Source organism: Pinus tabuliformis, chromosome 4_1 (genome assembly GCF_031772625.1).
Source record: "Pinus tabuliformis cultivar Carrire ecotype Pingquan chromosome 4_1, CPIR1, whole genome shotgun sequence".
Lineage (NCBI taxonomy): Eukaryota > Viridiplantae > Streptophyta > Pinopsida > Pinales > Pinaceae > Pinus > Pinus tabuliformis.
Genome location: NC_142303.1, coordinates 148,746,487 through 148,818,575, shown reverse-complemented (window position 1 = coordinate 148,818,575; position 72,089 = coordinate 148,746,487). Strand labels below are relative to the sequence as shown.

At 38.1% G+C, this 72,089-nt stretch overlaps 4 protein-coding genes across 4 annotated transcripts; 2 read left to right on the top strand and 2 right to left on the bottom strand.

Moving 5' to 3' along the window:
* Positions 1–43,689: 43,689 nt before the first annotated feature.
* Positions 43,690–44,999, top strand: LOC149174636 (dihydroflavonol 4-reductase-like). The gene is made up of 4 exons (XM_089422646.1): positions 43,690–44,048; positions 44,127–44,321; positions 44,402–44,561; positions 44,811–44,999. Exons 1-4 carry the CDS (start codon positions 43,731–43,733, stop codon positions 44,942–44,944), a joined length of 807 nt encoding a protein of 268 aa, XP_089278772.1. The 5' UTR covers positions 43,690–43,730; the 3' UTR covers positions 44,945–44,999.
* A 3,385-nt stretch (positions 45,000–48,384) lies between these two features.
* Positions 48,385–49,870, bottom strand: LOC149174635 (uncharacterized). Its single transcript, XM_089422645.1, has one exon. The coding sequence runs from the start codon at positions 49,617–49,619 to the stop codon at positions 48,537–48,539; it is 1,083 nt and encodes a 360-aa protein (XP_089278771.1). The 5' UTR covers positions 49,620–49,870; the 3' UTR covers positions 48,385–48,536.
* A 5,040-nt stretch (positions 49,871–54,910) lies between these two features.
* On the bottom strand, positions 54,911–56,396 carry LOC149174634 (uncharacterized). Its single transcript, XM_089422644.1, has one exon. It carries the CDS (start codon positions 56,143–56,145, stop codon positions 55,063–55,065), a length of 1,083 nt encoding a protein of 360 aa, XP_089278770.1. The 5' UTR covers positions 56,146–56,396; the 3' UTR covers positions 54,911–55,062.
* Positions 56,397–56,940: 544 nt separating this feature from the next.
* LOC149174633 (alcohol dehydrogenase-like) lies at positions 56,941–57,952 on the top strand. Its single transcript, XM_089422647.1, has 2 exons — positions 56,941–57,547; positions 57,734–57,952. Exons 1-2 carry the CDS (start codon positions 57,341–57,343, stop codon positions 57,851–57,853), a joined length of 327 nt encoding a protein of 108 aa, XP_089278773.1. The 5' UTR covers positions 56,941–57,340; the 3' UTR covers positions 57,854–57,952.
* Positions 57,953–72,089: the final 14,137 nt, after the last annotated feature.

The following is a 72,089-nucleotide window of genomic DNA, read 5'->3' as shown; positions in this document are numbered from 1 at the left end:
TAACTTTAGCAACCCAGAATGGATAGCCATTGGGATCTCCATTTGCTAGCACTGCAATCATGTAACCCTCCTTAATATCCTGTACTGAACCCTTGTAAAGGTCTTCCATGGCTTCACGTTGTGCACGAGATCTTCTGGAACCAATATACATCTCTCTTTTCGCTGCCTGTGAAGAATTAATAATACCTTGAGATTGTTGTTGTTCAACAATGTTTATTTCCTCATGTTCATTCGACACATTTTGTGGCCAAATAAATGGATTTTTCAAAGGTATATCTTCATTTGTTGCTGTTGAAATGATATCACTTTGATTATTGAAAAATGACTCCCACCAAACTGAATCAACAATGTCAAAGTACACATATGTATATCTAATACATTTTTTAATTTCTTCCAGGATATCAGAATAATTTATATCTCTATTCTGTCTGCGTGCATTTTGAACTTCACCAACTGATTGTAATAACAATATTTTTTATGCAAATATTGGATGATCTGGAATGAAATTCAAAAATTTCAAACCTAATACCGGTGCTCATTCTGCAGTAGCTGAATACTTCTTGCCCCATATTAGTGTTTTTCCATCAATTTTTTTGATACGAAATTGATGTTGGAAGCTAATGTCATTAAGTTGTTCAATGCATTTCCCCTCACCTTATGATCCCAAAATAAACCTTCGCATGTCAACAGTTTCTTCCAACACATCAAAAGTAGGCTCTGGCATGTATGATTTCTTAATATATTCAATTAGTGATGGCAAGCTCCCAACTTCCTTCCTCCTCAATGTGACTGAAAAATTATTGAACATCTGATCAATATGGTCATGAGTGTTCCCAACAAGAAGGAAACCAACCTTTACCTTTTTAAAAATTCTCAATTCAACGAGCATGTTTAGATATCCAAAAACAACCTGATTTTTGTTTTCACGGCAAGTGTTGTCCAATTGTAGATACAAAAGTTCGAGAATATTACCAGACCAATGAGAAATCACATCATGAATTATGGTTATGGTCAGATTTGCATGATTATGAAATATTTGGAGCTGTGAAGTACACCCTTGGCAACATTTTCCCATTGAAGACCATACAACCGACCAAGTGAAACTGAATAAAATTTTCCTCCTGTAAATTTTTGGGTGTGCGAACAAAATGTGGTAAAAGTGTTTTCTTCTGGTCCATACCATCAATTATCAAACCCAAATATTTATTTGGATTATCATAACACTTCTTTCTATGTTTGTACAACTTCTTCCTTTCGTCTGTTTGTTGTTCACGATGATCCTGAAGTTCTTTGACAATTAAATCTACACAACATAAAAGAAATTCATTAGGAAATATGTTTTCATAGTTAATGACTATACAATTTTAAAAGTTAAAGTTATGAATGCTTACCTCTTTCTGACCCTTCACATTTGTCCCTTTTTTATTTAAGAGAAGCACATGTATTGCAAATCCCCATCCTTGTCTTCTTAGGAATACGGACATTGTTGAATTCTTTCTTCCATACTTTCACAAAATATTGATATGTAATAAACCAGCCATGTCCCTCAACACCTTTTGCATATTCTTTGTATAAGTTGTATATTTCTCATCTTGAAAAATTATCTGGAATATGTATTGTCTCTCTATTTGGCATACACTCTCCATGCTTTGAAAAGAAATCTTTCATCCATGACATTGTAGTATTTGATAATGGCCCAAACTGTCTTTTATGATGTATTTCTCAATAAAATGTGGGATCCTTTTCCAAATTTTCTTGAATTCTCGAGAGACGAAAATTCCAAATCGAGTGAAACATTTTGAAAGCTTTTCTATAGATGAATAAAGTCCCAATATGATAATCATAACCTGACAATGTAGATTGCGTGCACCCAACTAAATATGAATTTTGCATGCTTTTATTCATTGACAAATATCTCTTCCTGCTTTCTAATGCAAATTTGAAATCCATATGTTTCAAGCAATCTTTTTGGCAACATTCACTTGAAATTAGAGCGTTGATAGAACTTCTTCTCATCAGATATTCTGCTCTAATCCTTGTATAACTAGAACAACTTGCATTGATACGAAAAGATCTGCTCCTACTCCTCGATACAATATTTCTTTGCAACATCTCCATCATTGGATCATCATTTGTATAAGGATTTTCATCATCATTAAGAGGAATGTTATCCACACTATGATCAGCTCTATTTTTCAAATATTGACTTGGAGGATATTCTTCATCTTCCCCTTCTTCAGTGCTACTGTCGTAGTCCTTAGAATTCGGACTGAATGGAAAATATGACTCGATGTTTAAGGATATTCTTCCTCATGTGCATTGTCAGTGCTACTCTCATAGTCCATAGAATTAGGACTACGTCGAAAATATGACTGTTTACTTATTGAAGATGCTACATCCTGTCCTTTGTCACTGCTACCTTTATACTCATTAGAATTAGGACTAAGTGCATCATCCTGTCCTTCATCACTGCTGCTCTCATAGTCCTTAGAATTAGGACTAAGTGGACACCGTGAGACTCCAATCTTTTGAAATTCATCATCCCGCTCTTCATCACTGCTGCTCTCAGAGTCCTTAGAATTAGGATTAACTGGACACCGTGACACTCCATACTTTTGAAATTCATCATCATGCTCTTCATGACTACTACTCTCATAGTCCTTAGAATTAGGACTAAGTGGACACTTTGACGCTCCATTCTTTTGAAATTCGTTATCACGCTCTTCATCATTGTTGTTCTCATAGTCCTTAGAATTAGGACTAAGTGGACACTGTGACACTCCATTATTTTGAAATTCGCCATCATGCTCTTCAAAACTGCTACTCTCATAGTCCTCAGAATTAGGACTAAGTGGACACTGTGACATTCCATTCTTTTGAACTTCACCATCATTCTCTTCAAAACTGTTGCTCTCGTAGTCCTCATAATTAGGACTAAGTGGACATCGTGACACTCCATTCTTTTGAACTTCACCATCGTGCTCTTCATCACCGCTGCTTTCATAGTCCTTAGAAGTAGGACTAAGTGGAATATGTGACTCTTTATTTATTTGAAATTCTCCATCCCATTTTTCATCAGTGCTGCTCTCATAGTCCTTAGAATCAGGACTAAGTGGAAGAATTGACTTTCTATTCATAGTGGAAGAATTCCTGCTATATTCATCAATATGAATAGAGTTTTTATGCGATGAAGATGTTGATGGTGTATAAATCGAAACTTCACTATCAGAACAATCCATCCCTTTCAAATAGAAGATGTTGAATGATACAAATGGAGAGTCTCCTAAAGATATTATATGGCTTAAAGAATGAAATTTTCCCTCCAAAAATTTTCCCTCCAAAATGTTTCGCAAAAATATTTCCTTCCAAAAAGTTTGTTAGATCTATTTACCTTCACTATTTTATTCTACAATTTATTGAAAAATGTAAACTAATTTTTTTTTTATGAAATAAATCATTAAAATTAAAATTGTAAGCTACAACTTCTACATTAATTATTTTAATAGTTAAAGAATATAATATTTACTAAACAAATGAATTTTTTTTTAATATATTTTAAAACATATTAATCCCACATTCAACCCGTTGTAAAATAATTCTACAATATTCGCTTTATAATATTTTAAAACAAATTATCCCACATTAACCGTACAGTAAAACATCTCCGTAATTTCACTTATATATTAAAATTTCATTATCACTATTACTCACATCACATCCAGGTTTTCTGAAAATCGTTGAAAGACTCACGAATTTGTGGAGCAGCTACATTGCTATCAACAACATATTCAACGAAGAATTCTCGCAATTGAAAGGTAAGTTAAATTGTTTTCCTTGAAAATTTTCATATTAAATTAGTTTAATGAAAAAGTTTGTTTGTTTGTTTTTTTTTTTTAATAATTTTTCTGAGCCAAAGTAACAATTACGTCCGTCGTGAGCATGGTGGGCCCAATCAAACTCAATTGCCTAATAGCCGTGGGTGGGCCACCGTGGTGTCGTGGGGTGGGCGAGGAGGTCAGGTGAGCAAGCGGTGTGTGAGGGTGTGGGGGGTTGGTAGGGGGTGTGGGGACGGCCCGGCGGCTTGCCCGCAGTGGGCGGGTGAACTGCTAGGGTGGTTGCCGCAACCTGACTCACCCCCTACCTCTCACCCCCCCTCCCGAAACCCTCACCCCCTTCACCCACACCCCGTGCCCCTACCCCCTTAACCCCTCCTCCACATTCCACCCCCTCAACGCCACCCTCATCCACTACAACCAACCCCGTAGACCCCTCACCCCCACATTCCCACATGATTCACCAACCCTCCCATCCCTACCCACACCACCCCCTTCCACCTCCACGCGCCCACGCCACCCCTATCCCCTCACCCACACCCACTTGACCTCCCCCTCACCCTCATCCCCCCACACCCACCCGATTGCACCCCACATCGACCCCCCCACGCACGCTCCCTCACCTACACGCCCTCCCCCTCACCCGCCCTCCGCACGCCCTCCCCCTCACTCGCCCTTCCCACCCACGTGCTCTCCCCTAACCCACCCTCTGCACCCCCTCACTCACACGGGGGAGGGCGCAGGGGGGAGGAGGGGCTAGGGTGTGAGAGGTCAAATACTTTTTATTTTCAACTTTTTTTATTCATTACATATATTTTTTTGTACTTATTAAAAAAATCAGACATATATTAAATGAAATATTAAAATAAATTGTTTTAAATTTGAAAATATTAGATTTTTGGGTTTAGTAGATAACAAGATGTAAATATCAATTTGAGAGTAAACTTTAAAAATTTTTTACATGATTTTTTATTCTTCTACATTTTTATTAGATATATAATCAAGATAGATCTATGAAGGTTTTGACTAAAAAAATAATAAAATGTAAGAATTTTATTATTTTCACTACTTTCATATAATATATACATAGTTAATTTTGGAATGTTTTATTCGTGATTTACTTTTTCTACATTAGAATGTTAATGCATACTCTTTTAGAATGTGTGGGGTGGGATGGGTGGGTGGGGTTGGTAGGGTGGATGGTGGGGGGAGGGGGGAGCGCATGCGGGTGAGGGGGAGGGCGTGGGCGGGTGGAAGGGTGGGCGGAGGGCATGCTGGTGAGGGGGTCGGTGTTGGCGGGCGTGGGCGAGGAGGGTGTGCAGGTGAGGGGGTTGGCATTGGCGGGCGTGGGTGAGGAGGGCGTGCGGGTGAGGGGGTGGGCAGAGAAACGGAGGGCAAGGGAAGGTGAGGGCGGCTGGAAGGGTGGGCAGGGAGGTGGAGGCCATGGGCAGGGCTGTGTGGGGATGTCGGGTGGGCGAGGGTGCGTGGGAGTGCCTAGTGTCTCAGGGGGTGTGTGAGGGGGTGGGGGGTGTGGGAGGGTTCGGGTAGGTGGGGGGGCGAGAGGGGTGGGGGAGAGGCGGGTTTGTGTGAGGGGTTGAGGGAGTGTGTGGGGGGGGTGAGAGGGGTAGCGGAGAGGTGGGTGGGTGTGAGGGAAGAGGGTCGGCATGGGCGCGTGGGGGTGGAAGGGGGCTAGGTGTGGGTGGGTATTGGGAGGTTGGCGGGTCAAGGGGGTCGGGTGCGGGTGAGGATGGGGAGGTTGGGGGCCGACCCACCCCGCTCGGCCCCCTTCGCATGCTCTCCCCCACCCACCGCCCACCTGTCCACACTCGCACACCCCTCTCGCCCACACCTACTCGGCCCACCCGCCCTCACCCTCCTAGCTGCCCAACCCACCCCGTCGTCCCTCACCCGACCTCCCGCCTGCCCATCGACCCGCCTGGCGCTGACCCGCCCGCCCGCCCGTTAGGGGTGGCTGGGCGATTCTGATTATACAAATAAAAAATTTATGATATATTTTCGTTGTTAATTTAAGTTAATATGTTTTTGTTATTTACTGATTTATGTGTTTCTATTTTTCAGGAAAATGGCATCAAAGAAAATTTTTGTGAATCTTTCTAGACCAAAGACTCTTAAAGGTGCATCTTCAAGAAACATTGGTGAACGAACTCCACCTGAGCTCATGGCTACAAATCTTTCAAGTGCCTCAAGTGATAAGAAGATGATTTCAGACTGGAAGAATTCAAAAGAGGTGAAATTTCCATCAAGAATCTGGTATGTGAAAGAAAGAGAAAGCACAAATGTGAATATATATCTATATATTGATATACCGAATGATAATGGAATTTTTGAGGTGATGGGAAGAGTCATAGATATGTGTTCGGTACCGGACACTGAAGTTGTTTACATACTTACAAAAGCTCCCAAGTCACATGAAAGGATTAAATGCCGACTATCATATTCATTTTATGACACGAGAGAGGTATCTAAAAAGTTGTGTAAACAAATCGTAAATGAGATGACAAAAAACATCGTAAGTATTGCTATTTATATTTGTATTTTGCATTCTTGAAAGTGTCTCACTATATTTTTTTAACTTTGTTTTTTATTGACATATTATATTTTGTTTGGCAGAATTTTGTTGAAAGTTGTTCAATTAGGTTGGGAGGCATTCATTTCATAGAGCATGATATCATGAAAGTTGTCAGTAGTTTTTACTCAGTGTCAGAAGAAGATATGGAAAACAAGCAAAATGTGGTAATTGATGATGCTACAAAGCTACATCCAAAGAATCAGAAAAAAAGGCCTCTGATGGATAAATCTAGCAAGGGTGAACAAGTTACTTTGAGGACGATGAAGTTGAAACTGACAGTGAAGCATATGTTGCCATTACTGAAGATGACATTGGAACTGAGAAGAGCCGTAAAAGACCAAAAGTAACAATTCCCAAGAATAAATATGTTGGGAATGATATGACGAAGAAAAGTAAAGTTGAAGATTTTGAAGCAGTCATTACCAGCAGTGAAGAACCTAGTGAAACTTCAAAAGAAAGTAGAGAATCATTACACCAGGAGCTGATTTAGAGGATGGCATTATCAAAACAAAACAAAATTCCATTCGAGAAAATTTGACAAAGAGAAACTTAATTGATGGTGGTCGTACATTTCAGCTTAATGTCAGGCAAACCTATAAGGCAAGTGAAGAACAATGTCAATATCAAGTTAGAAAGCCACATCATTTGCATGTTCACAACTTGAGGACATTGATGAGATACAATCCATATGCTCACGTGGTTAGTTATGTGCTTCTTGTTGATCCACTTCAAGTTCCCAACAAAGAAGCATTTGATAAGTCAAAATGTTTTGAATACAATTATTATGTGCTTGGGGGAAACCATTCTGTAGAAGCTCAAAGACAATTGATGGAGGAATATCCTAATAACCCATGTTTTGAAACAATGAAATGTATCATTTATGCTGGTTTATCATATACAGAAGCAAAGTTAGTGGCATGGGATCATAATTCAGATAATGAATATAGGATGTCTATGACTTTCATCCAAAGGGTAAGATTTATTCATAGTGAATTTGAAGAAAAATGTGGTGGGGATAGGATAAATGTTACTGCAGATTTCTGAAAGGAATGTTGTATGGAAATAGCCTATCAAATTGAAGAGAAAACCAATTCAAAAGGTGGAAAAGGCAACAAAAATAGTGATTTATTCAGAGGTGTTGATAACATTTTCCAATTGGCATTTAGAATTGGAGATGTTTGGAAGTTGATTAATGAGATTTTTAGCATGTGGGAAGACATTGCCATTAAAAACCAGAGGGTCAAAAAGTCTAAGCCATTGATATGTAGCAACAGTAAATCAGCTCCTGAAATGCTTCCAGGCAATATGACTATCACACCTTGGAGGGCGATGCAAGGAGTGAAAGATGAAAAAATTGTCAAAACAATATTATCTCGTGTGAGGTTAGGGGAATTATCATTAGAGGAAATGTATGAAGAATTTCAAAAGTAAGTTTGTTGAATTATTTTTATTTATTTCTAGATTATAATTATATTTTAAATAAAACATGTTGTTCTTGGTAATATTTGTTATACATATCATTCGCTACGGCCCTGACCTAGCCGGCGCTGCGCAAAGCTGTTGGCCGTCCGGCCCCTGGCTACTGCAGAGGGCCTGCTCCCTCCTGCTACCTCGCAGACCTGCGCCTCAGAGGCTGCTGCGACCCTGCGTTCAGGTTGAGGATCTCTTTATCGGAGAACATGGACTCCAATGGGGGCTCGGCTTCCCCCCCTACGGAGGTCCTAGCATTCAAAGCAATGATCGAAGCATGCTCGAAGAGAGCCCCATCGGTGGCTCAACAAACGTTCATCAAGAGGATGGATAAGATCCCCTCAGTCGCCCTTTCAGAGGAAGAGACGTGTAAAGCAGCACTAAACCTAGCAGAGAGAGGTCTTATTGGACAGTTCACAGGCCTCTGGCCTTCACCAAAGTCAGTAGAAGATTGGGCTCAGAGAAACTGGATGCCAAGCAGCTCCAAAATCATCCAAGAAGAGGAAGCAAATGTACAAGGGACATCAAGCGCATAGATCAACCCAACAGATCTGGAGCATGAAGACCTGGTGCATGTAGAAAGCCCCCCTCCAAGTAAAGAAAGTGAGAAAGAAAAGCAGATCGAAGCCAATCAGGGCAGTTCGCCCAACCCTTCATATGCAGATATAACTAGGAAAAAAGCAATAGAAAGTTCAGAAACATCAGAAGATGAAGCCTACGAGCGTCCTACCAAAAGAGCTGGCAGGAAATCCCGGAAAGAAAAGAGAGAAGAAGAGGCCGAGAGACTTAAAACCCAAGGGAGCCAAGCAACCATAGAAATGTCCATTGGGTGGAACACCAGGCCGAGACCTTCCAAGGGAGGTCCCACCCCCTCAACAGGTAAATAATGAAATTTGTCTCTTGGAACTGTAGAGGGTTGGGGAGCCCTGCAAAACTAGAAGCAGTTAAGGATCTTCTTAAAGCTGAACCCACAGACATCCTCATGCTCCAAGAGACCAAAATTGAAGGGCATTCCCTTCTTGACACCAGTAGACTAAAATGGAATAAAAATACAGGCAAGGCAGTTAGCGCAAGGGGAACCTCCGGAGGATTGGCCACTCTTTGGTCAGATAGCACATTCCAGCTCAATAAACACCATGAAACTCAGCACTGGATCTACACAGATTTGATGCACAAAGTAAGTAAGTTGAATGTCTCTCTCTTCAATTTATATGTTCCGGTAAATTATGCAGAAAAAAGAGAATGCTAGTATTCTTTATCGACTTACCTAGAACAACAGTCTCCAAACAATATTATCATTGCAGGTGACTTAAATATAGTTCTGAAGCCAAAGGAGAAGAGGGGAGGCTCCAGTTCCAGAGATCCCATGCTGGCCACGGTGGAGGAGATCGTACAGAACTGGGATCTCTTAGACTTCCCTCCAGTGCATGGACTCTATACATGGTCGAATAATCGGGTCGAGTCGGAACAAATCTCTGCCCGGCTGGACAGATTTATGATCCAAAGCGGGATCTTGTTGAACAAAAAGATCACCAGTACCAAAATTCTGCCCAAATTGACCTCGGACCATAAGCCAATACAGCTGCTATTAGAGGACGAGGAAGATTTGGGCCCCATTCCCTTCCGATTCAGCCCTCTGTGGATTGAGAGGCCGGGTTTTTTCGATACAGTGAAAGATGCATGGGACAAGCCCATCATAGGTTCTACCAGCTACATATGGGAGCAGAAGATGAAGGCAACAAAACAGGCGTTGAAGGAGTGGATTAAAAAGCCTGCACCCAATCCAACCAACCAAAGGAAAGATGCAACCCAGAGGTTGCACTCAATGCAAATGGAAATGGAGAATAAAGATATTACAGTTGAGCTTCTGGATGAGGAAGTCAAAACACAACGCTCTACCTATCAAGCCTTCCGAGCTGAAGAAGAGTATTGGAGATTAAAGTCTAGGAGCTTATGGCTAAAGGCAGGGGACCGGAACACTTCTTATTTCCACAAACAATACAGAGCTAGACTATCCCGGAACCATATAGCGGAAATTAAAACCATGGAGGGACAGGTCTGCAAAGGGTTTGATCAGGTGAAAGCAGCAGCTGAAGCACATTTTAGGAATTTATATAATATTGGAACTCAAGCTGAAGAAGGGGAAATCAATGACTTTCTTTCTAATATTCCCCAGCTTGTCAATGATGAAGAAAATACAGTCCTATGCAGACCTATCACAACCGAGGAAGTCATCCAAGCGATCTGGTCAATGGAAGCCGATAAGGCCCCTGGGCCCGATGGATTCTCTATCCATTTTTATCAATCATGCTGGGAAGTTATCAAATCTGACCTCCTCAAAATGATCAAAGGATTTATGACAAAAGCTAAAATAGGAGGAGGTATCAAATCCACCTTCCTAGCATTAATCCCAAAGGAATCCAATCCAGAAACCTTTGCAAGATTCAGGCCAATATCGTTGTTTAACGCTTCTTACAAAATCATAGCCAAGCTCCTAGCAAATCGACTCAAGCCTTTGCTCAAAAAGTTGATCTCCAGCAACCAAGGTGGATTTGTAGAAGGCAGATATATTATGGACAATGTCATTCAAGTCCAAGAGACCATTCACTCAAGCAAACAACGGGGCGAGAAAGGTATGTTGATCAAACTCGATATGGCAAATGCATTCGATAGAGTAAATCGTTTGTTTCTATGCAAAGTCCTGCTCTCTTTTGGTTTCTCTCAGCACTTTGTCCAGCTTATCAAAGCATGCATAGAAACCCCGTGGATTGCCCCTCTCGTCAATGGACGTCCTACCAACTTCTTCCAAGCTCAAAGGGGCATTAGGCAGGGATGCACTCTCTCTCCCTTCCTGTATATTCTCATGGCAGACTCTCTAAGCAGGAAGTTAGCAGTGGAAAAATCTGTCGGCTCCCTCCCGGGTCTCAAACCTTCCGAGGCTTCAACACCCTTAAATCATGCTCTCTTCGCGGATGATTCTCTGCTCCTCGGAGGTGTTTCTACCAGAATAGCGAAAGCATTTGACAATGTATTGAAAAATTACTGCAGGGTGACTGGAGCTCTTATCAATGAGAGCAAAAGTGAAATATACAGTTGGAACGCGGAACAGCAAGAGATCACCAGCATTTCGAGGATACTCGGGTTCAAAGGCCAGGCCAAGTGGGACAGCTTCAGATATCTTGGCCTTCCCATTTCCTCTGGAGCGAACAAGAGATGTTTTTGGACTCATATAATCAGCAAAATTAAAGCCAAAATCACAAACTGGGGCGGTTATTGGTTAACAAAAGGAGGCAAATCCATTCTTATAAAAACGCAGCTGTCAGCTCTCCCCATATATCAATCAGCATTTCTCCTCGCTCCCAAATATGTCACGGACCAGATAGCAACCCTGATCAGGAACTTCCTATGGCAAGGCGGGAAAGGAAATGAAAAAAAGTTGCACTTAGTTAAATGGGACACGGTCAAGAGGCCAATAGATGAGGGCGGTCTACAAATAAGGGACCCCTCCTTCATCAACAAATCGCTGGGCGGCAAACTGCTGTGGAAAATAGTAAGCGACCCCTCACATCCAATCAGCATAATATTACAGTCAAAATACTCAGACAAAGAAGCGATAAGAAAAATGCAAATACAGTCCACAGCGGCCAGCTCGCAGGTATGGAGGCTATGTTGCAAGAGCAGCGAATTCTTCAAAAAACATATGTACAGAATACCCGGAAATGGTAAGTCCACACAACTTTGGAAGGATCGAATTATGGGGAAAGATCCGCTGGCGGAAAGAGAGGATATTGCAGAGCTAAGAAATTGGCTGGAAAGAGCAGGAGTTAACAGAGTATATGATCTGGCAGTTTGGGACGAACGTGGAGATTGGTTAAAATGGGACTTCCACGGAGTCCCTGAGCGCCTAAAGGATCAACAGATCCAGCTTGAGAACCTGTTAGAAGACGCCACCCCAGACAGCAGATTCAAAAAGGATCGATGGGGTTGGGGAAAGTCTGGAAAATACACCTCAGCAGAGGGATATAAGTCTCTTCAGGGAATAAGGATCAGCCATCATACTCCAGCCTTTTGGAAGCAGATTTGGGAGCCATTAGCGCTACCAAAAATAAATTTTTTCTTCTGGACCTTGGTACACAACAAGTTATTGACAGGGGACAATCTGACAAAAAGAAAGTTTGAAGGGCCCCATAGATGCGCTCTCTGTAGATGTCAGTCAGAAACTGCCCAACACTTGTTTCTTGAATGCGCCTTTGCCAAGAAGGTGTGGGGACTTCTTCTCGACGAAATCCAGATCTCCCTCCCACAGCAAACCTTTGTCTCTGAGTTGTTCGCGACTTGGTGTGCTAGCTACCCCAAAGGCATCTTCCCCAAGTCATTTTGGCGCAGGATATGGATAGCGTTGCCAAAGTTTGTTTGTTGTCAACTATGGTTAACCAGAAATCAGAAGATCTTCAAAGAAACGCAGTATTCCCCGCATCAGGTTGCAGCAAAATCTAAGGCCCTTCTGTTGGAAGCGGCTCAGCAGCAATATAACAAAGAAGACCCCCTTCTCAGGCCAGAAGAAAAAAGGTGGCTTGCTATAGATCCGCTGCCCCGAAATTATAGAACCTCACCCCTGAAAGCAAACCTGGAATGGAGAAAAAGAGAGACTGATGACATCTTTCAAAGCTGGTGGAGGGCGCAAAAAGTAACTACCATTTTCTTTGATGGAGCGTCCAAAGGGAATCCTGGAGCAGCAGGTGCTGGCGGGGTTATCTACTTTGTGGAAGGGCCCTCCACTGTTTCCTTTGCATGGGGTCTCGGAGAGAAAACAAACAACCAAGCGGAGATTCTGGGGCTGCTAAAGGCCTGTCACATTGCAAGAGAGAAAAGTGCTAAAGATATTCAAGTCTTCGGAGACTCAGAAATTTTAATCAAAAAATTAATCAGAGAGGAATACTTCAACAATGTAGGGCTCAACAAAGTATTGGATAGACTGAAGACGGTTCTACAGAGTTTTGACTCATGCAAATTTTATCATATACTCAGAAACTCCAACAAGGAAGCAGATAGTATGGCGAACTTGGGCAGCACTCTCAACAAAGGAATCTTAAATGTAAACGGGGAAATTCTTTTTCATCACTTGTGAACTGCTCCTTTCCAAAGGAAGCAAAAGTAGGATTTCAATCTTGTAAGCAGGGCTGCCTAGGCAAAGTCCCTATCTATTTCTAACATATCAATAAAATAATCAACCGTTTCAGTTAAAAAAAAAAAAAAAAAAATATTTGTTATACATATCATTATATTAACTTTTTGTTACTTTATCTATGCAGTCGCAAAGTTTACATGAAAATTCAAGAACAAATGGTTAGATTGTTGAATGAAGATATTTGGGATGATGTTGTACGCAACTATCCAGATTCAAGTTCTACATCAACATTAAAAGCTTTTTATCTTGCATTTAAAAAGGTATCTTGATTTATACATTCATTTTTATTCACCTATGTACTATTTTTAATTTATAACTTACACATATATTTGTTTATTTTATAAAAGATGAGGAAGGATGATAATGGAGCGCCATATAGTTTCAAAACCTTTATTGAAACAATAAAGATCGAAAGACTGAGGAAGCAACGTATTAAGAATGTTCAACTTGATCCAACTCTTAATCATTTCATTTGGAATGGGCTAGACACTATTCAATATCAAGTAATACAAGGCGACTGTGAAGACATTGCTAAACTCATACCTAAAAGGGATTATGCCCTAGTCATTGCAGATATTCCCCGTGGTTTCAATATTCCAAACATTGACTATGATAGTGACCCTTATACTTATCAAGCTCTTAGTAAAGTGGTTGCGGGATTTGTAGAAGTCATGTCATCACCATTATGGAGATTTGTGACATTTCATTCAGACACACAATTGGAAATGATATTGTCAAGCTTCAAGGGGAAACAAATTCAAGGATGCAGCTTACATGGTAAGACGTTTAAAATGTATATTTGATTAATGTTGAAAAATTTATTTATGTACAATTTAATTGAACTTTTACTATTTCATGTTACAGGCAAAAGTCGAATCTTCTTAACAATGAAGATCAACAATTTATAAATGATTGTGAGTTCATTCATATTGATAGTTGGGCAAAAGATGATAGACATATGTCTATGATTTTTAATCTGGTAGGCGGAAAGAGTCATAGCCAAACACTGACTTATGATGCTGTTGTGAGAAAACTAACATATGAAGACAAAGAAGCAAAATGAGAGATAGTTAACATTTATCAAAAACCACAATTATTGATTAACTATCTTATAGACATATGTTCAAATGAAGGATATTGGGTTCTGGATTTATTTTCTGGCTCAGGAAAGTTTTATTATATGGAATTGAATTTCAATATGTTATTTTTTAATTAATATGTCATTGTACTAATTTAGTTCATTATTTCTTTTGTGCTTGATAATTAAGTACAACACTAGCATGTTGCCTTCAAAAAGGAAGAAATTGCATTGCAATTGAAAAAGATTCAGTACAATGCAATTTCATTCAGCAAAGAATTAATGCTCTTCAATTTCTTCCAAATGCAATGCAAGAAATTGGGTTGAAGAAAGGGGACTTTAGTGAATCACGTGTGGCAAAAAAGGCAAAGGAACCCCAACCACCATTACATGGAATGTTTGGAAAGACATATATGAGGAGATTCGTAGACATCAAAGATCCATCAGAAGAGGAAAATGAGCAAAAGGAAACATAAAATATTGTGGAAGAAGACAATGATGAAACTCTAGAGGACGAAGAGTTTGGATTACGTGACATTGTTGATTAAATTTAAGTTATGCTTGGAAATAAAGCTTTGCAATGTTTTGACTTTGACATTTTATGAGAAGAATAAACACTCAATTAGGATTGTTATGCATTCAATATTTGTAATATGTGATTTTCGCATTGATTTTTAAGTTAATCATTATTTTTTGAAAAAAAAGTGGTTATTATTATTTTTTTGACATGAAATTCATAAAAAAAAACTATTATTTAACCATTTTTAGTTAAACTTTTCATATAAAAATTGTGATTTTGACATGTCAATTGTAGCAAAAAATTATCAAAACGTGTAGTTTTTTAGTTATATTTATGTTAAAAATGGTTATTTTTATGTCCATTGTTAAAAAAATATTGTTTTTCAGAAACAATTATTTCATGTGGATTGAAAAATTAATTAAGGATGTATAAATATGTAGAATATCGAAAATTCAAAATATCGACTTTCTAATTTAAAAATGCAAAACAATAAAAACCTCACTGCAAAAAAATTAAAATTAAAATAAAAAACAAGAAAATATGAAGAAAACGACCACTTCAAAAATTATCAAATTTACAAAATAATTATTTACATTTTATACATTAGAAAATTTAAAGCCAAAAAATAGGTCTTTTAAAAAGGGTGTGATGCAGAATACCCGCTTTTTAAAATCAACATGAAAATCACTACCATTCTAAAACGTAATGTACATAAAAAAAAAAATTAAAATGCCAAAAACTATGCTCTAAAAAAAACATGTGTGTTCTGCATCACCCCTTAAAAAATCAGGTCACTTTTTTGCTATCTCTACGAAACAGGTAACAGTATCAGTTCCCATTTCAAAGTTTACATGGTTAAAAATTACAATTAAATCTCAACCTTTAATGAAAAAGGAACATATCAAATGTTGGGATATACTAAAGGTAAATGATGCAAAGGTAAGGTTCCAATTCTATTTTTTGCATTGTAATGAATGAATAATCTTTTATCATGATATAAGAAAGATGATTAGTTGGGTGTGTTTGGGATGTTTCTATATGTATAGGTTGTAAGTGTGTTAGACCTAAATGTGTTTAAAGGATATCTTGATTGTATGTAAATATACCTTTGATTTTTGGTTTGGAACATAAGAAAACAAATCGGATATCTTTTTTATCATACTTATTATTGGAAGATATTCTCCTTACATTTCCTATCATTCTTTTTCCCTTGTAATGGTAGCATTCATTATATAACATTTCTAAATTATTATCCTATGTTGAATCCATTACCTATAGATTAGAGATTCTCTACAATTTTCCAAGTTCTATCAAATATTGGCATTGATAGAAAGAAACCTCATTTTATTAAACAATTAGTATTACTTACTTGCATTTCTTATTGTTGAATTCTTTCTTATTTTCATATCTTGGTAATTATTGCCTTATAATCAATAATTACACACTTAAAAGTTTCTCAGCCTTAATTTCATTTTTATGATTGAGTAAACATTATTGGATTGATATAAGATATGAGATATTTATTGATCCTTGATTACAATTGAGGGCCTCGATATGTGTACATAGTGACAATGCCTTTTTATTAATAGATACGTCTTTTCAATAAGGCATGTGTATTTTTTTTAAATCTTATTATTATTATTATTAATTAATTAATTATTGAATATTTATCTATTATATATTATATTATATATAATATAGTATATAAATATATATTGTTGTACATAATATAATATATATTATACATTGTTTTCCGAAAGGGAATACCTTCCACTGCTATATAAAACATCAACGCTCCCTTTTAGCTAGGAAGGTATTCTTCTATGGTGTTCTCCTTTAGTAGTCCTAATCACACCCAACCATTTCACATGGTATGGGCAGGATTACCACCAAAGTATCAAGACTAGGCTGCAAGTATCTATGGTGTTTCTCCTCTCCTAGTAGTCCCAATCACACCTAGCCACTTCACATGGTGTAGGCAAGACCTGTAATAGGCTACTCGTTATTCCTTTAGTCACTTCACATGATTGATCTAGGAAACCCTTGCTAGAGGGAGAGTATCTTCTTGCTGTAGGAGAAACACCACAACTCCCTATCAATGAGGGTAGACATTCCGCATCATGCCAAGCTTGTCTCTAAGTATTTAAACTTCACTTTAGACAAAGGCTTGGTGAGAATTTTTGTTGTCTTCTCATTTGTGGATATGTATCGAAGTTCCACTACTCCTCTCTGTACCATGTATCATATGAAATGGTATTTGATATCTATAATCTTTGACTTGTCTGAAAGACTAAAAAGCTTCACACAACTTTGATTATCACAATATATGAAAGTTGGCTCTAACTCTAGATCAAATAAACATTGAAGAAATTTTTGAAGCCACACTGCTTTGCAACTTGCATCACTAACTATTATATATTCTGCCTTTACTGTACTGAGTGCCACTGAGAACTGTTTTATGCTAAACCATGAGATCATACTTGATCCCAAACTGACGCAACATACTGATGTGCTTTTCCTGTTTATTGCACTCCCTTTCCAGTCAGAGTTTGTATAAGCTTGCAACTTTACTTCACTGTTTGAGACATATCTGAGTTCATATCCAACTGTACCATGAAGGTACCTCAATACATGCTTTGCTACTACCAAATGTACATTTCTAGGCTCATACATGTATTGATTGAATGTGTTCACCACAAATCATATGTCTGGCCTGGTCTTAACTAGGTACATCAAGGATTTGATCAACTATTTGTACATCGTAGGATCAATGAAATCTAAAGAAGAATCAATCAAGAACATCATATTCATAACCATAGGTGTAGCCATGGACTTGCAGTCCATCATTCTGAATCTCTACATGATCTCAACTGTATACTTCCCTTGGCTAAGGAAGATCTCATTTGGTCTTTGCCACACTTCTAATCCCAAGAAAAAGTGCATTAAAACAAAATCATTCATTTTGAACTCTCAAGTGAGATCCCACTTGCACCCATATATGAGATTCTCATCCCCTATAAGAAACATGTCATCTACATATACTACCAATATCAAGGGGAAACCATATTCAACCTTGTAGTAAAGGTTGGGATCTGAATTTCTCTTGGTAAACCCCAAGCTCATCAAATAACTATCTATTCTGGCATAACATGCCCTGGGTTCCTACTTAAGCCCGTACAAATATTTCTTCAATTTACCAACATGAGATTCCTTCCCATCGATCATAAAACCTTGTGGCTACTCTATGTACACTTCTTCTTCAATTAGACCATTCAAGAAGGAAGTCTTTACATTCATGTGGTGTAATTTCCAACCCATAATAGAAGTGATAGAGATGATAGATCTAATACAAGTGTACCGAGATATTGGGGCAACTATTTCATTATAATATTTTCCTCTTTTTGGGAGAATCCTCTAGCCACAAATCTAGCTGTGTACTTTTATATGCTTCCATATGCAACATCCTTGATATTGTAGATCCATTTTGAAGTCACCACTAACTTCCCTTATGGTCTTAGAACCATCATGTCCCACACATTATTTTTCATGATGGATTGGTACTCTTCCATCAAAGAATCCTTCCACATTTGTTGTTTTACGACTTCCTCATAAGTGGAAGGTTCTGAATCAATGATATTGCTCATTAGCACCGCATAGCTGGAAAACTTGTGTGGTCTCTTACTCTCTTTGAAGAAGCCTCTAGGAGCTACATGTTTTCTTGCTTCCTACAATGATTTTTGGAGCCATACTAGTATCTTCTTGATGACTATAACCTCTTTGGGTGGATCTACCAGTATCTCTAGCTATCATCCTAATCTTCTGGGATATATTCTTCTAGACTAGACTCAATGATCACTATATCCTTGGGAGCCTCTTACTCCTATTAGTCCTCTTCCATGTGAGACTCTCTAGATTTCATGAAAGTTGTTTTTTCATCAAAGGTGAGATTTTCGATAATATTAATCTTTCTCTATCCAAAGATGTATATTCTGTAAGCCTTTAAAGTCTCACTATCTCCAACGCAGGTGCCCTTCTTTCTTGAAGGCTCTAGCTTCATTCCTTTTTCCTTGGTAACATGTATATACATTGAAAAACTAGATGTCCTCAAGTGGTTGATTTCGGGTTTCTTCTCTATGAATACTTACTCTATTGTCTTTTTCCCCAATATCTTATGAGGACTTATGTTCAGAACATATACAATTGTTATGGATGCTTCTGCCCATAGATACATGGATGAGTTCTAGTCATGGATCATTGCTTAAGCTGCTTCTAAAATTGATATGTTCTTTCTCTATGCAAACCCATTTTGTTTGGGGTTGTAGGGAGTTTTCACCTTCGTCTTAATCCCTGCTTCTCTGCAAAAGTATTTGAACTCATTTGATGCGTATTCACCTCCATTATTAGACCTAAAAACTTTAATATTTCTTCTAAAGAGATTTTCTACTAAAGCCATGAATTCTTGAAACTTAATTAAAACTTAATCTTTTGCTTTCAAGAAATAGATCCATGTTTTGTGTGAGAAATCATTAAATAAAAGTGAATTAATATAAAAAGTTACTTAGAGATGGTACAATCATTTGTTAGCATACATCTGAATGTATAATGTCCAAGATCGCCTTGGAACTATTGTCAGTACTTGGAAAACTTCCCTTGGCATTCTTTCCAAGTGCATAACATTTGCATCCTCCATCATGCTCCACCTGCATATATCATAGACCTCTAACCATTTTGCTAAAAACTGGAAAGGCTCCGTAGTTGAGGTGAGAAAGTCTTCAATGTCATAGATCACTAGAGCCAATACTATTGTGTACAAGAGCTTGTGCTAGGTGTCCCTTTAATTTATACAATCCTCCTCAGAAACCAATCACATTAGTTGAATCTATACTTGAACCTGTTGATAGTGCTGGATGCCACCAACATATAGGGGGTCTCCCCGATGTGAATTCCCAATTATACCTCACACCGTTTGGAGTAGGAGCCCCATCCAGAGTATAGGACCGACCACCATAACTTAAGGTACACCTTGGATGCAATGAATAAAGAGAATACACACATATCCTTTAAAATCCACAAGTAAGTTGATATTGTGAAACACCAATTAAAGGAGACTTTCACGAGCGAGAGACAAGAGTGAGTCTCTAGAAGGAAAGTAATAGTACTATCCTAAGAGAGGCACATGGGAGCAAGGAAATATTTTTTGATTAATTTCAAATTATTTCACAAGATAACAACGATTCATGAAAGAAAATACAACAAACACTCAACAAGAGAAGCACCAAAGCCACTGAAATAGTTCAAATTATTTAGTACATAAGAACGCCAACATATACTGCAAACATCCAAAGAATAGTATTAAAATATTCATGATCCATGCATGAAAGTGTGTTGGCTCAATGAGCTTCAATTATTAAGTGAAAGATTCAAGTACATAGTTACAATGGTGAGGCACTAGCTCCAATAGTGGAACATTAAGTCACTTCTTGCTTCTCCAATGAATGTTTGTTCTCTCCTATACCAAGTGGAAGAATACAAGGCTAGCTCTACAAAGTCTAAGCCTCCAAAATAAACTTGATTGAGTTATGTGGTTCCTTTTATAACAAGAGGAATGAAATTTCATATCCCCATGACTCTTGAACTACCCTCATGACTCTTGCACTTCTAATGTGACCTTTTGGATTTCATAAGACCTTTGGACTTATATTTGACTCATTTGTCCACATGTGACTCTTGGACTTTCACACATTACATTTTGTCATTTTCCTTTTGATAATTACATCATTACATTCCACAAATGATGTGGCATGACACACTGACACATATGACATTGTGATGACACTTATATAGGCCTTGAATTGGCATTGATGACATAAAACTTCATGATGATGTGGAAATGCCAAGTTGCTCTCTTTGTTGCTATGTATCTTACTTCTTCATGATAGATTTGATCAACATTGCATATTCATGGAAGACTTTCTTTGTTCTTCGTCTCCACCCTCTAAAGGGTCTTGGATCAACGTCGGGACCTTCTGAGTTATCATACAATGCATTCATTCTAGCAATGGTCCAAGATCTGCTTCATGCCTTCACAATGGTTCTTCTTTTTGCGCTTCTCTGTCAGTGCTTCTTTTCTTCCTCTCCTTGGTGTCTTTCTTGAGAATCATATTGTCATGCTTGTTACATAGTATTTTGTCACACCTCCTATTCACTTCCTATTCCATATCCCTAAAATGCCAAAATATTAACAACTGTGAAGTGTACTCATCATGAAACACATATTGAAACATCCCAGAAGAATGGAAGAAAAATTGCCCTGAGTCAATTCTAGAGAAGGTTGATTGAAACCCTAAATTTGAGGACTAATGCTCTTTGCTCCACTATTTTCCCGTGCTAATGGAAACTTGCAATTCTTTGACCTAGGGCTTCCAATGCAGGTTTTGATATGAAAACCCACCTTGAACCTCTTCTGGCAGGTTTTCTCAAAATGGAGGAGAAGATTTATATGTTGGAAACTTCAAGAAACAACAAGATGGATGTTGCTGGGTAGAGACATTGTTGACCTCTCTTATTTGGAGCTCTTGATCCTATATTTAAGGGCCTTCCCATTGAGATGTGGACCTTCCTCCCTCTTTTTTGGATCCCTAACTCCCTCTCACTTCCTATAAATCAAATCCCTTCCATTCCCAAATGATTGATCATTGATTGCTTGCATTCCTATGCTGAGATTATGCCTAAATGTTTCCTATCTAACTTGGAGAAGGAGTGCTTGAAGAGTCTTGGCTTGGACTTAGACATCCACCAAAAGGAGGTCTCCAACATCAAGGAAATGGTTGCATGCTTCCGTTTTTTATTAATTAAAATATACATATGATGTTCACTTTCCATAAATGTCTAAATATTTATGCATTTAGCTTGATACTCCTTGATCTATCAAGTAGTTTATGTTTGATATATACTATGTATGCTCTTGTATCTTGTATTGTCCTTTGATCTCTTTCCCAGGTACTCAAACATAAGGAACAAGCAAGGAGCGAGCATGGAAGCTAAGGGATTGAAGCCATCACCAAATGATTGAGCAATTAACAACAGAGCGATGTAGGCTTCTCTCTCTCTCTTAATTTTCAAACAGAAACTAGGATAGTCAACATTAGTTTGTTCTGTTTGTTGCTATACCTACTCATTGGGCTAGAGAGAACACCTCTGTCTGCAGAGGGGATTTATCTTCAAAACAAAATGGTGACTCCGTTGGGGAAGCTATAGCCTCTTCAATCTATTTTCTTGATTTTGTCTTTTGATCACTTTGATCGACCATTGAATTATCAGTTAATTTAGGTTTTGTATAGGTCTACACATTGAATGATCACTTATTTAGAGTGTTAGGTATGGAATCTTTGTTGAAATTCTTTTTATTTTTTCCCAAATTTCTCACCCAGCGCATTTTTGACCTGAACAGTTGCGCTCCCAACGCATTTTAATTTGAAGCAGTCACGATGATGCCACTTTCAACACGTTTTTGGTTATGACAACCGCACCGATCTTAGAAATTTGAGAAAAAATAGGATTTCTACCCTAGGATCCAGTGTGTCCTAGCCTCTGAAGGTATTTTCTTGTCCTCTGAGTTTGGATTTGCCAATGTTTTTGTCTAATTGTCTTGTTTAATTAGAAAATTAGTCTCTTTGACTTTGAAGTGCTTGAAGTGAGAATTTGATTGAGTTCTAGGGTTTCTAGGTCAATTAGTCATCACTTGCTGCTTGTTGTGTCGCTGAGATACTGGTTTGTTGATTGATTGAGTCTTGTTTTATGTGGAAATCATTGAAAACATAAGTTTGCATTTGTTTTAGTTTGTCTTTCACAAAGTTTCTTTTCAAGTTGCATCAGGTCATTTGCCTTTGGAAATCATCTTTGTTTTTAATCAAGTATAGATTACATTGTTTTGATTTTCAAGCTGAAATGAATGCATCGTTTATTTGTTCAAAAGGAAAAAGTGAAAGTTATTTTCATTTAGGTGCTTTTGAATTGGATTTGGTGTTACTTTGGTTGATGCACTAGTTGCATTAGAGCATTTGAATCAAATTTTCATTTTGCTTTAGTTGATGCTCTAGTCGAATTAAAGCATTCGAAAATCAAAGGAAAACATCATTTATATAAGTGCATATTAGTAAAGTAAAAATCATTTTGCTTCCGAAAAGTTGGATTCAGCATAGTGAAAAGCGAAAATCATTTTTACTTATGAGCATTGAATTTGGAAAGTGAAAGTGAAAGTTAGTGGAAGGCTTGTTTCTTGATGCATTATTGAATTAAATTTCTTCCCTTAATTAGTTTAGCTTTCATCGAATTGCAAAGTTTTCCTTTTCTCATATAGTCGCATCTTAGGGATTCAGGTGACATCGATTTGAGCCCAAAATTGAAACATAATTCAAGATAAGCGTTAAAATTTACTCAATTAACCTAAGGAGAATTTGGAACTTAACGCAAACATTTAGAGGTCTAGGTTAGAGACGTGTTCCGGTGTCTATAAACCTAGCATTTGTCGTTATCTGCTAACATTGTATCCTGGGGGTGAAATCTTGTTCCACATATAGAATTATATAGGATTGTTCTCTAGTACTCTTAGGTATATCAGAGGCACTCCACGTATGGAAATTCTATGGGAATGCTCTCATCGAACGGTTATACATTAGACAACGCTAACATGGAATTGTGCTCCCCATATTGTCACGTATATATTGGGAGACCACACTAGTTTTCTATCCTTTAGCCAAAGGTAACTGAGTCAGCCACCTTGTAAACGTGATACACCGAACACAATATTTGGGGAGATTTGCCATCGTACGTTAAGTCCTTGGTTTCAGCTAAGGTGTATATTGCGGTTCACAGATACTTGGTAAACGCTCTTGCCTAGATTACCCTTTTTCATTTATTTTTTTCTTTAAGTTCTACAATTTACAACCCACGATAACGTGTCTTACCCATGCAGTTCTCCTTGGCCTCATTATGACTTATTAAAGTCAAATTTTAATTGAATCTCAAATAAATCACCTCCTCTCATTTTTTTTGAGAAAAGGTCATCGTGGCAGAATTGCTGAGTTCGCTTTACATATCCCCTTCACAGTCTGACACTAAAGGGTCACCACAAGAAGTCCACCTTGATATTCTAGAGTCACTTGAAGGTCAAGATTTTGAACTTGGAATTGTCTCGAGTATTGAATCCATTACTTCTCATCCTCCACCTCAAGAGTCATTGTCATTATCTCAGGAATTTGACCTAGAATGTCCTAAGGTTCCTCAATAGTTTTTGTTGTTTCCCATGAATCTACTTTATGATCCTTTGGTAATATCTCCTCAATGCCCATATAGCCTATTTTATAATCCTGGCGTACCTTTGGAACTTTCTCCTCATTCATCGTGGATTCCTCCTCGCCAACTGTTTCCACCCATGGCATCAGAAGGTGAGATTCCAACCTCTCCTCGAGATCCTCCTCTGAAAGTATTAGCCACTCATACTCTAGGTCTTGGTGATAAATTTGAATATCACTTTATTCCTGAAGGCTTTCCATATTTGTCTTCTCCTCATATGGGGAGTGGGCCAACTCCACCACCTAAAAATAGTGAACCTTTATTCTTGTTAAGTTATATCTCTCTTGGTCATTTAGTTTTAGGTACTCCAAGCACATCTTCGCTTTATCATCATCTGATATGGTCATCTGGCATTACACTTACCTTTGGCCCATTCGTTTCGAACTTGGCTTCCCAAATTCCTATTCAAGTTGTAGTTTCTTTGGTTCCTATTCAACCTACAATCAGGGTTGGGATAGTTAATGTCCCCATAGGTCCTTCAATTCCTCTTTAGACCTCTACAGTGGTTACACCTCCTCCATTAAGTGGGAAATATGTACCACCCCCTATCCCATCACATGGGGTGCAACCACCTCCTCCATATGTACCTCTTGATTCTAGTGGATCCCAAACTCACATTATGGGAGAAAATCAAACTATTGGTAGTATTCCTTCTGGTTCTGGTCAAATTCCTTATCAATAGCCTCTTTTGTCTCAAATACCTTACCAACATCCATACTATCCTTATGGTTCACAACAACCTCAAAATCCACCTTTCAATCAACATGTAGGATCCCAAATGAAGTCTCGTCCTAATCCCTCATTTGGGTCATCTGGTCAGTTTTAGTATGCTTCTAGAACTTATCCTTTAGGAGCTGGTAATATTTTATAGCAAGGAACCTATCAATATCAACAAGGAACCTATCAAACCCCACAAGGAACCTATCAACAACAAAGACCTTACATGCAACAAGGATCTTATCAAAAATCTTTGCAGCAACAAGGGCAACCTTTGTAGCAGCAAGGGAAACCATTGTAGCAACAACGTCAACCATTGCAACAACAAGGTCAACTCTTGTATCAACAGGGTCAACCATTGCAGCAGCAAGGCCAACCATTGTAGCAACAAGGTCAACCGTTGTATCAGCAAGGTCAACCATTGCATCAACAACCCTATGCTCAATACTCCTCATAGGTTGTTTATCCCCCTTATGGTTCTTAATGGCCTATGTTGGGTGCATATCAAACTTTCCCTGGTCAGAACCCACCTCTATGGGGATAAAGTCAACCTTTGAATGGTCAAAATTCCTCCTGGTGGGGGTAGTATCAAAATCCCTATGGTCAAAATCCACCACTATGGGGGAAAAATCAATACCAACAAGGTTGGAATCCTCAATTTGGACCTTATCAAAGGCCTTTTATGCCTTTTAATCCTCAATTTCCATTTTTAGCTACTTTGGAGTTTCTAGACGTGTCGAGGCTCACAAACGACCCGATACTTCATTCACCGTATTGGCCTCCAATCCCTACCAAAATTCCTGGTCATTATCCAAATTTTGAAGGGAAGTCTGGAGAAGACCTCCAAGCTCATATCAAGACCTACCATTTATGGTGTTCGTCCAACTCTTGGGTCGAAGATTCCATTCGATTGTGTCTTTTCTAGCGAACCCTAATGGGTGTTGCCGCCAAATGGCACATCGAGTTACCTCCAGGTGCCTTTCGATATTTTAAAAATTGGCTATGGATTTTCTTACTCACTTTCAGCTACTAGTTCAGTATAAAACTGGTACCCATCTCCTAATGTCTTTGAAATAGAATACTGCTACCCACATCTCCGATCACATCCATGAATGGAGACATCGATGTCGCCTTATTAAGTTCAAAATCCCTAATGAAATTTTAACTGAATGGTTTACTAAGTCATTTGTTAATCAAATCACCAAAGATATAGCTATGGGTGGCTATGTGATCGAAGAACAAGCCATCGCCCCTGCTCAGTATCTAGATTTGGTATATTCACAATCTGGCACACTTTATGATCTCTCCCCTGATTCTCCATGACCTTCAACTCATCTGACATTTTCTAAACCTGCAGAGACACCACCCGTTGATGGTATTATTGGGTAAGTAGCTCAAGCTTATAGTAATGCTTCTTCCACTTCTACGAACAAAAATCTACTACGACTACTGTACCTTCTCCTCCTTCGAATACTCCCAAAAATCTTGGTAAAACATTCGAGCTAAATGTTGTCCAATCTACCACAACAGAGAAAGCCTTGAAAGGAAAAGCAAAGGAAATGTAAGGCTAAATCTGATACCCAAAAATAGGATCCTCCTAAACCATGTACTAATGATGCATCCAAATGCAAGTCGAAATATCCTTGTCTTATATGGTATGAAGATCATTATACCAAGGATTGTTCCCGTCGTGCTGAGGTTAATCGTTTATTAAAAGGCACTCCAGGGACACTGGCTGTGTTGAAAGAACCCTTTCCGTCACAGCAAAATTCGCTGGTAGGTCAACCTGAATCCTATACCTCTTTAGGTTCTGAACTTTTGATGAGTGGAATGACACTCGTATCTATTTCTACTCGATCAAAATATTATCAGACTCCTACTAAATCAGTTGTGGAAAATGATTACACTAATACGCCTTCTACCTCCACTCCACCTAGTTCTGGTCCTCTTCATATTGAATGACCTAGTAATGATTCCATTATCCAATCACCTCCCATAGGTGTTCTTCAGAAGTCATCATATAATTTGAATGCCCAAGCTACTCAACATTATAATATTATGGAAGATTTGTCTCAAGCACCCTCGGAGATGTCAGCGTTGGAAGTCCTCCATACTTGTCCGTCACAAAGAAAAGCATTGCTATCCGCTATAGGAGGAATTGATCCTACAGATTCGAATATGATTACTTTTGACCTCGAAAACCATGTTACTCGTCTCCCACATCAACTTGCCTTCTTGATGAGGGCGCTTCTACTTGCATCATGTCCCTTTCATGTTGGACACATATTATCTCCCCAACTCTCAACTAGTCCCCTAATACCTTGTAAGCCTTCGATGGTAGAGGTTCATGCCCATATGGAATTCTCAATGACTTGCCAATATCATTGGAGGGAAAAACCATTCACCTGGAAGTAGAAGTTTTCGATGCCAATCTGAATTACAATCTTCTACTTGGTTTTAGCTGGACCCATGCAATGTTTTGCGTGGTTTCCACTTTATTCCATGTGCTCCACTTTCCTCATCAATGGAAAATAGTCACTATCGATTAGCTCACCTTTTTCTCTTCCGATTCATCAAATGGAAATGTGCCATATGCTGGGAATACTGATATTCTTTATGAGAGTGTTGGGGTGGGTCTTTTTAAAGACTCTTCCCTTATGGGAACTTTTTCCCTTCCACCTTCGAATGTCACTTCAATTAACATGATCTTGACTTGTCATTGTCCTTGGGTCATTCCCCGTTCTAATTATATTGACAACTTTTGCGATGTTATGCCACATAGCCCCATAGAGAAAGCATATCAAGTTGTCATTTCATATTCTGCGGAAACTTTTGAAATTCATGATCATTTTAGTATGAGTCTATACGCATATAAACAATCTCCTTGGCTCAGTTCTCAGGATTCTTTGGATCCTTTGAATGAGACATTTCCAACTGATAAGAGTATCAAAAAAGTTATGTCTCTCGAGGAAACTCCATGGAATGATGCCCATCATCATTCTTCGTTTCTCCCAAGCCTTAGTGAGATTTATTCTTGTATAGAAACCCTTGTTTCCAATGTATCGACTCATACACTTCAGACACCTATTTTGGTCCATGAAGTGTTATTTGAAGGAAACGGGGAGAATTTCAGCTACAATGCCCATTGACATCTCTATCAAATCAAGGATTGTCGAAAATATCCATATTGGAGTTTCTTGTTCTCCGAATGAGATCAAGATTTATACTAACCTCTTCAAATAATTCCATGATGTCTTTGCTTGGTTGTACGAACCGATGCCTAACATAGATATGAGTATAGTAGTGCATGAGATTCCTACTTATCTAAATGCGAAGCCTGTTTATTAGTGCCTTCATCCCGTGCACCCTAGAAAGGAGGTTTCCATAAAGGGAGAAGTTGAAAGAATTCTTAAATATGGTTTCATTTATCCTATTCGATTGACAGATTAGGTCTCGAATATTGTTCCTATGACTAAGAAACAGGGAACTATCTGCATTTGTGTTGACTATCGTGATATCAATCGAGCATGTCCTAAAGATAATTATCTGACTCCATTTATCTAGAAAATCATCAATGAATGTGCTGGGAGCAAGATTTTTTCCTTTATGGACAATTTTTCTAGATACAACCAGATTAACATTCTTCCCACCAATTAACATATAACTTCTTTCATTTGTCCTTGGCGAACCATTGCTTAAAAAAAAGTCCATTTTGGTTTGAATAATTATAATGCTACCTTCAAATGATCGATGTCTTATGCCTTTCATGATATTAAGAATATTGTTCAACTTTATCTTGATGACTTACCAACACATTCTGTTAAGCGTCACGACCACCTAGATTGCCTTCGAGAGATCTTTCTTCGATATTGACACTACAATATTCATTTGAATCCGCATAAGTGTGTCTTTTGTGTTGAATTTGGTCATCTCTTAGGGCTTGTCGTATGCAAGGAAGGCATCCAGATCAATCCCCTTAAGGTGGAGGCCATCATGAATTTTTTGCCTTCATCTTCTTTACATTAGTTGCAAAGTGTACAAGGGAAAGTGAATTTCCTTTATCGTTTTGTCCTGAATTACACTGAACTTGCTAAGGGATTTACTCGCTTGTTAAAGAAAGGGATCCCATTCATTTGGGATGGAGTCACTCAAAAATCCTTCAGGGCATTGAAGGATGCCCTCACTAGTGTTTTTTACTGCATCCCCCAAATTATCACTGCAATTATTTATTGTACTTGGCCGCCATCAATATTACTATTTCCATGGTACTTGTTCAGGATGATGATGAAGGAGATGAACATGTGATTTATTACCTGAGTCGAAATATGCCCATGTTGAGAAACTAGATTTAACAACTGTTCACGTTGTTCAACGCTTTCGTCGCTATATTCTCTTACGAAAAACCACTGTGATTTCTGATTGCAACCCCATGACATACATTCTGACCTGTCGGTTGGGGGGAAACTATTATAAATGGATTGTTATCTTACAGGATTTTGATTTGGGATTTGTTAAAGCTAAATCAAAGAAGTCACTGGTTTTTTCTAAATTAATTTGCGACCTTCCTTCTGCAACCACATCTACTGCATTTGACGACTTGATTCCTGACGAAAATCTCGTCCTCATTCTATTTTGTGTCTCTCAAGCCATCGTCACTGACCATGGCTCTCATTTTCGAAATTAGATGATGACAGGGCTTACTGCTCAATTGGGTCTGCATCGTGACATCTTAACTCCTTACTATCCACAGGCCAACGACTAAGTTGAGGCAGTCAACAAAGTCTTGGTTACAATGCTTCAATGTATTAATCAGACGCATAAACAAAATTGGCACCTTATTCTATCTTCAATTCTGTGGGAATACCGAACCACAACTAAGACAACAACTGGATTCACACCCTTTCAGTTGGTGTATGGTCTAGAAGCAACCCTTTCGATTGTATGCGAGATCCCTTCATTGAAACTAGCTATCAAATTACTCCCTTGCACTTTGCTGAAGGAGGAACGATTACTTTACCTTGAAAGGCTTGATGAAACTCATCGTATTATTTCATTTTTAATTGAAGCTCAAAAGAAACGAGTTAAAGCACAATACGATAAAATTGTTACTCCTCGTGTTTTTGCTGAAGGTGACTTGGTCTTGTTATATGATCAAGCCAATGATAAATTGGGAATTGGGAAATTTGAACCAATGTGCCATGGACTTTACATTATTAAACAAATACTATAGAAAGGTTCCTATGAGTTGGTTGACTATGAAGGAAATCAGTTGGCTAAGCCCCGAAATGGGCTTTACCTCAAGAAGTATTATGCATGATTTCGTGTAAATACTTTGTACATTAGTGTGTAGTTTGGTTTTGGTGTGTTTGTTTGCTTTTGCAAACATGTTTTCCTCTTCTTACCATGTGTTCTACTTGGTTTGCAAATGTCATCGAACCTTTATGTCGGTTTCGCTGATGGAGCTTATTGTAGTACACAAAATTTATCTTCCACCGCATGGGCAATCTATGACCCTAATGGTGAGTTAGTGAATTTACAAGGCATATGTTTAGGTCATACTACTAATAACATTATCGAATATAGTGCAATTATCGAGCTTTTGTCAGAAGCCATTGCTCTTGGCATTAGAGAGTTAGTCGTTAATCTTGATTCACAACTCATTGTACTACAACTTAACATACAATATTCAATTAGAAACCCTCAAATTTTGAGAATGTATTTGCGAGTTCATCTTTTGGAACGAGAATTTGATTATATCACTTATCAACATATTCTGAGACGTTTGAACACATTAACAGATACATTGGCTAATTATGTATTAGATAGACATCTACAACATATGTAAAACAAAAACCATCACATAGTGAACATAACAGGAAAACATGTGTGTGTATATCTATATATATATATATATATATATATATATATATATATATATATATATATATATATATATAGATATATATATATAGAGAGAGAGAGAGAGAGAGAGAGAGTGTTTGCAAAAGGTTTATGACATCAAAATGTCAAAATTGTGTTCTGAGACACATGGCTTCTTAAGCCTACATAAGTGTGGAAAATAAAGACTAGAGATGGTTATTCACCCACATGGTGCTCATGATAGCACGACATAACTCTAATGACTTAGTTCAGTAACCGATGCAGTCTGGCGGGTACCCCTATAGTATGCCTCTGATATCACAGTGGCACCTCATCAATCGATGCATATTCTGGAATTCCCCTTGTCAGGACTTCTAGATTGTGTTCCACCTCAATGATCAGGTCTACTCCCTCCTCATAGGGAGCATCCTCTATCTGGCATGACACTCACCTGGTTATCGGAGAAACCCCTGGAGGTCTCTCTAGTCCAAAATCTGCAAAAGTCACAAGTATCAAATCTCAATAAACATATCAAAAATTTTAAAACTTCAAAAAACTTTAAAAACTGGTTTTTACCTACATCAGTCCACTGTGCACCTGGTGGAAGTGGAAGATCAGGATATCCTCGAAAATCTGTGCCATTTTATGCCCAGCCATATATCATGATTAGCTGCTATCGAAACCATCCAAAAAATGTTGGGGGAAAGACATCCAATGACCACCTCCCTGCTGAGGCATCAACTCACCCCACCTCATCAACCGTGGATCTTTGGGCACTGGTGCATCCACTTCTATCCACTAATATCGAAACAATGTCACAAATTTCAAGAAGAACGCCACCAATATGGATCTGACACCGAATTGTTTCTACTTTCCTGACTTGCACTTCCTAAGTTGGCTCTTCATATTGACCAACAAACCCTCACACCAATTGAAAACCGTAGGACTTAGATAATCAATGACATACTGGAAATGAGAATTTGTTACTTCATGCAACGCCTGAGCCCCAGTTATTCGGGCCATAATATGAAGGATTGTTCGTAGTGGGATATTAGTGATGGTATTTATATATATCTTCCCAATCTGAGTTTTTCAAGTGCTTGGAAAATGTCTCGCAATCAAGATATCCGTGCTCTCCCCTCTAGTGCGAAAACTAGACAACTGAATCTGTTGTCCCTTTCTAGACAAACCAATAATGAGATAAATGTTTACAACACCTATTTTGAGTTCTTAGTCCGCAATCATGAATAATTGTCCACATCCCACCAACTAATCAAGTGTTGCAGTAACTCTACCTGGCTCCTAATCCCAAGAATCCAGAATAATTTCAGTAATCCACAGTCTTGAAGGGCAACAATGCAATTTGGGTCTTGGGCGACTTGATGGTCTTCAGTTTCGTGTCCTCTTTCTTTCCATTCGATTGCCACTTTTGGTTGATTAACCTGTAAAACATCCATTAAACAACATTTCATGAGTTTCTATGGAAACAAATATGGAAATAAATTATTAAACATGGAGGATTTTCCAAAAAATTTGGAAGTCTGCACCAACGTGACTTTCTATATATTTTTTTCCCCACTTCCAGCGCACTGCCATAGTTGGCTACAGGGTAAACAACGTGGGTCTGATGGGTAAAAATTGTGTTGGTTTCCCTTGACAAGAATTTTTTCTAAGCCTTCCAGGCAGCTTAGTATATGGATGAAAATGCATAAAAATACAACCAAATTGAAGGGAAGGGACAAATCTCTTACCTACAGTGAATGAATCAATGAATGGTGTCTGAGATTGATCATACTCTTTGCCTGAAGATCGAGGTAAAATAGGGTAAAAATGCTCTCTGATTTGCAAAATGGTAAAATGGTGAAAATGATTTACTTTTTTGAGCTTTTATAAGTTTTTAAATGACATTTTTACCAAATTAGGGCATATTTCACTTATATTTTAATATTTTTCCTCGAAATTGGTAATGTGTGTTTCACTTATGATGTGAAAATGATTAATTATTATTGATTCAATGAGTTTTATTTTATCACTATTTTTGGACTCGTAAAAAGTAAATGAAAAAACGACCCTTGGAGTCATCTTTAAGCCCTTTTCTGACTCTCGAAACATGAAAAGATCACCGAGTAATTTTCATTTTGAACTTGTTAAAGTAAATGAAATAACGTCTACTCAGTATAATTTTAACCCTTTTTTGGATTGAGATAGACTATTGTACAAAAAAGGAATACCTTAGTTGAACATGGCTAAGAGGTTCTCTTGGATATCATTTTCTACCTTTTCGGATTCAAGGGACACTTTAAGAAAAGGTACCTTTGGAGTTTTCTTTATCGCCTCTTTTTGAAACTCTTTAAAAATGGAAAAGATGTCGAGTTTCACCTCCGCAGGACTCGTGAAACTTAAACGACGTAGTACTTGTCATCATGGCGAGATTGAGTTTCTCCTTCCTAGGACTCATTAAACTTACTAGGATGGATTCATCCAAAGGATGAAATTATATTGAAAGCATATGCTATCCCCTTCAAGATTCCAATAAAAATAGTGGGGTACTCACTAGAAATAGTGGGGGAAAAATGAAAGAAAACATATCTTGTTTTATTTGTGAAGGCATCATGTCGCTCTTAAACATGGCACTTATCTGTTGCTTGTGTCGGGTTTGGGATATACTCACTTCATCACTTGCCTTCCTGGATTTGGTAAATCCATTTTGCCTCTCATCTGATTATATTGCTTCATCATCATGACCTCTGATCCCATCTTGAGTCCAATGCTTCCAAAATTTGGAGTCGTGACGCCAATATGTTCAAGAGAAGTCCTATATGCAGTTTTTACCGCTTATACATTGTCTGACCTTTTTGCCACAGTACCGAATCAAACTTACCTACTATACTATATTCTTTGTTTTGTGTCGATGATGTGGGATACATTATGGACCTCTTTTGATGGATCACTTCTTGTTGACTTCAGCTTATTATCCAAGAAGATGATCTAGAAACTCCCTTCCAGCAGGGAAAATTTTAAGAACCCCCCTTAAATTTATATGTATAATAAATGGGAGAATCTCCATGGTATATAGGAAAAATGGAAGGCGATTTTATCAATAATATAATATGTATATATAATATTTTGTCGAATCTCTCACCAGACATGGCGAATATTTTACTCAATTATAAAATCTTGTAAGAACTTGGCGAGTCTTTCACTAAATAATAAAACTTTGTAAAGTCCTAGTGAATCTTAGCATTTTTAACTCTTAGAGAATTTTTTGAAAAATTATAAAACCATATATGACAAGAGCCACATGGTGGCAATATCACTGTTTTTTTTCACATTTCCACGACGTGGAACTTGTTTATAAAATTATAAAAAAGCCAACCAAGTCCCTTATAATATGCAGGTAAGTTTATAACAGAGTTTGATACCTCTACTATGCTTGTCTTCATTCAAGTGTCATAGCTGCTATACTTAACACTGTGAATCACAACTCTCTCAGAACTCAACTCTATAGTGTAATTAAAACCTTTGGAAATTGAATCTGACAACTCTATAAAAAGGATTAGTGAAATAGAAGCTTTTGTGAATGAGCCCACTAACTATCATTGTTAAACAATCAATCTAGAATACGAAGTCTTCCATCTGATCACAATCATGCTCATGATCAAGGGAGTGCGACCACGTGGCCTGACATAATGGCCATCATAGCTTCCAATAATCAACAACCACCTTGCAAGGACATCCTAGCTCATGTCTCATGAATTTTATTCATCAATTTTAACTGATATAAATCTTATAAAGATAATATTAGAATACTCTCCATATTCACTGTTAATACAAGGGTAAAGGAAAATTTCTAGCTCAAGGCACTAACCAATACCAACTTTGGTATTTGTGACCCCTTTGTGGGGATGCACCTACCCTACCCCGTTGGGTTTCTGCCTTGTAACATAGTTCAAGGATCACAAGACTTTCCAATCTTCCTACTCCACTAGACACACTTTATATGCTATACATAGTGAATGGAAAAGAAGCATTATAGAACACACAATTTCACAGAAGGAAGAAAAATCTTAGCCAGTTCAATATCAAAATCTTAATCACTGATTAATAAAGAATAACAAGTAGTGTAATGAATTGTTCCGAGTTATTTATTTACAAGTTGTAAAGAATGTAGTGGAATGAAAAATATTACTTAGGCAACCCTTCTTTATTTTCTACTAATATGTCTGTGCATGTACATATGCAATTAAGAGCATTGTTGAATACAAAGTTTCCTTTTCTCTTGCCTCCAATTTGACAAATCAGTGTGAAATCAGTGTCACTTTGAATCTCCTTTCTTGTGTGGATGTTTTGACAAATCAATGTGAAATCAAAGTCACTTTGAATTTCCTTTCCTGCAAGGGATCACATCCACAGTTGATTAGTAAAAGATAATCTACTATATATTATGTTCAAGAAATTGACTGCAATCTACAGTGGAAACGAGATCTCAATTCTTATTCTGAATTTGAATATCTCAGGACAACATAAGAGATAAAAATGCATATGGCCTTAGTAGCTAGAAAACAATCACTCCATCATTACAGGACCACCTAGATTTCGGCACTTAATCTAAATAATGGCACTAGTTGCAGTGCTTATTTGCATTAACACCATGGAAAAGAAACAACAATGTTTCAAAGCACACTTACTGGAAAAGTTGTAACGTTCTGAGAATAATGATAGCATTTGAACCTCGTAGCTATGGTGGGGAAACTAGGGAACCCAAATCTTGGAAGATATCTCATGCCAAATCTGAGAAAAAAATAAAAAAGGGAAAAAATCAAAATCTATAAATCCTGCAATGAATTGTTTACAAATAAAATATAATTCCTTTAACTAATAGTTAAATTGTGGTGATATATTTAAATATTTAGTAAGAGGGGAACTTCAAACAATGGAATATTACCATTGTCATTACCGTCATCCCTCAGTGACTGAGATTACAAATCAATACTTATGGAAAGATTGTAAGAAATTCTGTGAAATAGTAAAGTATAACCTCTATTTTCAAGCAACAAAATGAATACATTGTTACATCAAGAGCCATAATTGATACATAATCAATGAATCAAGTCCTTGTATGGCACAAGCTTGTTTCACAACCTCTATTTTCTCAATAACAAAATCAAGACATTGTATGTGGTTAGTGCCAAAAGGAAACTGCGTTCTAATTTGGAAGAGGATATTATCAAAAGACATGGATTTATTCAAAGCTACAAAGCCTAATGGGTTACTGAAAAATAAGTTGGACTATGGGATCATGATACTTAAATTGAAAAAATATGCTTTCCTTTTAGAAACATTACAGTTATACAATGTTTTTCGAAAGCATTAGAATTTGAAATTGGACCTTTCTATCAAGACAAATTTTCATTAACAGAATGTAATTTCCTACCTGAAACACTGTAGATATCCAAGAAAAACTTGAAAAGCATAAGAGAACTTAGCATAATGTTCCTTTCTTTCCTTCCTTAACATTTTTAAAAAGTTGAGGTTCCCCAAGTCATCAGGTAACTTTCGAAGGAAATGACAGTTAGTAATACTCCAATTCACAACTGAAGATGTGTCACAAATATGATGGGGCATCTCCTCCAAATCACAAAAGTGCTCCAGGTTAAAATCTAGCATTATTGGAAGCTTAATGCTCAACTGGGTGTTATTGAACCCAGACATTTTTCCAATCTTCACTAAAATCTTAAAGATAGCTTCTCTAAGTTCTACATGACTTTATTATGCTCTTGAAGTGGGGGCACATGAAGTCTCTCCAAGTGAATAGTCTTAAACTAAGTGAAGATAAGGACGATAGATCATTCAGTGTGGATCTCTTTAACCCATAATTGAATACTATGTCTCTCTTGAACCCATGACTGAATACTATTAGGACTTTCAAAATTTTCATGGAACTCAAAAATGTTGGAAGAAAGTATTTGCTTCTAGAAAAGAATAAAACCAAAGCCTCTGCTTGAGGACAATTGATATCACACCACTAATACTTCTCCATGGAATCTGTATAGATAAACCACAAATGCAGAATTCCATTAGAATACTATGTTTATTGAATACACAAATGAAATCATTGCATTTCTTTAAAATATCTTTTAAAATCAAAATTACCGAAATTACATATCGATAACCTACTGGGTGTAGGATAAAATTCACCCGTGTCATTCACACAAAGCATGAGAAAAAACCTAATACTATATATAAAACCAAGAAAAATTCAATTCATCACTTCTAGGGACCTCGTAACCACCCTGCCAATACACAACTATGTTCCTGTTTGCAGTTAGAAAAATTATCCAAATTACAATATGTTTACTCCAACCTATGTTGGAAAGTTATAGAAGGATGACTAGTGCAATCAATCCATTCCTTTTAGCCCTAGATTTCTTTCAGTTTAAAACAGAAGTATACAAATATACTTGTCCAATGTCTATGCTTTAACGATTCACCTTAAGATGTTTTTACAATATATTTTCCTAAGTCTATTTAATATCTTCATTATCATAAAAGCCAACCTATATCCATCTTAACTCCACATCTACCACTCTGTTGTGCTCTACAACAACCCCCCATTTCATATCATTCTTATTCTCAAAACTATAATATGTAATGGGTCCCTTTTTATTTTAATTGGTATCAACTTAGTATTATTCAAAAAGGTCCGAAAACAAAATGAAAACATTACAAAACCTTTTTGATAAACCAATTATTTGGTCTTATAATATATAAATGATTAATCTTTTATCATTGCGATAAAGCGATCGCAAGATCGCATGTCGCAATGACAAAGGAGGCATAACTTAAAGACCCATTAGTTTTCCCCGATGCGACAACACGCAAGAGGCTATTGGATATCGGCAATAACGAATTATCATAACAAAATTCCCTTTCGCTCCAATGCGATGCGATATCGCTATCGGCGATCGGGGATGTACCATGCATGCTTTTCAAAGTGCTCAGTTAATACTCCCGATGCGATGCGATATCGCTATCAGAAATCGGGGATTCCAAAAGGAACCAATATAACGATTTAAGTTTTCCCCGACGACCCGATTGTGATAAAGCCAAAAGCGCGAATTTCAAAGAATTGTTAAAGCAGGGATATTACGATTAATTCGTATTAAAGGCCTTATCTTCCCAACAGTGATTCACCTGCGCTCAACCGCCAAAACATCCAAGGCACGCTTAAACAAATCATTCGGCCAATAAACGATATGATGGGCATTTAAAGGATTGGCAGGTTTTAACGGCCATTTAATGAAATAGTAAGTCTAAAAATCTTTTCACAGATTGTATCCGCAGCCACTTTAAGTTAATCCTTCACCATGCATTGATCAATATATCTCGCTCATATTTGGTTTGCGCTACCAATTCTCTGTATTACGTTCATTTTCACTCCTGTGCAGAACTCTTCCGAAGCAATAGATTCAAGTAGAATGGGGAAGAAGTCTAAGAAAACTGCAATCGCTTCCGCTTCGCCAGCCACAGGACAACTTATCACTGATCCAGGAACTAAGAGAAAAGGATTGATATCCGACACTACATGTCTAGGACTCGGCAAAACTACTTGGCAAAGTACCTATAATTTGATTGAGGCCGAAGAACCCGAGGTGACAGCAGTACAAGCCACAGTAGATACCACTCGAAAATCTGATGCTACTCTAAAGGATTTAGTCGACTCTTTCCTTCATCGGATAGCAGCTCGGGAACAAATTCTCCCATATACGGATGTAGTGAGGTGGGAAATTGAGGAAATCCCAATCACAGATAGAACCTTTTGCACCAGAGATGGGAGAATCTTCGGTTCATTTCAATCTAATGATTTGAGGCAAATGTATCATTTGCCTGTACCTGAGAAGAAGTACAACAAGGCATTTCTGGAGAAATTCCGAGATGAGAATGAAATTGAATCCAAACTCATTCGGGATTGGAGGCAAAATCCGGCAAAACACAAGCATGAGTCTTCGGGTAAGTACTCTGTTGATTCTTTATGTTCTCCTTATTGTTATGTTGGGATAATGATGTGTAGATTGTAGGGGTTGCATGATTCTGCTAATTTCACTATAGAAATGGTTCCTTTGATGGAAGCGGCATGTAATAGTGAAATAATGGATTGGGCAACTATACTGTCAGATAAGCTAGCAACCGCAGTTCTTGATTTTAGAAGCAAAACCCGAGTCACTGAAAGGCTTATTCCCCCATTCTACTACAGTGCTTATATCCTGGACACCCTGTGTTTTAATTCTGATTTTCCCGTGCTTGGATGGAGGTGAACTCCACAAGACTCCATGCCCATTCACATATACCATCAAAAGTTGTGGAAAACTTACTATAAGCACCATTTACACCAAGTCTTCAATGGCTTTATGTTACCCATTCATTACTCTATTTTTTATAAACCTGCTCCCAAGATTTCCTACCAAGCAGGGGTCGATTTGACATCCATAGGAAGATGGTTCGGAGAGGAAAAATTTACTTATATAAGAATTTTCGGCAGCCAAGCCAAACCTCATGTCCTTCCTTTGTACATACCCGATAAACTGTTGGCTAGGGAGATAGCCTATCAGATTATGTCCGAAGGAGTTACACAAACTCTAAAGAAAAATAAGAAGCAGGTTTGGCCCTCTTTTCCTCTGAGATGTGGTGTCTACACTTTGCATGATTTTAAACATGCAGAGAAAGAAGCTGAAAAGATGAAGGCATTAACTCTAGCAACTCTCCCTAATAGGCGATTTGATCCAAAAAAAATCGCCTATAATGCACTTGAACAGGCCAAATTGACAAAGTTTGATCATAAAGAAGATAAGTTCGATGACCTGTTCTCCTCAGCCGAGTCAATGTCCCAAGTTAAATCGCTGGCCAGAATGGAATACAAAGATGACGGGTTAGTTGAATTCAACAGACTTAGAGAACAGAGGTTGCAAACTCTGCCTCTAGATCTGTTAGCAACAACCCCAACGACAGAATCAAGCGAGCCTGAGCAGCGACTCACTAAGGAACCTCCTGTTACATCAAAAGAACAGGAGGAAGTGCATATGGAAAAACAAGAGGAAACCTAGACGAAAGAGCAGGAACAGAGTAGCATAGAGGTGAATGTAGATACTCAAATTGACCCGAAATTGCTCCAGGAATGGCAGCAATTCGACTCAATCATCAGCAATCTTGAGTGCTCTAAGGAAGCCGAGACATCAAAAGCGGCTGATACACAGGAGACAACTTCAAAACAGGTTCCAAGTGGAACCAGCGGCCTACCCAGTTTGAAAGAAGTAGAGATAATCCCAAAGGATCCCTCCGATCAGATTATTTTGCAAATAGAAGAAATTCCTCCCTTAGATGTATTCTATACCCCAAGACACAAAGCTGTGGTAAAACGACAGAGGAAGAGGAGAAGGACTGATCAACCTTCCCTATTCCCAGAACAAACAGTGATGGGCAATGTGGTTTGGAAAGAGGAATTTGACCCCTCTGATGACCTCACAAAACTATCCCAATATGTTGGAGCCTATTCGGCAGCAACAATAGACAAGGCATCAGAGGTGAGTAATTTATTAAAAGCAAAAGACCAGGAGATCTTTTCATTACAAGCACAACTATCAGAGGCACAACAGAAGGCGAAGCAAGCAGAAAGGCAATTGTTTACACAACAGCAAATAAATAATCAATTGACTAAACAATTGCAGGAAGAGAAACAGAGGATTGATCACAGTGCAGTCCAAAAGCAGAAAGAACTGTCTGCGGCATTGGCACAACTGAAAGCAGCGAATGAACAAATGCTGAAGTCAAAAGATGAGAAAATTGCTCAACTATCAACCCAGCTAGAGAAACAAAGAATCTTCCATAGCTAGCTGAATTCAGAGCAGAGGAATTACAAATAAACAAGGCATTGATAACACAGATAAAGCTTTTATGTCAACAAATCGCCCAGGTGGAACCGTTATGCGATTTGACGACATCAATAAGTGAAAAATCAAAAAAATCTAGAACAAACTTGGATCAAGCCGATGAAACATTAACTAATTTTCTTGAGTGGCAAGATACCAATCAGGGACAGGCGGCTAATTTACCAAATATTTTAGAATCACATAAGGAGATATTATTTACAGAATGGCAGTCCCAGTTAATGAAAGCAGAGAGAGCAATTTCAAGATGCAAATCAGCCACAAGTAATTTGGTTGAATTGGTTAATAATACTCTCTACTTGTCTAACATGATTTCTCAATGTACTCCAGGTAAATTAACAGCGGCTAAAACATTGGAGCAGTCATGTTATCTGGAACTAGAAAAAAATGGGAGATTAATCGCAGGAATTAACAGTTTGACATGGGACACCTATTGGTTCTTCTTAGTCAAACCATACAGCCAAAGAGCCGCCCTCAAATTCCTTACAGATGCAATCGGGTATATCATTCCCGATATACAGGATGCCACCTATGCTGCCCAACTCAATTCTCGCCTCAACAGACCACCCGAAGTGGAGCCAATGCTTGCGATATGCCAGCTCAGGTTTAAAGGCAAACAACCTAAATGATGATTCATGCCGCCGACTGCCAGATTGTTGTGAAGGAGATATTCAAAATCAATTGATACCAATTAAGTAGGATTTCAGTTTCATAGGTAGTTAGCTTAATTAAGTATTTATAGACCCTTTCATGTATTTGGAAAGGGTCGTAAGTTTTGTATATGACTTAAAGCCTGAAGTTGCACTACTGTACTTCAAGCATATTCTTTTATAAAACTGGACCAATTATTTTGATTTTGACAAAGAAGATTTTATGCAAATGTGCACTACTGTCTTTGTTTGAAAGTATTTCTGAGTCGGAAGAAGAATCTCAAATAGCGATTGATATTGGGAGTGATTAGCAGCTCAGATGGTACTATTATCTATGTCTGAATTCATTCTTTTTATATGAATTGTCATTTGATCGCTTTTGTTATTATCAGGTATGTGTATGTGTTTTAAACAGCATTCTTGATTCCTTCCACTATTGGATGTTTACAGTATGCTTTCCTTTTGATCATATATGTATCGATAATATAAATGATAAGTGTAGCAGTATTGCGTTAATCACTTTGTTTAACTATTTAAACAAAGTAATCATTGAATGAATAAATGTCTATGTTTATTAGATAGAGTCATCTATATGCATGTCAATAGACAAAGATCATCAAGCGCTACATTTCAAAGAATAATAGTTCCCGAGATTAGTAGTAGTTCTTTTATTTTGCTGATAGATTAAATTATTTGCCTATCGATAGATTAGATAATCAATCATTCATCCACCCCTTTTATTCATTACCGGGAAACTGGTCCCATTATCCCCAGTTGGAGCCACCATTCCAAACGGAAAAGGAGCTGTATTAAGGTCCGGACCGGGTGGTTATCCCCCAATGTTGATACAACGATTTTCGGGGCATCAACACACTCTTAGGGGGGTGAAATCTATTTATGCCTCTGGGCACTTGGTAGACCCAGAATTAAGATGGATCTAAGATGATAGAATTTCCCCTTTAAATAGTCTATGCTCACATGAATACCATGGGTTATCATAAACCTGGAGCTTAAAAATTACTATTAGTAATTTATAAAAATTAATAAAATTAATAGTTGATTTTTATTTTAACCAAGCTAAAATGTTTAACATACATTAAATTACAACATCCATTTTTACTCTTGATCCACCAAGTCCCCGAGAGGGATCAAATATTTTTTCACATTTTTTTCACTCTATTCTAGTTTGCATATCACGATATTTGATACCTCTCGGGGGTTAGTAGATCCAGCGTAAAGATGGATCTATGCTGGTTTAATTCCCTCATTTAAATAGGCTACATTCGAGGTGAATACCATGGGTCAATACCATGTGCCATTTTTATTTTTATTAATACTAATATTAGGGTTAATAATGTTTTTTTTGCATGGTATTAATAATAATCTAGCCCATGGTATTTGTGCCATAGTATTTTGCCCATAGGTTTCACCTAAATATAACGCATTTTTTTAGTGTTCCTAAATATAAGGTGACTTATGGAGTAAATATAAAAAAATGTTTTATTTTTTTTACCGTACCTCTCGTTTATTTATATTTTTATTAATTTACCATACCTCTCTTACAAATATGGTATTTGGCCCATAGGATTCACTTAAATAAAACCTCTTTTTTGAGCTTTCATAAATAAAAAGGGGTTATGGACTAAATATAAAAAGAGGTTTTATTTATACCATACGTCTAGTTTATTTATATTTTTATTTATTTACCATACCTTTTGAGTAAGTATAAAAAGACATTTTATTTATTTACCATACCTCCACTTTACTTATATTTTTATTTTTTTACACCCTTGCATGTATAATATTTTTATTTGTTTACACCCTTGCATGTATATCAGGTGACTTATGGAGTAAATATAAAAAATGTTTTATTTATTTACCATACCTCTCATTTATTTATATTTAGGCCGATAGGCCTTCCCTTTGGAACAGACTTTCGTCGTTCCTTTTTCTCCCGTGCTGACACGTGGACAGTTATGCCATCGATGGGTTTCTCCCTTCCCTTTGTCTCCCGTGCTTCTTTTCTTTGAGAGATTGACACCTGGCATTCTTCAGACGAGAATGTACATCTGACATCTGTGCACAGTTTTTTTAGGGCCGCTCTCTACTGACATCTGTGCACATTTCGTGATATTCGTCACGCTTTTCCTCCTTCAGTTACTCGTCATGGCCTTCATCCTTCAGTTACGGGCGGAACATGGCCTTCATCCTTCAGTTACGGGCGGAACATGGCCTTCATTTCTGTTATGGGCGGAGGGTTGTTATCGGCGGAGAGCTCGAGAACCATCGTCCTCATTGTTACAAGTAAACGAGTCTATGTTGTTACAGGTAAACGCTTTGCTGATATCTCCTTCACTGTCACAAGATCAAACATCCTCAAAGACTAAAAACTAATGATCTGAAAAATTAAACACTAACTATCTGAAAAATTTAAGTTGATCTTCAATCTCATACTTCTCTCGTTTCTGATCACACATTTCCCATTCTCAGAAACACAGCAAATAAATATATGGAAGCAAACATGAATATCCCTCACGGAAATGAAGGGAAAGGCCTTCCCGTGTGCGTGACAGGAGCAGGGGGTTACATCGGATCATGGCTCGTAAAGACTCTGTTGGAGAATGGGTACACAGTGCATGCCACTCTCAGAGATCCACACAACCCATCAAAGAACTCATCCCTTCTCTCACTCTCAGGGGCCCAAGAGAGGCTTCGTCTTTTCAGAGCAGATCTCTGCGAGGAAGGGAGCTTTGACTATGCCATCCATGGCTGCCGCGGCGTCTTTCATGTTGCAACTCCTACAGATTTTGGTTCCCAAGATCTAGAGGTAAGTGAAACAGTAAAGAAGTAAGTTACCGATGTTTTTGGGACAACGATATGATATTAATCGAATTGTTTTGTACAGAGAGAGGTGATTGAAACTGCCGTGAGAGGAACTCTGAATGTTCTCAAGTCCTGCCTAGCAACCAAAAGTGTAAGGCGTGTGGTTTACACATCATCTGCCAGTGCTGCTTCTTTTCCAGAGAAACCAGTGGAAATCATCGATGAATCATGCTGGAGCTCAGTAGATCTCATCAGACAAAATAAACCCCCTGGTTGGGTAAGTTTATTGCACGAATTTCTGGTTTAAATTGAATATTGTAGGAAGTTTTACGGTTTTCATTGATTGAATGCATTCAGATGTATTATGTGTCAAAAACCCTGGCAAACCAAGCTGCCCTGCAATTTGCTAAAGAAAACAAAATGGAAGTTGTCAGTATCGTCCCAGTCACAGTAGTGGGTGCTTGGCTAACAACGACAATTCCCTCCAGCGTCGATGTAACCATGTCCCTCATCACAGGTTTCACAAACTCGAGCCTGATTTTTTTGTTTTGTTTTTCTCTTTTTGGGTTTATTTTTTTTAATTGATGTGGCACGACAACCTCAGGTTCTATATAATAGAAAATAATGAGGTATCAGGTATGCAGGCCCACGGTTTTCTGATTGTTGTTACTTTTGTGATAATGAGCAGATGTTAATGTCCAGTGTAAAGATAATGGTTTCTTTGACTGGAATTGTTGTGTAAAATTCTTCTCTGTTGTGGAATCAGGGATGGGTGCTACTTTGAACGCAGGCAAACCCAAGAAGGGTTCGATAGTAGCAGTATTTGGCCTGGGGGCTGTTGGGCTTGCTGTAAGTACTAATAACAAGTGCCCTCTTTATGTTCCACTGTATGCATATTAGTATATGTTGCAGTTTTAAAGTCCTCAAACCTTTTTCTAGGGACTATTCTGTTCACTTCCCCTACCTTCATTTTCATTGGGATCAATATCATGAGGGTAGAGTTTAATTATATGTTAGCCTTCTGACCCAAGTTTAACTACGCAGGCTTGTGAAGGTGCAAGAATTTCAGGAGCTGCTCGAATAATTGGAATCGATTTCAATAATGAGGGATATGAACGAGGTAATTGTATATTTCCCACTTCCATTATTGGAAAATCTGTGTACATATGTTGATATGCTGACTTGTAGAATTGCCTTTTTAACCCTTTCTTGTAATCTTTCCTTTCTGTTATCACAAAACCAGTACTGAGGGCTGCAACTAAGCATGGTCTCATGTAACTATTTCAACCTATCTTTAGACCAAAGATTAGCCTCTTTGATCAGAGAGGGCTCTCTCAAAACTCTTGATAAAATCCTTCACACACTAGATGGCTAACTCTTTATTTACTTATGAAAACATAACTGGTTGGAAACACACCAAAAGATATCTCATTGGGCTATGGAGTCTATAATATCAAGTAGACAAGAAAAACACAGTGATCTCATAGAAATCAAGGCTCTTAGCATTACAAGTCAAACATATTCCACCACACATAGCTTGCTGTATACACAGGAAGTCAGAGCATATAAGTATGAATTCTGAGTGATTGCATACAACAAAACCATAAAATAACATAAGGTATAACACATCATCACTTCATTTGACCATGACAATCCTTCGAGAATCTTGAGAAGAGAATAACTCTGTTTTACTATTACTGTCAAAAAAGATCTTACAGTGGCCCAAAACAACACACTTTTTCTATTAAGTATCCAACCCTTTCTACATCTAACCTTGGCCCATATATAGGCAAGCAAAACTAAAACACCTCGAGCTTCCTCCTCCAGCATGAGGGGAGCCTCGAAGGTGGCTATTAACTATTCCTATATGCTATTTAATGTATTTATTACAAAGTGCTGAAATGTAATTGCACACAATCCTAATCAAACTAAAACATTAATTCCTTTCTCCTCGTATGCTTGATGCTTTCTTGAATGCTGTGACAGCTGTCCTCCTTTAGTTAAGTTGAGATGGTTGAGCTTACAGATGCGATGAATGCTGACTTGGGATGCTTGAAAGCGCTGATGGCTCATTTAATGACCAGAAGGTGTGCTCCTATTTATCGGTTTCTGTCTCCCAACATTCTCCTAAAATATAGCAGCCTGCTCCCAAATCTTTTAATAACCCCAAGTATGGAATGATGCCAGGTTTCTGATGTGCTGTAGATAGTATTTGATAGACAGCTGTCCCTCTTCCACAACTCCCGCTCACCGTGTCAAACTAGCTGCTCACAGTATCACACTAGCTGCTCTGCGCTTTAAAACCACCATCTACAGCAGTTTCGTAGCGCGCTACGAAACTGCTGTGTAATCATAAAAACACAGTCTTCTAATAATCACCTGATTAGATAAACCTATCTCTGTTGTCTTCAAGATATTTTCTCTGCTTTCTTTCTGTTGGTTATAACATCCTTTGAGGTGAGGAAAATCAGAACAGCTGGAGCCATCTTTTAAAACCTCATCTAGAAACCTAAATTATACAAAAAATTCACAGACTTCATTTCCAGAATGTAGTGATAAGCATTTGTAAATAGCTCATTTAGCAACCGGAATGATATTTGTTCAATCTCCTTGGGCTTTGGATTCCCCTTCCTGAATGTTCTTTTAAAGGTCTATAAGATGCATTCATCTCTGCAATTATATATATCCAATATGATGGTAACAGCCTCTTGATAATAATACATCTGCATAACAATGCTGTGAGTATCAACAAAATCCTTTGAATTCCTACCATCCACAATGCAACTTAGGAAACTGAACTTCCCCTGCTTCTGGTATTTTTTAATTTGACAGAGTCATCATGTTGATATGTGATGTCAACAGAGTCTGATGAGTCTAATCTCAAAGGAGATATAAGAAGAGGTTGAGTAAATGAATCTGGAACCTTGACTTCATGTTTACCGCTCTTGTACTGTTAATATCTTTGATTGTATGTCTCCTTTCTCCGAGAGTTATTTTCCCTATGTTTGAATTGAAAGAGATGATGCATTCTTGAAAATTGCCAAGGATATCCAATCACTCTTACGCAAGCTCAATGGTTCACTTTGAAAATGTGACTGCCATCAAAAAGGTGATCTTGGAAATACAGACCGCAGTGTTTTGTAAAATGAGTGCAGATCAAACAATAATCCAAAAATATTACAGCTACAAAGATTTCCAATTCTTTAACTTTATGCATTTTTGCAACAGCCCTACGCTTTCAGCCATGGATGATTTGAAAATAACTCTCGACTATGTGGCGCATGCAATGTAATGGACTGCTGGACCTCAAGGAATTCTCAGCATTATTGGCATGTCCGCCATCAGATAGGGCTTTCATCTGCTGTGAATTACCATCTGTCTCTTATCTGCATGACCACCATTTTCTTTATCTTTGTTTTCATCCCACCGGGCTCTCCCATAATATATGCCATACAATATCAACTGGCATGCACCTAGCAGCCTTCCTAGTCCATTGGGCAGCACAAGATTAATATCAAACTGGATGCACCAAATGACAATCAAACCTTTGTTACAGTGAGGCCGCTTCAATAGCCTTTTATCCACATCTGAAGATGAACATTTGTATTACCTCTGCAATCGGACAGAACAGTACAAATACCACAGTTTCCACTCATCCCCAAACTCATTTCACTAATTCTTTTGACAGGGCGGTCATTACTTTCTGTGGGAGTATGTTCATCGCCATGCACAACTCCCATGCCTTTGACAACATTCCTCTGCGCTCAAACTTTGATAGAATTATCATAACTAGCAGAGACCAAAATGTCACGATGAGGGTGCTACTGAATCATCTGGGCATCCTGTGTATGGCTTTGCAGTATTTAAATACACTCGAACTCATTTCCTGGTTGAACATCCAATTCCCTGAAACTAATTGAGGGGCAGAGGATTACAAGGTTCAACACATATAATCGAGGAGGAAGCCTGAAATTATCCTTGCCCACTTTCAAAAGATGCGAAATTATAGGAAGCCTGAAAGTATTCACTCAAAATCGGAAATACAGATTGTCTTCTGGATTTGCAACAAGTCTCATAGCAAACTCCCTTTGGAACCTGATAGCAGCGCATTTAAAATTGGCCTGTATGATAACAATTTAAATGTAAACGAAGAAGATGTTTAATAATGAATATTTGCCACACACGCATCAATATAAGGCGGTTCATGTTTGAGAACATCTCCCTGAATGACCTGTAGCCGAAAAGCATTATTTTATAATCTCCCTTTCCAGTTGTCATGATCTTAGCCTTAATTCCTATTCAGAAACCACCTCACCTCTCTTGCCTTTTTTCCCTGCTCTTCAAAGGGAATGATAATCACCGACTTCTCATACAATTTGCCACTTATCAAAAGCTCTTTTATTCTCAAGACAATAAAGAAAAAGATGCTTCTATAATTAAAGGTAAATCCAAAACCTCTATCCAAAGACTTGTAAGTTTGTAACCTTTGCTTTTACAACTGGTCCTCCAGATTGTTAAGCATGGATGATATATCGTCCACCAATTTATGCACGGTTTCTGCAGAGAAGAGGGGACTGCAGCATACAAAGGAGACTCTCCGGCAGCCATGTCTGAACTCAGGATACAGTGCAAGACAAGGTCCAACTCCATTTATAGAAGAACAGGAAACCCAGTCCCTCAAATTTAGATATGAGGTTGATTCTTTATCTGCAGCATGGCAAGGAATATCACGCCCATTACTTACGAGTGTCGTACACATGGATGCCGAAGGAGTTAAAGCAGGGCGGCCCATGGCCTGAACCATCAACATGTTTAAATCACCCATATCTGTGAAATGCTTCCTGTTCTTCACTGCTTCATTTAGATCGCTGGTGACCCTTTTTGCAAGCTCCAATAAGGGTTCTGTTTCAGTGGCATGGAATATTTTCAAAATTGCTGATTGGTAGAAACCTGAGGTGGAATCTGGTATCACAGGCTCCAACATGGATCCGCAGTTGAGCAGAATAGCTGATGCATAATGCTCTCCTCTGCTTCCTGTGCCTTTGAACTTTGCAACCGCCCTCAATGATGCAGCAATTAGCAACCCATTCAAATCCGATGATTTACTCTCACATACTCGAAGCATTTTGTTTGTAGCAGATTCACCGAAATCGGCGATAATGATACGAGACTTCCTGTCGTCGACCACATTCTCCAATGGAAGAATAGCATGGCGGAAAACAGACAACCCATATCCCAAAACGTCGAGGCCACGTGCCCAGAATGGTTTACTGGCTTTTCCAGGAGGAATGGCATCTTCCACACATGGAGGAACTTCCTCACCCATCTCCAAACGTTTCTCCAGCTCGACTCTCATCCTTCTGTCAATCAACTCCTGCAGATCTTCTCCATTCTCCTCAGCAATAACAAAGTCCTGTAAATGCTTCATAAACTGAGAAGAAATACCCACTGCAGAAAGATGGTCTGTTGCAGCAGGGTGCAGTTTCAGTATGATTAAACTGTCTGTATTGGGAAAACGATACAGACGAGCTTCGATAACTCTGAACGGTTTCTGTTGAGGAAAAGTGGTATTCATCTCGTCTTCTACTATTTGCAGCCATGGCTCTTGAGCCCTTCTATCTATGTTTTCCACAGGCTGCAGGGCTTCCTGGTTTATGATTTCAATATCCAGCAATACATTATCATCGATATCAAAGCATAGCTGGCCTTGTTTGTCAACGATTCGAGCTCTGAGAAGTGGTTGGGCAGCTAAAATTAGTGAAAGAGATGCTTGAATGGGCGCAACTCCTATGGATTTGGCCAAGAGAATACCTGTAATGCAGGTGCCTGTCCTGTTTTGTGAAAGAAGTTACAGATTGTGAAAAGACAATCCCAAATATCAAACACTCTATGACTTATAAAATTTAATAGATTCTTTGTCTAGAGGATTCAACACAAAATCTCCTGCAAGTCTCCCACATTAGTATGTACATCTTTCACAATCACCCATGAGCCAGAATTCAGAGATAACTCCCTTAATGTATTTGATGGCAATACTACAATAGCTGCATCATCATAAGGTGTCTCCTTGAACATACTGCCACTGCTCTCATCGACATTCCTGGAGGGAAGTAGAACTCTGTACAATAAGCATGCTAGGATTTGGACCTTCACTGAAAACTCAAACAAATCCCCAGTTTCGTAGCACGCTACGAAACCACTCAAACAGGTAGCGCTGCGAAACTGCTAAAAAGAATTCTGGCGCTGCGAAAATACCCTGACTTTAAGCCAAGCTAAAAAAAAAAATTACTACAGCATTTTCAGTGATAACAGTGGCTCCACTTGGGATAGTGTGCCCTTGTGGTGCGCTAAGAACATGCAGCTCCAGTGCCTCGTCCATTTGTGACAGACAGAAATTTGCTTGACCAGCATGACTGTAGGAGAAAGAAAGCTACATCTACTGAAAAATAAATGCTCAGTCAACCTTGAGCTTATTTGCATTTACCTCTACCTACCTACCCTATCAGCTGCAAACTCCACTTGTAGCTCAAGCAACATGATATTTCCAATGTAGCCAATCATTCATCTTATCTGACATTTGAGTCCTTTGGCTGTGCTTGAAACAAAAATAAATCAGATACTGAAGTAACCGAGGCGGCATGAGGTGTAACTGTTCTTCAACATGAAAATATAACTGGAAGCCGCCTGAACAGTAAATCTTATCCATGTATTCAGCTATAGGGTCAAAAAACACATGGTTAGTTTGCTGATTCTCAAAACTTTCTGTATCTTTAGACAACTTATCTTCAGCCACACCAAATTTATTTGATATACTATCCAACTGCCTATCTGAATGATGCTCACAAACAATGTAATTTTCCTCACTACTATGATAATTATTTGAAGTAAGCTGCTGCAAGGAATTACAAAATTGAGCAAGCTTTTCCTCTGCCTGAGGGTCATAGAAAATTTCCTCCAATATTTCTTCTTGCTGGGTGCAATCAATTTCATCTTCATCATGATCTGAAGCCGGACCAAACTGCTGCATCTCTACATCAATATCAAAGGCTAAAACATGGTTTTCACAGGTAAACTCTTGCTGCTCTTCATGCTGTGCTTCATGGAGTGTTATAGCTTCTTCTTGGTGCTGAAAAACATTGTCATGAAGAGCCTCTAAAATTTCTTCATCTGTAAATTCATCATCACCATAACAATCCTCCAAGTACTGAATAAGATTCAAAGAATGACTACAACAATCTTTGAGCAGCAACAAAGAAGGATAACATTCTTTATACATTTCACAGAACGCATCATGGAAATCAGCAAGAGAAGATAATGAATCATTTTCCAAACCTTTATACCAAGACCATGCCTCTCCTTCTAAAGTAGCCATAAACATCCTCATGAGACAATCTTCAGGGAAATGAACCTTAAGACTGCGTACATGTATGTGAAACTTAACCAAATGGAGAGCAGCATCATCCTTCTTTTCATCTTTGAATATTGGAAGATCATCCAACCAATCAACCTTTGGCATAGGATTTGGAAAACCAGGGATATGAGACCGATTCATAGGAGCATACCTGGCATTCTTTCTTGCAGTGGAATCCATCTTGAAACTTCATCAAGCTACTGATCTTCTAGCAGTGGAGTCACCTTCTAATTTGTTCTTTGATGTGTGGAGTCGCCAAGGTAGTTTTGCAGCCTTGAAAATCATTTGAACTCCTGCTACCTTCAGAAATTCAATCTTAAGCTCCCGGCAGACGCACCAAAATGTTATCACAAAACCAGTACTGAGGGCTGCAACTAAGCATGGTCTCATGTAACTATTTCAACCTATCTTTAGACCAAAGATTAGCCTCTTTGATCAGAGAGGGCTCTCTCAAAACTCTTGATAAAATCCTTCACACACTAGATGGCTAACTCTTTATTTACTTATGAAAACATAACTGGTTGGAAACACACCAAAAGATATCTCATTGGGCTATGGAGTCTATAATATCAAGTAGACAAGAAAAACACAGTGATCTCATAGAAATCAAGGCTCTTAGCATTACAAGTCAAACATATTCCACCACACATAGCTTGCTGTATACACAGGAAGTCAGAGCATATAAGTATGAATTCTGAGTGATTGCATACAACAAAACCATAAAATAACATAAGGTATAACACATCATCACTTCATTTGACCATGACAATCCTTCGAGAATCTTGAGAAGAGAATAACTCTGTTTTACTATTACTGTCAAAAAAGATCTTACAGTGGCCCAAAACAACACACTTTTTCTATTAAGTATCCAACCCTTTCTACATCTAACCTTGGCCCATATATAGGCAAGCAAAACTAAAACACCTCGAGCTTCCTCCTCCAGCATGAGGGGAGCCTCGAAGGTGGCTATTAACTATTCCTATATGCTATTTAATGTATTTATTACAAAGTGCTGAAATGTAATTGCACACAATCCTAATCAAACTAAAACATTAATTCCTTTCTCCTCGTATGCTTGATGCTTTCTTGAATGCTGTGACAGCTGTCCTCCTTTAGTTAAGTTGAGATGGTTGAGCTTACAGATGCGATGAATGCTGACTTGGGATGCTTGAAAGCGCTGATGGCTCATTTAATGACCAGAAGGTGTGCTCCTATTTATCGGTTTCTGTCTCCCAACATTCTCCTAAAATATAGCAGCCTGCTCCCAAATCTTTTAATAACCCCAAGTATGGAATGATGCCAGGTTTCTGATGTGCTGTAGATAGTATTTGATAGACAGTTGTCCCTCTTCCACAACTCCCGCTCACCGTGTCAAACTAGCTGCTCACAGTATCACACTAGCTGCCCTGCGCTTTAAAACCACCATCTACAGCAGTTTCGTAGCGCGCTACGAAACTGCTGTGTAATCATAAAAACACAGTCTTCTAATAATCACCTGATTAGATAAACCTATCTCTGTTGTCTTCAAGATATTTTCTCTGCTTTCTTTCTGTTGGTTATAACATCCTTTGAGGTGAGGAAAATCAGAACAGCTGGAGCCATCTTTTAAAACCTCATCTAGAAACCTAAATTATACAAAAAATTCACAGACTTCATTTCCAGAATGTAGTGATAAGCATTTGTAAATAGCTCATTTAGCAACCGGAATGATATTTGTTCAATCTCCTTGGGCTTTGGATTCCCCTTCCTGAATGTTCTTTTAAAGGTCTATAAGATGCATTCATCTCTGCAATTATATATATCCAATATGATGGTAACAGCCTCTTGATAATAATACATCTGCATAACAATGCTGTGAGTATCAACAAAATCCTTTGAATTCCTACCATCCACAACGCAACTTAGAAAACTGAACTTCCCCTGCTTCTGGTATTTTTAATTTGACAGAGTCATCATGTTGATATATGATGTCAACAGAGTCTGATGAGTCTAATCTCAAAGGAGATATAAGAAGAGGTTGAGTAAATGAATCTGGAACCTTGACTTCATGTTTACCGCTCTTGTACTGTTAATATCTTTGATGGTATGTCTCCTTTCTCCAAGAGTTATTTTCCCTATGTTTGAATTGAAAGAGATGATGCATTCTTGAAAATTGCCAAGGATATCCAATCACTCTTACGCAAGCACAATGGTTCACTTTGAAAATGTGACTGCCATCAAAAAGGTGATCTTGGAAATACAGACCGCAGTGTTTTGTAAAATAAGTGCAGAATAAACAATAATCCAAAAATATTACAGCTACAAAGATTTCCAATTCTTCAACTTTATGCATTTTTGCAACAGCTCTACGCTTTCAGCCATGGATGATTTAAAAATAACTCTCGACTATGTGGCGCATGCAATGTAATGGACTGCTGGACCTCAAGGAATTCTCAGTATTATTGGCATGTCCGCCATCAGATAGGGCTTTCATCTGCTGTGAATTACCATCTGTCTCTTATCTGCATGACCACCATTTTCTTTATCTTTATTTTCATCCCACCGGGCTCTCCCATAATATATGCCATACAATATCAACTGGCATGCACCTAGCAGTCTTCCTAGTCCATTGGGCAGCACAAGATTAATATCAAACTGGATGCACCAAATGACAATCAAACCTTTGTTACAGTGAGGCCGCTTCAATAGCCTTTTATCCACATCTGAAGATGAACATTTGTATTACCTCTGCAATCGGACAGAATAGTATAGATACCACAGTTTCCACTCATCCCCAAACTCATTTCACTAATTCCTTTAACAGGGCGGTCATTACTTTCTGTGGGAGTATGTTCATCGCCATGCACAACTCCCATGCCTTTGACAACATTCCTCTGCGCTCAAACTTTGATAGAATTATCATAACTAGCAGAGACCAAAATGTCACGATGAGGGTGCTACTGAATCATCTGGGCATCCTGTGTATGGCTTTGCAGTATTTAAATACACTCGAACTCAATTCCTGGTTGAACATCCAATTCCCTGAAACTAATTGAGGGGCAGAGGATTACAAGGTTCAACACATATAATCGAGGAGGAAGCCTGAAATTATCCTTGCCCACTTTCAAAAGATGCGAAATTATAGGAAGCCTGAAAGTATTCACTCAAAATCGGAAATACAGATTGTCTTCTGGATTTGCAACAAGTCTCATAGCAAACTCCCTTTGGAACCTGATAGCAGCGCATTTAAAATTGGCCTGTATGATAACAATTTAAATGTAAACGAAGAAGATGTTTAATAATGAATATTTGCCACACACGCATCAATATAAGGCGGTTCATGTTTGAGAACATCTCCCTGAATGACCTGTAGCCGAAAAGCATTATTTTATAATCTCCCTTTCCAGTTGTCATGATCTTAGCCTTAATTCCTATTCAGAAACCACCTCACCTCTCTTGCCTTTTTTCCCTGCTCTTCAAAGGGAATGATAATCACCGACTTCTCATACAATTTGCCACTTATCAAAAGCTCTTTTATTCTCAAGACAATAAAGAAAAAGATGCTTCTATAATTAAAGGTAAATCCAAAACCTCTATCCAAAGACTTGTAAGTTTGTAACCTTTGCTTTTACAACTGGTCCTCCAGATTGTTAAGCATGGATGATATATCGTCCACCAATTTATGCACGGTTTCTGCAGAGAAGAGGGGACTGCAGCATACAAAGGAGACTCTCCGGCAGCCATGTCTGAACTCAGGATACAGTGCAAGACAAGGTCCAACTCCATTTATAGAAGAACAGGAAACCCAGTCCCTCAAATTTAGATATGAGGTTGATTCTTTATCTGCAGCATGGCAAGGAATATCACGCCCATTACTTACGAGTGTCGTACACATGGATGCCGAAGGAGTTAAAGCAGGGCGGCCCATGGCCTGAACCATCAACATGTTTAAATCACCCATATCTGTGAAATGCTTCCTGTTCTTCACTGCTTCATTTAGATCGCTGGTGACCCTTTTTGCAAGCTCCAATAAGGGTTCTGTTTCAGTGGCATGGAATATTTTCAAAATTGCTGATTGGTAGAAACCTGAGGTGGAATCTGGTATCACAGGCTCCAACATGGATCCGCAGTTGAGCAGAATAGCTGATGCATAATGCTCTCCTCTGCTTCCTGTGCCTTTGAACTTTGCAACCGCCCTCAATGATGCAGCAATTAGCAACCCATTCAAATCCGATGATTTACTCTCACATACTCGAAGCATTTTGTTTGTAGCAGATTCACCGAAATCGGCGATAATGATACGAGACTTCCTGTCGTCGACCACATTCTCCAATGGAAGAATAGCATGGCGGAAAGCAGACAACCCATATCCCAAAACGTCGAGGCCACGTGCCCAGAATGGTTTACTGGCTTTTCCAGGAGGAATGGCATCTTCCACACATGGAGGAACTTCCTCACCCATCTCCAAACGTTTCTCCAGCTTGACTCTCATCCTTCTGTCAATCAACTCCTGCAGATCTTCTCCATTCTCCTCAGCAATAACAAAGTCCTGTAAATGCTTCATAAACTGAGAAGAAATACCCACTGCAGAAAGATGGTCTGTTGCAGCAGGGTGCAGTTTCAGTATGATTAAACTGTCTGTATTGGGAAAACGATACAGACGAGCTTCGATAACTCTGAACGGTTTCTGTTGAGGAAAAGTGGTATTCATCTCGTCTTCTACTATTTGCAGCCATGGCTCTTGAGCCCTTCTATCTATGTTTTCCACAGGCTGCAGGGCTTCCTGGTTTATGATTTCAATATCCAGCAATACATTATCATCGATATCAAAGCATAGCTGGCCTTGTTTGTCAACGATTCGAGCTCTGAGAAGTGGTTGGGCAGCTAAAATTAGTGAAAGAGATGCTTGAATGGGCGCAACTCCTATGGATTTGGCCAAGAGAATACCTGTAATGCAGGTGCCTGTCCTGTTTTGTGAAAGAAGTTACAGATTGTGAAAAGACAATCCCAAATATCAAACACTCTATGACTTATAAAATTTAATAGATTCTTTGTCTAGAGGATTCAACACAAAATCTCCTGCAAGTCTCCCACATTAGTATGTACATCTTTCACAATCACCCATGAGCCAGAATTCAGAGATAACTCCCTTAATGTATTTGATGGCAATACTACAATAGCTGCATCATCATAAGGTGTCTCCTTGAACATACTGCCACTGCTCTCATCGACATTCCTGGAGGGAAGTAGAACTCTGTACAATAAGCATGCTAGGATTTGGACCTTCACTGAAAACTCAAACAAATCCCCAGTTTCGTAGCACGCTACGAAACCACTCAAACAGGTAGCGCTGCGAAACTGCTAAAAAGAATTCTGGCGCTGCGAAAATACCCTGACTTTAAGCCAAGCTAAAAAAAAATTTTACTACAGCATTTTCAGTGATAACACTTTCTCAGCAAAACAATTTGGAGTAACGGAATTTATAAACCCTAAAGAGTACGAAAAACCCATTCAGCAGGTATGTTGAGCTGCCCAAAATGATCATCAAACTCTCTCCCAGATCAGAGTATTGGTTGCTTTTGACTAGTGTGGTACTTTAGTACTTAGGTGGGGGAGATTTTAAGTTTTCGCATGGAGTGCACTCATTCACCATCCATTCAAAGCAGTGTAGACTCTTAATTTCCAAACACTTATAAAAAATGTTTACAGGTAATTGCGGAAAAAACTGATGGAGGGGTGGACTGTAGCGTCGAATGCACAGGGAGTATTGAGGCCATGGTTCAAGCTTTGGAATGCTGCCATGATGTACTAGCTCTTGGTTTCCTTTGGTTTAAGATACATCAATCATTTCAATTCTAAGTTGTAGCTTTAAAGTTTAAACTGATTGCTTCGATTTAATTAAGAAAATGCAGGCAATGCATATGTTTGATATCAGAGTTCTGTTTTTGCAGGGTTGGGGTGTAGCCATTTTGACAGGGGTCCCTCGTTCAGACGCAGTCTTTAAAACGAATCCTGTAAACTTTCTGAGCGAGAAAACGTTGAAAGGAACCTTCTTTGGAAATTATAAGCCTCGTACTGATTTTCCAGGCCTTGTAGAGATGTATTTGAATGGGGTAAGACTTCATAACATAGTTGTAACAGCTTATTCAAACCATAATTGTAGATAATACTGTGTGGTCATATTTCCCAGTTGTTTTTTTTTTGTCCGTACCATGACGGGAGCAATCTATGCTTATCATATCTAATTAGAGTTATAATTACGGTTTTAATCTTTCCTTCCTTGATTGTTAAATTTGCAGGAGCTTGAACTGGATAAATTTGTTACAGACAAGGTTTCTTTTGCTGACATCAACAAGGCATTTGATCACATGCTTAAAGGAGAGGGTCTGAGAACTGTAATTAAAGTCATCCAGGATTAGTGACAAATATGAACACAGTTGGAATATCTCCAATGTTATGAAGGCATGCTGAACTATTTCAAACTGTTATGTGATTAATGTCGTGGCTTTTATGTGTAACTATGGTATGCAATTAAAGTCCTGGAAAGTGTTATCACAAAATCATGTTCTGATGGCTGCTAATCAGTTAGACTTTATGTAACTATTTCAGACCAGACTCTTGGCTAAGGATTAGCCTCCCTAACCTGAGAGGGCTCTCTCAAAACAAACTACTGATTGTGATTAACACTAAGAGGGCTAACTCTTGAAATGAAAACTTAATAACATGTTGGTTGGACAGAAAACATAAGATTTCTTCCATTGGGCTCATGGAGTCAAACACCATTCCAGTAAACTATCAACTACTCATTCATGGAAGTCAAGGCATGTAATGTTTAAACACTCAAAACATTTTGCAAATGAACCTCAACTCATAAATATACACAGGAAATCTGAGCAACTAGGTGAATTCAGAGTGATTGTATATCTATAGAGCTGTAAAACACAAAGGATAAGATAAAGCTAGATACATCTTGAGCATTTGAACAAAGTATGAATCTTGAGAAGAAAAAGTAGTCTATTATATTACTGCAACAAGTCTTTTACATAAGCCAATATAAAACTCTGTTTTTTCAATAACATCCAACCCTCATTACATCAGAGTTTTCACTATATATAGGAAAACAAACTTAACTACTTTGAGTCTCCTCCTCTAGCATGAGAGGAGCTCGATCACTTATCATTAACTATCCTTATCTATTTTAAACAGACTCATTAAATACACAAAGTGTTGAGCTGTAATTACAAAGAGTCCTAATCAAACTAAAACTCTAATTTCATCTCCTCGTAGCATGATTCTTTTCTTGATCTTTGACAGCTGTCTTCTGTTGGTTAGGCTGAGATGACTGAGCTACAGGTGCAAGGAACGCTGACTTTGGATACCTGAAGGCGCTGATGGATCATTTATCATTAGGATCAAAACCCCTATTTTTATGGTCCCTGTCTCCTACCATCCTCCGAAAATCAAGCAACATGTCCCAGCTCCTTTAATATCCCAAAACTTACGAGCCTCACCATACTTCAAATGCGTTGGAAGCTTCATGGATAGCCAGGTGTATGAACCAAAAAGATACTCCTCGTATGCCATTCTGCTAAACCCTAACTTGTCATAAAGTAGCTTTACAAAAGTTTAACTTGAGACAAAAATTTTACCTTTACCAAAAGGTCCACCTGTCATTCTCTGAATAGCCAGGATAGCCTTGAGTGATATCTCTTTCATTACTTTGGTGTTTCCTTCAAAAATCTGCTGACCTCACCATTAAACTGCTCATCTTCCTTATAAAATAGCACCTACAGCAGTTTCGTAGCGCGCTACGAAACTGCTGTTTTTGCTAAAACAGAGTATATTTGCCTTGAAACGTTTTTTTCTTAGACTCATGACTTCTTCAGACCCTTTCTACAGGTGTTAGGGACCTAGATGATTTCAAAATGATGGAGCTTAAACAAAATTTATCAAAACTTAGAAAGGCACCTTTCCCTTTAAATCAGTGAGCTAGTTTACCTAGCTTCTTCTTCAAATTGGTAACCTCCTTCTTCAAAGCTTTGTTTTCTGATCTCAGGCTCATGTTCATTGTCATCAAGGGTATCTTCAACAACAGCTTTAGTAGCACTATCATTTGAGAAAACTTTCCTTCACTTCAGCTTCATATTTAACCCATAAATCTGCAATCGAACCAACTACTCCCATATGTTCTGGCTGAAAAATATGTCTTGAGACAGAGCTCGTAATTTCTCACAAAAGACGTATTTTGAAAAACTGAAGGAGGTTTTTGTGAAAAAATCCGTACTTAACAAAAACCTCTTTTGTTTTTTTAAAACACTACTCCAGCTGCCCAGAATCTGTCTTTGAAGAAGATGTGTAAAACAGGAAATTAAAAACTGCACCTACAGCAGTTTCGTAGCGCAACGTTAGTCAATCGTTTCTCCAAGATCATAATCAATTTGAAGAAACTGAAAGAGGTTTTTCTAGTTTAGTATGTTAGGAATAAAAACCTCTTTCAGTTTTCGAAAATATACTTTCATCTGCTCTAAATACCTCCTGGAAGTTGACTACTTAAAGCAGAGAAATCTGCCTGTAGAAATATGCGGTGAGACTAGAGTCCGCCTTTTACTTTGGCATAATCCAGGTCCACTGACACCATCCTTTACTCAATAGTCAGACAAAACATCATCTGGAGATTCCAACAGTTCATTATACTTCTTAGCTAATGAACCGGGTGTTATAAAATTATCATGAGCTTTTGTTCTATCTGCTGCTTTTTTTACTCTGGTTTGCATCCACAGGAGTTGAAACATCACGTAACCGTTTCCTTAATATAGAGGGAGTATTCATAAAGTTCTTGGCAACACTCTTCAGTATAGATCCTGGGCTCTTGTCATTGAAAGCAGATCCCCATGGGTTGCCAGGAGGAGTAAAACAATCAACTGATGACATTATCATTTGCCGCACACCAAGTGGACTATATGCCTGATGAAGATAGCCACATGAATTAATCAAATCACAATTAGCAAATGGAATATCCCAATTTCACAAACGAGGTGGCTCATAAAACAAGGACTCAGAATTTGGATTTTCTAATTGAACATCAGTATTACCCCCAGCTCCCATTTCACAAACCACCTTCCTATTAACATCAGCTGTCATTTACAGTGAAGCTGATTGAGGACTTTTATCTAGGTTAGCAAGCTTTAAACTCTCACTAGAAGGCAAGCAAACCTGTAGCAGCCCATCACAACGCCGTAACTCAGATGAATTACAAATTCCACCATCAATTTACAGAAACAGGCTTTTCTATGCATATATCATATTCCCCAAATTTATCAAGAATCCATGCACAATGCCTTCATTTTCATTTGTCACAAACTCATCTGTCTCTGCCATGTGTCTTTTGATCTCTTCCTAGCAGCAGCCTGGAAATAGCTGCACAATGTTAACTGTGCCTTGGGAGATAGTATATCTTTACAGCAGGGGCAAGAGCTGAAGCAACCATCATAAAATCAACAAAAACACCAAGAAGAAGAAGCTAAGATCGAGCCTGCCAGCGAAGATGTCTCAGATCAGCGAATCCCCAATTTCGTAGCGCAGCCAGTGCAAAATTATGAGTTATGCGCTACGAAATCACCTAAACAATGTTGCGCTGCGAAACTGCTAAAAGGATCTATGCGCTGCGGAAATACTTTGTCTTTAAGCTAGTCTGAGCAATTTTGGTAACAAAATTTTCAGTGATAACAGTGGCTCCACTTGGGATAGTGTGCCCTTGTGGTACACTAAGAACTCGTATGTCCAGTGCCTTATCCATTTATGACAAACAGAAATTTGCTTGACAAGCATCCCTTTCCAGCTCCTTGGGCCTTCACCTCCGGCTTTAGCTGAATGATCACTGTAGGAGAAAGAAAACTACATCTACTAAAAAAAATTTGCTCAGTCAACCTTGAGCTTATTTGCACTTTCCTACCTACCTACCCTAACAATTCAAACTTCTTTCAGCTCAATCAATGTGAAATTTCCAATGCAGCCAATCATTTGTCTTATCTGATATTTGATTTCTTTGACTGCATCGGAGTTCAGAGCCAATATGATAGTATGATGACTGCTGCCACTGAAATTGTCTCTGACCTTTATAGGAAAACTGAAACACTGGAGAGTAAAACTCTTCCATGTAGTCAGCTATAGGATCCCAGAATACATGATCAGCTTGATGATTCTTGTAACTTTCTGGTTGTGCAAACTGATCTTCAACAGCAGTGTACTCTTCCTCAATCGTGAAAGAGAAAGGAAGCAACACTCTCTCCTTGTGTTCTGCCATAGAAAACTTCTGAAAATAATGATCATGATAACACTCTTCATTTTCAGGCCACTAATTCTCAACCACACAAGACCCCTTTGATATGCTATCCAATTTGCTATTTGACAAGCTATCCAACTGCTTTTCTGAATCATTACAACAAACAATGGAATTTTCCTCATTATTATCATCATTCTTTGGTGTAAGCTGCTGCAAGAAATTACAACAATCAACAATCTTTTCCTCTGCCTGAGGGTCATAAAAAATTTCTTCCAACATTTCTTCTTGCTGTTTGCAATCAACTTCATCTTCGTTATGATTCAAATACTGAGAATATTGTTGCATCTCTTCATTCATATCAAAGGATGAAACATGGTTTTCACCAGTAAACTCCTGCTGCTCTTCATGCTGCGTTTCATGGGATGATATACTTTCTCCTTGGTGCTGAAATGCATTGTTATGGAGAGCCTCTAAAATTTCTTCATCCATAAATTCATCATCACCATAACAATCCTCCAAGTACTGAATAAGATTTAAAGAATGCCTACAGCAATCTTTGAGCATCAATAAGGAAGGATAACCTTCTTTATACATTTCACAGAATTCATCATGGAAATCAGCAAGAGAAGATAATGAACCATTCTCCAAACTTTTATACCAAGACCATGCTTTTCCTTCTAAAGTGGCCATAAACATCCTCATGAGACAATCCTCAGGGAAATGAACCTTAAGACTGCGTACATGCATATGAAACCTAACCAAATGGAGAGCAGCATCATCCTTCTTTTCATCTTTGAATATTGGAAGATCATCTAACCAATCAACCTTTGGCATAGGATTTGGAAAACTAGGGATATGAGACCGATCCATAGGAGCATACCTGGCATTCATTCTTGCAGTAGAATCCATCTTGAAACTTCATCAAGCTACTGATCTTCTAGCAGTGGAGTCACCTTCCAATTCCTTATTTGATGTGTGGAGTCGCCAAGGAAGTTTTGCAGCCTCAAAAAGATGTCTGATCTCCTGCTACCTTCAGAAGTTCAGCCATTGATTTCGGGAATGAATAATCTTCGGGCTCCCGGCAGACGCACCAAAATGTTATCATAAAATCATGTTCCGATGGCTGCTAATCAGTTAGACTTTATGTAACTATTTCAGACCAGACTCTTGGCTAAGGATTAGCCTCCCTAACCTGAGAGGGCTCTCTCAAAACAAACTACTGATTGTGATTAACACTAAGAGGGCTAACTCTTGAAATGAAAACTTAATAACATGCTGGTTGGACAGACAACATAAGATTTCTTCCATTGGGCTCATGGAGTCAAACACCATTCCAGTAAACTATCAACTACTCATTCATGGAAGTCAAGGCATGTAATGTTTAAACACTCAAAACATTTTGCAAATGAACCTCAACTCATAAATATACACAGGAAATCTGAGCAACTAGGTGAATTCAGAGTGATTGTATATCTATAGAGCTGTAAAACACAAAGGATAAGACAAAGCCAGATACATCTTGAGCATTTGAACAAAGTATGAATCTTGAGAAGAAAAAGTAGTCTATTATATTACTGCAACAAGTCTTTTACATAAGCCAATATAAAACTCTGTTTTTTCAATAACATCCAACCCTCATTACATCAGAGTTTTCACTATATATAGGAAAACAAACTTAACTACTTTGAGTCTCCTCCTCTAGCATGAGGGGAGCTCGATCACTTATCATTAACTATCCTTATCTATTTTAAACAGACTCATTAAATACACAAAGTGTTGAGCTGTAATTACAAAGAGTCCTAATCAAACTAAAACTCTAATTTCATCTCCTCGTAGCATGATTCTTTTCTTGATCTTTGACAGCTGTCTTCTGTTGGTTAGGCTGAGATGACTGAGCTACAGGTGCAAGGAACGCTGACTTTGGATACCTGAAGGCGTTGATGGATCATTTATCATTAGGATCAAAACCACTATTTTTATGGTCCCTGTCTCCTACCATCCTCCGAAAATCAAGCAACATGTCCCAGCTCCTTTAATATCCCAAAACTTACGAGCCTCACCATACTTCAAATGCGTTGGAAGCTTCATGGATAGCCAGGTGTATGAACCAAAAAGATACTCCTCGTATGCCATTCTGCTAAACCCTAACTTGTCATAAAGTAGCTTTACAAAAGTTTAACTTGAGACAAAAATTTTACCTTTACCAAAAGTTCCACCTGTCATTCTCTGAATAGCCAGGATAGCCTTGAGTGATATCTCTTTCATTACTTTGGCGTTTCCTTCAAAAATCTGCTGACCTCACCATTAAACTGCTCATCTTCCTTATAAAACAGCACCTACAGCAGTTTCGTAGCGCGCTACGAAACTGCTGTTTTTGCTAAAACAGAGTATATTTGCCTTGAAACGTTTTTTGCTTAGACTCATGACTTCTTCAGACCCTTTCTACAGGTGTTAGGGACCTAGATGATTTCAAAATGATGGAGCTTAAACAAAATTTATCAAAACTTAGAAAGGCACCTTTCCCTTTAAATCAGTGAGCTAGTTTACCTAGCTTCTTCTTCAAATTGGTAACCTCCTTCTTCAAAGCTTTGTTTTCTGATCTCAGGCTCATGTTCATTGTCATCAAGGGTATCTTCAACAACAGCTTTAGTAGCACTATCATTTGAGAAAACTTTCCTTCACTTCAGCTTCATATTTAACCCATAAATCTGCAATCGAACCAACTACTCCCATATGTTCTGGCTGAAAAATATGTCTTGAGACAGAGCTCGTAATTTCTCACAGAAGACGTATTTCGAAAAACTGAAGGAGGTTTTTGTGAAAAAATCCGTACTTAACAAAAACCTCTTTTGGTTTTTTAAAACACTACTCCAGCTGCCCAGAATCTGTCTTTGAAGAAGATGTGTAAAACAGGAAATTAAAAACTGCACCTACAGCAGTTTCGTAGCGCAACTTTAGTCACTCGTTTCTCCCAGCTCATAATCAATTTGAAGAAACTGAAAGAGGTTTTTCTAGTTCAGTATGTTAGGAATAAAAACCTCTTTCAGTTTTCGAAAATATACTTTCATCTGCTCTAAATACCTCCTGGAAGTTGACTACTTAAAGCAGAGAAATCTGCCTGTAGAAATATGCGGTGAGACTAGAGTCCGCCTTTTACTTTGGCATAATCCAGGTCCACTGACACCATCCTTTACTCAATAGTCAGACAACACATCATCTGGAGATTCCAACAGTTCATTATACTTCTTAGCTAATGAACCGGGTGTTATAAAATTATCATGAGCTTTTGTTCTATCTGCTGCTTTTTTTACTCTGGTTTGCATCCACAGGAGTTGAAACATCACGTAACCGTTTCCTTAATATAGAGGGAGTATTCATAAAGTTCTTGGCAGCACTCTTCAGTATAGATCCTGGGCTCTTGTCATTGAAAGCAGATCCCCATGGGTTGCCAGGAGGAGTAAAACAATCAACTGATGACATTATCATTTGCCGCACACCAAGTGGACTATATGCCTGATGAAGATAGCCACATGAATTAATCAAATCACAATTAGCAAATGGAATATCCCAATTTGACAGACGAGGTGGCTCATAAAACAAGGACTCAGAATTTGGATTTTCTGATTGAACATCAGTATTACCCCCAGCACCCATTTCACAAACCACCTTCCTATTAACATCAGCTGTCATTTACAGTGAAGCTGATTGAGGACTTTTATCCAGGTTAGCAAGCTTTAAACTCTCACTAGAAGGCAAGCAAACCTGTAGCAGCCCATCACAGTGCCGTAACTCAGATGAATTACAAACTCCACCATCAATTTGCAGAAACAGGCTTTTCTATGCATATATCATATTCCCCAAATTTATCAAGAATCCATGCACAATGCCTTCATTTTCATTTGTCACAAACTCATCTGTCTCTGCCATGTGTCTTTTGATCTCTTCCTAGCAGCAGCCTGGAAATAGCTGCACAATGTTAACTGTGCCTTGGGAGATAGTATATCTTTACAGCAGGGGCAAGAGCTGAAGCAACCATCATAAAATCAACAAAAACACCAAGAAGAAGAAGCTAAGATCGAGCCTGCCAGCGAAGATGTCTCAGATCAGCGAATCCCCAATTTCATAGCGCAGCCAGTGCAAAATTATGAGTTATGCGCTACGAAATCACCTAAACAATGTTGCGCTGCGAAACTGCTAAAAGGATCTATGCGCTGCGGAAATACTTTGTCTTTAAGCTAGTCTGAGCAATTTTGGTAACAAAATTTTCAGTGATAACAGAAAGCATGTAAACAGTTATAATAATTTTAGGGTAAGTATGGTGTTTAAGTTTTGACACTGCTTCCAAAACAGCCATCCAAAAGGTCATTACTATAATAGCTTGATTAGAAATAGATTGAATGAGAAGGTCCAGATGGGGTATTCAATCATCTCCATCCATCTGTTTTGCATCCTCAGTGCTTACTTGAACAATATATCAGCCTTCATATTTATCCCTTGCAGACATGCTGAAAAGATAATGACATGGAATTTTTCCTTGCTTCTCTGATTGCGTCCAATGATGGGCCAGCTGCAAATTTTCCTGATTGAAATTTCCATTTGACCTCTCTGCAATGTGTTTGGAATCTCTTATCACCTGTAGACAATTTAAACCTTTCTCTATTGCTATTTTCAGAATCTACCAAAAAGCATAAAGTTCTGCTCTGTTGTTTGATCCATCTCCTACAGCTCTGCTTTGAAACTGATCTCGTAATTGTCTCTTAAAGTAATGCCTCATGATCCACAATAGCTGGGATTACCTTGACAAGCCTCGTTGAAATAACTCCACACTATTGTTATATATATATATATATATATATATATATATATATATATATATATATATTCAATCAATTAGTTTTGAGTATTTGCTTTCTAGATTGTTACCGTGACAAATCTAGGGTAATCCCTGACAAATTATGCTTGGGGCTATAATTGTGGAGCCATTGAGTGCAGAATTGATGCGTAGATCCTGTAGCAAGAGAGATCTGAACTGTGCAGGGCGATTGAAGTAGGCAAAGTGTCCAGGTTACAGATGTAGCGGCGAAGAGTGGCCAACAATGGGGTGGCACTAAAACTACTTATGTGATAGATACGGAAGAAGAAACTCATCACAATTTCGAAAGTATTCATATTTGCCATTTAAAATGTAAATTCTTCTTATTCCTTTTCCAAGAAAACAGTGGGAATTTATAGATTGTGTTTCTTTGTTTACATTAATGATAAAAGATCCAGACGAAATTCCCTGAAGGCTTGTTCTTTTTCAGGGTTTGAGTGAAAAATGTCGCTGCATATGTATCCTACTTATGGAAAAGGGTATAAACAGTTTTGGGGCAGCAAAGATTGCTCCAGAGAAAATTCCAAGAAACTGAAATCATTTTAATTGAATTTGAAATTGTACAAACCTTGAACCTCTTTCTTGGTTTGAAATCAAAGTTGAAGATGATTGGTCTGAGTAGAAGGAAAATGAGTGTATGGGAGTATGGGAGTGTAGAAGGAAAAATATCTGGAGACACAGATTATGTGAGGAAGAAAAACACAAAGATGGTCTAAAACTATTGTTAGAATTGGATATCAAAGAAACCTGTTAACCTATTGCGAATGAGTGATGCATAAGCAGTGTTAAGTGGGGGCAATTGGTGTGTGACCAATGTTCTGTGTGAACTGGCGATCATTGGGAGTTGTTATCTGGAGACACAGATTAAAGTATAACTGAAAATTTTGGTTGAGACTATTTCCATTTTTGGAAAGCCAAATTGTAAAATGCCCTTTAAAGGAAGGATGTGTAGGGATTGCGGAAATTTCCAGAATCAAATTCTTGATGTAAATTTTTAAAAATTCACCTTATATTAAAGGTTTCTAATTTTTTTGAGAGCGCTCTTTCTTCTTTTTAAACCCCTTAAAGGTGGGGTGGGGATGTAAGATATATATTTTATTTGTAGAAATTCAGACAAGTAAATAGAACATTTAAAATATTTGCACTGTTTTGCCTCTTAAAATGCTTGAAAATGAAAGTTTGAATTGTATCTTGGACAGAGCATAGATTAATAAGTGCTAAAAGCTTGCTTTGAGGGCCAGAGAAATACATATTGTTTTGAATGGTGGGTTTGCCAAAATGGAATCTAAAACCACTATATTTGAGGACTTAAGTATGTAAAACAAAATACTTTGAAAAATACAATACATGAATTTAAAATCGGTTTCAAAATTTTAATAATGTTAATGTTTTAGTTCTACTGTCAACCAGTAATGTCATTTACCATGTACAACGTTGTAATTTACTTTTCATTTAGAAAAAAACCATGTTGCCAATAATCTATTGAACCTATTGAGCTTTAAGTATGAACGCGTTCTACACTTACTATATTAATATGAATGGTTTGGTTTTGGTTTTGTTCTTCTAATATCAAATGTACTGGTACAGGATGGTCAACGTGGTTATTGCCTTCGTCACTACTTACCTTTATATATGCTTGACTATCTATAGAACTTTCTTCTTTTCACTAATCCTATCGGCCTCTCTTTGTACCTTTTGGGACAATTGCTAGTTTTATTAATTTACCATACCTCTTTTATAAATATGGTATTTGGCCCATAGGATTCACTTAAATAAAACTTATTCTTGAAAATTATTTGTTTACACCCTTGCATTTATATCAGGTGACTTATGGAGTAAATATAAAAAATGTTTTATTTATTTACCATACCTCTCATTTATTTATATTGTTATTAATTTACCATACCTCTTTTATAAATATGGTATTTGGCCCATAGGATTCACTTAAATAAAACTTATTCTTGAAAATTAGGGCGAATGGAAGGTTGTAACTCCTAATTTCAAGGGCTAAATTTACCTCTTTTACCCTCTCCCTTAAAGTAAGGTGGGCTATTTGAGCTGATTTGTAAAAATGTACTATGATACAAAATATTCGCCCACCAAAAATTTAAAACCCCTTAATTTCACCAAAGGGCGAACATTCGCCCCTAAAATTTTCCATGCATCGCACTGTCTTCCACTATGACTCAGTGTGCATAGCACCTCCCGAGTGTAGAAAGTGTGATGCATCTCAATTTCTGTGAAGCCTAGGTGCGATGATTGACTGAACTCTTTTTCCATCTAGAAATTGAGGGTTTTTTATTTGTTTTCAGTGCCTCTTTAATGAACCTTATTTGCATCACTTATATCAGCCTCAATTACATTAGGATTAGTGAATGTTTTTGTGTATTTGTTCCTCATTTACAATACTTTGTCGAAAAGTTATTTTACTCGATTTGTCGCTTTGATACAAAAAGTGTCGTAATTGTTGTTTTTGTCGAAAAGAAAAGTGTCGTAAATTCTTCCTTCCCTTGATAATCGATTGAACTTTTCTTGATGCATTTGATTTGATTTGTTTACATTCAAAGTGTCAAAAGCATTTTTATTCAAAATTGAAAGTGTCGTTTTGAGTCTTCCTTTCTCTTTTTGAGGAAGAAATTGTTGAAAAATTCATTTTGAGTGAAATATTTCAGATCTTTGTTGCTTTTAGTTTTCCTTTTTGCATCTTTCACATTAAGGAAAGTGAAAACAAATACATGCATTTGCATTTAGAATTTTATAATTTGTGTGCAATAAGATGATTTAGGGAAATGCACTAGTGTGTGATCTTTGATTTTTGCTTAAAAGCATTGTTATCTTCTTTAGCTAGGATTTTCATTGCTCAAATAAACAAAGATTGTTTATCATTGTAGATTGCATCTTAGGAATTTCAGATCATCATTACGTGGTGAACCATTGAAAGGAAAACTCTAAACAAGATCAACTTTAAAATGAATCTCAATGAACCTAACAATGATTTGGAACTTAACGCAACATATCTAGAGGTCTAGGCTAGTGACGTGTTCCAACGCCGTTAAAACTAGTGACTATCATTTTCATTGAAGGTTGGGTGATACCTCCTCCTTGATACGACAAGTGCTACCACAAACTTGTGCTCCCCGTACCGTCGCGTATATATTGGGAGACCACAATAGGCTTAAATCCTTTATCCATAGGAAATCGAGTTTGCCGCCTTATTGATCGCAATGCACTGAACACAACATTCGGGAAGATTGACTGTCGTACATAAGTCCTTGGTAGTTTCTCTTTAATTTATCACTAAGTGTTGAGATTGCAACAAGATGATGGAGCTTAGTGAAAAGAGTCGCCTTCACTAAGTGGGCCCGTGGGCAAATTATGGCGCAAGTTCTATTTTTGATCATAGTGTGGATGATCACAGTGTGGGTGAACACAGTGTGAGTGATCACAGTGTGAGTGATCACAATGTGGGTGACCAAAGTGTGGGTGACCACAGTGTGGGTGATCAAAGTCTATTTTTAGACTGGTTGTCAAAAATAGAAAAGTCAAATATTATTGTCTCATAATAATATTTGGAATATAAACTTGATCTTATTCTCTTGGAGCACTTCAGTTTGAACTACAGATGTGGCCCATGCAGCTGTCAGAAGGAAGTACACTTTTCTTATGAGTCAGTTGAGTTGTTGCATGCATGACTTCAGTTAGAACTCAATCAGTTGAGTTTGGTGGAGTTGATTGTGGAGTTGATGGAGTTGTGTTCAATTTGACTTGGTTAAACCAGTTGTAGATAGTCTAACTGCAGATAGACTAATGATGAGTTGTTAAACTAATTATTAACTCATAATACAACTATAGAATACATCAGTTAACTAAGTTGCATGTCAGTGCATGTTCAGTTCAGCGGGGACAGGTGTTAGAGAATCAAATTGCTATCAGTTGTGACTATAGTTGTGTATCAGATCTTGCACAATCAAAGGATTGAGTATGCCAATGAGTTTTCTCATGTATTTGCCCAGTTTGTAGCTTCTGCTCACGTCTTACACCTTGTGAGTGATTCTTTGGAGGTCAAATACGAGTTTGGTAAGCCATTCTCATTCATTCTTGAGCAGGTATTGAGCAGTGGAGGCAGGCAAGCAGTGGAATAGATTTGGAGATTAGATCTTAGCTGTATTGTGTGTAACAGGTGGAGCTGGTACTGGATTGTTTGTGATAAGCATTGTACTTTGTAATGTTACATGGTCTCAATCATTAATATACAGATAGTGTGGGGTTTTTAGCGAGATGCTTTCCCCGTGTTACATACTGTGTTAATGTGTGAATTCTCTTGATGTTTTATTGTTATTGATGCTGCTATATTGATGATCAACGTAGAGGAGCTTATGTATTGTGTATGTATTCCACAATAGTACATGATCAGGATAATCTCTTTTGAATATGTGTTAAATTATTCAAAATTTCTACATGGTATCAGAGCGAGCTAGATAATTGTAGAAAAAATTTCTACATGGTATCGGAGCTGCTTGATTTGTAGAAGAGATTTTTACAGGATATCAAGCGAGGATTTATCATCAGATCTACTATTCAGGAAGTGTTTACATTCTATTTCTTCAGGCAGAGTCTGTAATCGGGCCAGGTAGCCTCTGGATTCATCCTTCCTTTGGAAGGTGAGATATTCGGTAAAAGCCCATACAGTCAATCTCTGTACGAGAAATATTTTGTTCTCACGAATCTTAGATCGGAAGTGGTTGAGTTGGTAGCTGGTGGAATTTGAATTTGCAGCAGTGTTGTTGAAATGTCTTTCAACGGATTGCGAATGTTATTCCAAAGTAATAGCGACCTGGCGCTCAAGGATAAACTCAGAAACAATAAAGGTGAGAATGGATCTTCATCAAAGGTATTTGATGAAGAGAATTGTGCTTTGGCTGCCAAAGCAAAGAAAGGGAAGAGCAAGAAAGCTTCTCAGTTTGGTGTGAAAGGCAAGAAGCAGGATATGTCCAAGGTGAACTGTTTTCACTATCACCAACGTGGACACTATGCCACTAATTGTCCGCAGAAGAAGAAGAACAAGCAGGCTGCTGGGTCTTCAGAAGGAGAGGCTCTAGCCTCACATTTTGAGCTCGATTTTTCATTGATCGCATGCTTGGTTTCAAGTGTGATGGGATCAGTGTGGTTCTTGGACAGTGGTGCGTCTTTTCACATGACGGGAGATAGAGATTTGTTCTCTGATCTGGAGGACAAAGATCTTGGAGTGCACATCGAGATGGGCGATGATGGTAGATATAGTGCGACCGGTATCGGTACCATTTCCTTTGAGAGGGAGTCTGGTAAACCCTTCGTATTGAAGGAAGTCATGCATGTTCCAGGATTGACGAAGAATCTCATCTCAGTGGCGATGTTAGAAGACAAGGGGTATGATGTTGTTTTCAGCGAGGGAAAGGCTTTCCTGAGCAAGACAACTGGTGAGACCCGGAAGATAGGGGTTCGAGTGAGTAACCTTTATCAG

Bases quoted from the DNA above. Each gene is read 5' to 3' on its own strand.
- LOC149174636 (XM_089422646.1), top strand. From the start codon at position 43,731: ATGGAAGCAAACATGAATATCCCTCACGGAAATGAAGGGAAAGGCCTT. The intron at 44,049-44,126 runs GTAAGTGAAACA...TGTTTTGTACAG, and splicing joins TTGGTTCCCAAGATCTAGAG to AGAGAGGTGATTGAAACTGC. The intron at 44,322-44,401 runs GTAAGTTTATTG...GAATGCATTCAG, and splicing joins AAAATAAACCCCCTGGTTGG to ATGTATTATGTGTCAAAAAC.
- LOC149174633 (XM_089422647.1), top strand. From the start codon at position 57,341: ATGCAGGCAATGCATATGTTTGATATCAGAGTTCTGTTTTTGCAGGGT. The intron at 57,548-57,733 runs GTAAGACTTCAT...TTAAATTTGCAG, and splicing joins TAGAGATGTATTTGAATGGG to GAGCTTGAACTGGATAAATT.
- LOC149174635 (XM_089422645.1), bottom strand. From the start codon at position 49,619: ATGAATACCACTTTTCCTCAACAGAAACCGTTCAGAGTTATCGAAGCT.
- LOC149174634 (XM_089422644.1), bottom strand. From the start codon at position 56,145: ATGAATACCACTTTTCCTCAACAGAAACCGTTCAGAGTTATCGAAGCT.